Here is a 70,678-nt window from a genome sequence, read left to right on the forward strand (position 1 = left end):
CATATTTTCCCCTTGCCTCAGTCTTTTATCAGTTCAGTTAGTGCAATGGCCATACCAGGAGCTCTTCAAGGAGATTTACACACTCTTAAGTGTAGTGGATGTAAACATGTTTTTGTTTTGATCACAAGTGTGGGATGTGAAACAGACTTGGGCTACACAATAACATTATGCCTACACTTACAGTGCTAGGGCCTTGGCACACGCTCTAAACCAATGGCTCCTAATTTTTGGGTGCCAGAAACGGAGGCTCAGAGAGTAGGCCTAGCGGGAAAGGGGAGCACTTGAGTGAGGGAGGTCAGTACTAGAGGGAGATGCTGGCAAGGCGCCAGAGCTGCATCTCCAGGCAGCACTCAGGGAGTGCCTGATGTTGTGGCATGGAGCTGTGAGAGCTGACTCACTCCAGGGGTCAGACTGGGGACCTGAGGAAGTGACACTGTCTGTACCCACACAAATCCTCCCGAGATGTGTGCTACACTGGGATCTGGGCTTTTGTGTCCTTGGTCACTATAAATGCAAAATCAACATGGAGTGCTGCAGACAGGAACCCCCCACCTGAAGCTTTGCTTGTGGGTGGAGCAGCATGATCTGTGCCAAAGGGACTCGGGCCTCCAGACAAAATGATGCTGCTTTTCCTTGGAGCCCCCAGAAGGGAGCTTCAGCCTGTGCACACTCTGATCTTGGCTCAGTGATACAAATTCTGAGTATCATTCCTCTAGGCCTATAAGAAAACGAATTTGATTTGCTTTAAGCTATTAGTTTTAAATGGATTGTTGTATTCTTACTGACAAAAAAAAAATTGAAGTTCTAATAGTCTGACTTTGGAGGTTGAAGTTTCTCAGCACATAGTTTCTCAAACAATGGGGCTTGTTTTGACATTCTGGAGTCTTGGGGTGTCCTTGGGAGAAATAGCCTTCCACGGTAACTACCGTTTGATTTTATATCTGCCTGTTGTTAATCTGAGGTGATATTCACTGAGGCGATGATTTAACCCCCCTGAGTTGATTGGTACCATTATAGCCCCCGTTTGCGGAACAACAACAAAACAAAAAACCAGAAAGTAAACAGGGTGGAACCTCTTGACTGGCAGCTAAGTGCTACCCTAGATTCTATCCCCAGTGCATCAAACATACACTGATTGGCACTTTTAGCTCTTGACAGCACATCCAAGACTTCAGCAACCCATAGCTACTTCCATGTGTCCAAGGAGGCCTTGAGGGTGGGTTAAATTATATCTTGAATCTATGTAAAATAAAGCCCTATTTCTGGTGGATGTAACCTAGTTAGAATTAGAGCCACTCGGTAATAATCAAGGTGAGTCATGCTAGAGCAGGATGGCTCTGATCCAATATGATCGGCATCTATATAGGAAGAGGGAAGAAGAAGACATACTCAGATCCTCATCTCCGCAGGTTTGGGGGAAGCCCCGGCAGGGAGAACGCTTATCTCCATAGTCAGTGGAGACACCAACAATCAACTAAGTGTCTTGTCCTACCAAAAGAAGTGGAGCCTCTCTCCAGAGCCACGCTGTTCTTCACCCCTCAGCCTGGACCCAGGCTCCGCATCCACTCTTTACCTTTATACAATGTTCTGCTGGCATGTACATCTTCTCGCCAGCAGGGGGCACCAGATCTCATTATTGATGGTTGTGAGCCACAATGTGGTTGCTGGGAATTGAACTCAGGACCTTTGGAAGAGCAGCCCCGCTCTTTACATTTTACTTTCTATATTTTTTAGGAAGAAGGAGATTACAATATGTTATCTCCAGGACCTAGAAGAGGATTTGACTTCTAAGGAAATAAAATAAACCCCACCCAGCTAGGACAAAGCACTTCTGAAGGAGGGTGCTGTGAGATGGTGGTGGAGTTGCTGGTTTCAGGGTGGGCCATAGTGAGGGAGTGTGGCGAGAAATAAGGATGTAGATTCTGGGTCACAGCTGAGTGAGCTCTTAGCAACAACAGCTTGTGTCATTGGACTGGCACATTTGAACCCCACTTCAAATGGGCTTGATTTACTGGGCTGTGGTGGGGGTTATGTGGAAAGTTATAGTGGAAGGGACTAGTCACATCCCTGGCACACAGTATTGCCTCATATGTGGGAGCCACTTTCCACCCGTTTCTCTTCCATGCTCCTGCAAGAAAGTGACAGTCATGGTGTTCTTTCATAATAAAGTAAGAACACCCACAGTCTTCTTCCCTCTTCCCCCCCCCCCCCGACTCTCCCCTTCCAGGGAAGCAGGACATAAGAGAAAAATAAGGGTTTTGCTTTTATTTGTTTCCCTATGGTCCAAATACATACTGTGCACCAGTCATCTCAGCTCAGGGAAACGGCTTTGTTACTTGGCTCTTTATGTTTCTGTTCCATGGTTGCGCTGGCCTAGGACGTCTAGGTTATTCTCGGTATACCAGGTTTGTGGTTTCCTTGTGTAAAATCTATTTCTAGTTTCTGTCACCGTACATCAAGCCACCAGTTGTGGAGTGTGTCAGGTAACCCCCTCTGGGCAATGGAATTAATGAGATCCATGGGCATCTGCAGGTTAAAAAAAAATAGATTTGAACCAGGCAGTGGTGGCGCATGCTTTTAATCTCAGCACTTGGGAGGCAGGCAGATTGTTGTGAGTTCGAGGCCAGCCTGGTCTACAAAGTGAGTCCAGGACAGCCAAGACTACACAGAGAAACCCTGTCTCAAAAAAACCAAAATAAATAAATTAATAATAAAAAAAAGATTTGATGTCTTTGAATACACACACACACACACACACACACACACACACACACACACGCACACAGTACATTTATGCTTGGTCAGAAGAAGGTGTTGGGTCCCCTGTGTACTGCCATGTGGGTGCTGAGAACTGAGCCCTGCTCCTCCATCAGAGCAGCAAGTGCTCTTAATCCCCGAGTCACCTCTCCAGGACCAACCTGGAGTTTTTACTTGCTCTTTTTCAGGATGTAAATTTTATCTCCAAACTCTGAAACTCTCTTCCTATAGTCTCTAAAAACAAACCAATAAAGAGATGAAAATAAATGAGATCCTGCGGGACAAAGAAGATAGAAAAGTTAGCCAATTTTCAACATTAAAATTAAGTGTAATATATGAAATGCCAAGTTAAAAGACAAATAAGTTGCTGAATTAAAAATAAAGTCAGTCAACTAAGTATTTTTGTTTCTGAGAGATAAATCTAAACATAAGAATACAAAATTTGAGCTGGAGAGATGCCTCAGAAGTTAAGAGCACCATCGGCTCTACCAAAGGTTCAATTCCCAGCAATCATAGGGTGGCTCACAACTATCTACAATGAAATCTGATGCCCTCTTCTGGCGTGTAGGTGTACATGCAGGCAGAACACTATACATAATAAGTAAATCTTTAAAAAAATATTCTAAGAAATAAAATGGCAGGAAAAAAAAAAACTTCCAAGGTAAGCACAAACTAAAGCAATTCATGCCCTGTACTTAAGAATATTCTTAAAAGAATTCTGCACAGAAGTGAGGAAGAAAGACAGGGGCAAACATTAATGGTATTTGATGAGAAGAAAGACTGGAAACAAGAATAAATTGGGAAGGAATCAAACATGTTCTATTCAGTAAACCTTGAAACTTTTTCACTAAATAAAGGGATAAACAAACAAACACATCAACAAGCAGTACATGTCTCAACCAAGAAAATAATCCAACAAAATTTGGGGAATCATAATTCTCAATGGTAATTCTAAATGTAAATGATCTTAAGTTTCCTCCTGTTAAAAAAAAAATGCACTCTAGCAAACTATGTTAAAAAAAAAAAAAACAGAAAAAACCAAACCAGAGACGTGGTGGTGCATGCCTTTAATCCCAGCACCTGGGAGGCAGAGGTAGGTGGACCTCTGTGAGTTCAAGGCCAGCCTGGTCTATAAAAGAGTCCAGGAGAGCCAAGATGACACAGAGAAACCCTGTCTTAAAACACCAAACCAAACAACAACACCAAACCACACACACACAACCAACCAACCAAACCAAACCAAAACAAACAAAACAAAACAAAGCAAAACAACAACAAAAATTGGTTTTTGTCTGCAGGAAGCACATGCCACCAGCAATGACTCACACAGATTGAAAATGAAAGAAAGGACAGAAAATGGTCTACCAAGCAAATGGAAGTGGAAAGCACCTGGAATACATATATTGAAGCTAAAACAGTGGAAGAGACGAGGACACATTGTATACCCAGAAGAGAAACAACCCACCACATAGCTATAATGATGTGAATATATACACCGGATGCTGATGCACCTAACTGTATAACACTAACATTTTTGGGCATAAAGAGTTAGATGGGCAGAGACAACACTAGTGAGTTACTCCAGCACCCCACTGTCCTTGACAGACTGGGAAAATGAAGGCAGGGGCGCCAGCAACACATGCATCAAACTGCCATGCACCTTGAGTGCCAGCACTTGTCAGACATTTCAAAAGAAATGATGTCTTACACCTTTGTAGAACAATGCTATTTTTTTTTTAAAAAGGTGCCTTCTCTGAGCCTGTGATTTACCCACTCCAGAAAAGTGGTTCCTGTTTTCATATCACAAACTAACTTCTTGTTTGAGTGACAAGATCTATTTCTGGAACAACTGAAAGTAGGACACCGGATTAAAGGAGAAGAATCACATTAACACAGAAGAGTGAACACATGGTCACGGTTTCAAACATTTTTGGCCAATTAGGACAAGTGTGCTCTGAGGAATCTCTCTAAACATAAAATAAACCCTATTAATGGCGAGATACTGAAAACTTTCCATTGAAGCTTAAAAGACGATACAAATATTCATCTGATCTTTGATAAATGATGGTCTAGCCAGGGAGGAAGGAGTTGATAAAATAAACAAAATATACGGTTTTAAGGCGATACTTTTTTGAAGAAGAAATTATTATGGTATAGGTGAGAGAGTTGCAGACCACCGCACACACAAAAGCAAATTAGAGTCTGTCCTTTATTTTTGGCTGGCAACCAAGAGTGGGCTAGAGCTCCACCAGATTTCTTGCTGCTAAAGTTCAGAGGGACAGCATTTTAAAAAGTAAAACCAACAATTACATCCATCTTAGATGAAGGTCAGAGTTACTGCCGTGTTGGTTTTGGCAGAACATAGCAGTTATTTCAGATACAACATGACAATTAATTGTGACTTACATCCTTTTTTAGTTATTTTAACTGATTTTTAATTAATATAAACATTATTTTGTCAACATCTGGGCCATCATCAGGATCTTGGCAATGCCAAATGTGTTGTCAAGGCAGACATAGCTGTTGGGGCATAGGGAGCTGAAAAGTATCCAAGGAGACACAAGATGGAGTCAGGACAAGATGGTGTTACCTTTGTCACTTCAGGATGAAGTCAAAGGCACACTGGTTAGGATGATTAGCTCTTCCAGCAATGTTTCTGGATTCAAAGTTGAAATTGTTATATCAACAGTTATATTTCAATGTACCAACAAGAAACTGAGGAAAAGGGGGAAATTCCATTTACTATTCCATAAACTATTAACCTTCTATATGAGTTAATTTCCTCATTGTTGTGACTATAACTTAAGGGAGAGTTTATTTTGTCTTGCAGTCTTAAAAGGGATACAGTTTATCATGGTGAGGAAGGGTTGGTGGCAGAAGCACGCATGGTTGGTCACGTGACTTCCACAGTCAGGAAGCAGAGGGAGACGGATGCTGGTGCTCACCTCTCTTTCTCCTTTTCACTTAGTCCTTTTCTGGAATAACCTTCACCAATATCCAGAGGTCTATTTCCATGGTGATTTTAAGCCTAGTCAAGATTGTTGACTAGTCTAATCTTAACGACAAGATTAATTGTCAATCCTCCTAACCAAAGATGAGCAAAAAATAGACAAAAATGTCTGCAGCTGCAGAAGTCTGGGAATAAATTGATAAACCAAAATATTGAGAGAATGACGACTTTTGGATTGGAAACCTAGTTATCAGAGATATGTAGAGCCTCCCTGCATTTGTCTAAAATTCCAGTGCAGTTTAATAAGAAATACTGGAAGGTTTTTTTTGTGTGTGTGTGCTTGCGTGTGCATAATTGTACAAATAGCTCCTAGAACACATAAGTAAGTAAAGTAGCCAAAAACAGTGAGGACACTGGTTGAACTCTAGAAGGATGTGTTGAGCCAGAGCTCAAAGCTCATTCAAGAGAAAGAAAGAAAGAATGAGTTTCTCACAAAGATGGACAGAAATTCAAAGCCTGAGGCTACACCCATTAAGAAGAATCCTCTCTGTATGGTTTGAATGTGAAATTAATTAGCTCCAAGGACTAATAAATGTATTAGAGACTTGGTCCCTCCCACCCAGCACCCACCTCCTTAGCTGGTGAATCTATATTGAGAGGCAGTAGAAACTTCAAGAGGTGGGGCCTAGCTGGAGGGAAGTAAGTTACTGAGGTGGATTTTTTTTTTTTTTTTTTAAATTGCAAGGTAATTACATAATTTCCCCTTCCTTTTCCTTCTTCCAACACCTCCCATGTACCCCCTTCTACCTCTCAAATTATGGCTTTTTATTTAACTGTACATGTGCGCATGCACGTGCACACACACACACACACACACACACACACACACACACACACACACTTCTAAATATAACCTGCTCGGTCAATACAATATTACTTGTATGTATATGACTTGAGGGTTGACCATTTGGTACTGGATAACCAGTTAGTGTGCTCTTCTTTAAGGAAGACCATTTCTCTTGCTTCTACCATTCCTTCGTTGCCTATAGTTCTTTGTCTAGGGTTGAAGCCTTGTGATCCTCTCCTTTCTATGTTATCATGACGAGACTTCAGGGATGTACTTCACTGGCATTTCTAGGAGGCACACTCTCACATCAAACTTCCTGTTCTTCCGGCTTTTACAATCTCACTGTGCCCCGCCCCTCTGCAGTGATCCCTGTACCTTAGGTGCAAGAGTTGTGCTGCAAATACATCAGCTGGGACTGGGGTCCACACGATCTCTTGATGTTCGCATTTTGATCAGTTACGCTTTTCTGTATTGGTCTCCATCTGTTGCAAATAGAAGTTTTTTGGTTTTGTTGTTGTTGGTTTTTGTTTTTGTTTTTGTTTTTGGATGAGGAGTGAGAATTGCACCTACTTGTGGGCATAGGATAAGTATTAGAATGTGGTTAGGGATTGTGGCCATTTAGTACAGTGGCATTTATAAGTTCTTCTACAAGATCCACGAGACCTCTAGCCGCAGGTGGTTGGCTAGGTTTCCAGTACCCGGCCTGGTTTCCCTTTTGTTGATCAGGCCTCAAGTCTCCTTAGAGAGCTGTTGGTTGTTGCCACCATTGCACGTTAGAGTTATTGCGTCATGCTGCTGATGCTGGACTATTGTCGCTTCCATCCCTTTGAAGCTCGCGTGGTGCCTTCTGGTACTCTGAAGGCTAGTCCTCAGGAAGGGAGCTTCGGGTCAGATCCAGCTCCTGTCTGCTGCTGCATGGTATCTTTGGCAGTAGAGACACACCTTCCACTTTGGAAGGAAACCAAGATCTACCGCAAGAGTCTACAGTGTTTTGGGGAGTCTCTTGGTCAACCCTAACCAACAACTCAAAACAGGGCCAAGAGGAGTGCTTGTGAAAGAAGGACATTTTGTGCTTGGCTTTTTCTCTTACCCTCTTTGCTTTCTGGCTGCCGTGTCCTGCCAGCTTTTGTGGAGTTCATGCCTTGTTGTGGGCTCTTTTAAAAGCAGTGGAGCCTGCTCCCCTTGACACCTTTAAAGATGAGGAGTAAAGGTAAGCCTTTCCTCTTAATGGTTTCCCTCAGGTATTTGTCACAGAGACAAGAAAATTAATATATACAATGGTTGGTGGCCAAGGCAGTATACAGAGCGCCGAGGAAGCTGGAGCCGCCTCACAAAGGGAGCTGTCAGTTGGACCCATGTAGAAAGCAAAGAAGGCCGTGAATCCTGACCTCTGCAGCACACTGTATATCAGAAATATTTCTGGGAAAAAAAAGTAGCAGTCAACCCAACCAGGGTTAGGGGAGTAATACAGGAAATTATAAAAGGAGATCCTTAAATTAAACAAAGAGCACACACTACCATAAAGAAAAGGATTGGTTAAGGCAGCCACCTTAAAGTGACTTCACATCATGACTAGGCACCATTAGGAGAAAGTTCTGGTGTTCTAGTGCACAGCTGGGTGAATGCAGGTAAAAACTATTCAGGGCTGAGAGATGGCTCAGAGGTTAGGAGCACTGGCTGCTCTCCCAGAGGACCTGGGTTCAATTCCCAGCACCTACATGGCAGTTTACTGTCTGTAACTCTAGTTCCATGGGATCTGATGCCCTCTTCTGGCCTCTGAGGGCACCAAGCACAAACATGGTGCACAGACACATATACAGGCAGAACATTCATACACATAAAATAAAATAAAACAAAAAATTTAAATGTTTCTTTTAGTCCAACAAAACTAGGAAACTATGGCATTGCATAGGCTCCAACTTAAGAAAACGCCAAAGAAGGGCTGGAGAGATGGCTCAGTGGTTAAGAGTACTGCCTGCTTCTTCCAAAGGACCCGGGTTCAATTCCCAGCACCCACGTGGCAGCTCACAACTGTCTGTAACTCCAAGATCTGACACCCTCACACCAACACAGATAAATTAAAATTAAATAAAATATTTTAAAAAAAGAAAGAAAATGCCAAAGAGGGCTGAGCTTGTCAGTCAGCTGCAGGTCCCAGGGTTGGTTTTCTTTGTTTTGGGTTCCTGCTCATTTCTCCTCAAGATCTTAGCTCTTCCTCCTTCCTAGTGTGCCACAAGACTGTCTCTTCACTGACAGCTCCCATCTTTGGGACTTGAGGTTGTACACTAGAAAGCACTCGTCACGGTGCTGCTGTGCTGGGCCTCAGGCCTTCTGATGGCAGCCTGCCTCCCCTTGCTTGCATGGAGTTCTCTGAACTCTCACATCCTCAACGGTCCTTTCCACAGTGCTTGGCAGTGTTGCTGATGGGAACAAGCCAAAGAACTTCAATGGCACCATGAAATTCCACGCAGAAGGCAGCATCCCTCCATCTCTCAGGCTGGGCAAGCAGAGCAGAAGCTTCTGGACCCCCTCATGAGAATGTGACTAGGACTCTAAAGGAAAGGCCTGTGGGGAGAAGAAGAAATTTCCTTAAGAGGAAAAGGTGGGGTGGAAAGAGGAGGGGGGCACAGTTGAGGAGGTAGCATGGTCCTAAGGGAAGTTTTTCTAGATGGGGTTGGGCTTTGTCCACTGCCTGCCAGATTGCATTACATGGGCTTCATTGCTGGTGTGTTTCCTGGCCCTGGTCTATGCTGGTATCCATCTTTTCACACTCTGGGAGATTCCAGTTCTACTATTTCTTTGAGGAACTCATTGTCTTTCATTCTTATCTACATTAACTAAAGAGGAAAGCAGAGGGGCTGTCATATACCCTAGTCTGCAGTTGTGTAGGAAGTGCTACAAACTCTATGTATTGGCCCAGATGGGTCAGGCTTGACTTTGTCCTCATGTGTGTGTGACAGGGTAGACACCTCGGTCCTGTGCAGTTTCTATTTGTAGGTCTCCATCATGATGGGTTCTGGCTTTGAATCTAAGGAGCATTCTAGCAGACAGGTCAACACTTCTTTAGGTGCTAACTGGCCCCAGGGGGTTGTGGAAAGGACACAGCTGTAGGACTTCCAGGGAAGTGACCCTGTCTTTTGGTGCACAGGAAAAGATCTTTGTTCTGTAGTGTCAATAAATAGGTTATAAGGGATTTGGGTATGGCTCTAGGAGTAAAAGGTGTTATTTAAATCCCATATGACCAGAAGGGGCTATAGCTCAGAAGCAGGGCACTTGACTGCAGAGTGCAAGGTCCCTGGTTCAAAACCAGGTGCCTCCTGTTCACTCTTATATTTGCTTTTGTGTGTGTCAGGGGTAAGCATCCACTTTGTTTTTAGAGACATGGTCTCTCACTGCACCTTAAGTTTACTGGTTGGTTCTAATAATGACTCCTCCTCTTTCCTTGCACCTGAACTAGACTGGGTGCCAGCAAGCTTCCTCCAACCCTCCCAGCTTCTTTCTCTCTCATCTTTGTCCTCCTGTGTCTGTCTCCCAACACTGGGATTACAGGCACACTACACCTCACCATGTTTTTTGCATGGGAGCTGGAGCTTTGGGCTCAGATGTTAGTGCTTGCAGGGCAGGCATTGCCATCACAGCCCCACCACTAGTTCTAACCACTGAAATAAGTGCTGGAATTTCAAGTTCTTCTTCCTCAGCAGATACTAGGATACATTTTCTTTTTCCAGCTGTAGCACAAAGGGTGAGGCTTTATTGTGGTGGTTTTGGATGCCAAGTATACATTAGGAGCACCTCAAGAGTCTATAAAAGTTTCCTTTCCCAGGCCTCACCCAGACCAATTAAATCAGAATATCCTGGGTGGGACAAACCACCCTCTATAAAAGCTTCCCAGTGGGCTCTGGACTACAGAAGCCACAGTGTGGAGCCTCCTGGGGAGCCTCCTCAGCCCATGCCACCGAGGACCTGTGTTCTGAACCTTTGCTTAGGTGGACAGTGTCTGTATGTGCTTATACACGCAACACAAAAATCCAGACCACATCGGCATCTTTCAGGGACTACTGCGTTCTCCGCGCTCTTAAGTTTTCTTGATTCTTCTTGTCTCTACTAATTCTCTCTGGGAAGGAGTGGGCTCTGTCTTCCGATCTTCAACTTGAAGTGGTCTGGATTCTCTCTTTCTACTTTCCCCCCCCAGAACGTAAAAGGTCTTATTTCGTGTTGTATAGGGTCTTTGTAAGGAGGCGATACTCTTGTTATCCCCAGTTGGCATACCCCAGGCTGTGCATCCAGCGCTTATGTGACTTGCCTTGTGCTCCATCACTGAGTGGGTGGTGGGCAAGTGCAAATCTGCATGGCACTCTTAGAAAACAACAGTGTACTTCAGCCATTGCCTTCCTCAGCACTCAAAGGAATAAACATGCCTGCTCATTTGCATACACCAGTTCCTTACAGAACGCAAACACTTGTTTAGAGAAGCTACTTAATAACCAAATAAACTAAGAAGTAAGGTTTGTAAAAATATTAATTTCTTTATTCTTATGAGCATTTTGCCTGCATGTATGTATGTGTACCACATGTGTGCCTGGTGCCCAGGTTGGTCAAAAGAGGGTGTCAGAGACCCTGGAACTTGAGTTACAGACAGTTGTGAGTCACCACATCGAACTGAACCTGCAAGAACAACAGGTGCTTTTAACAGCTGAGCCATCTCTCCAGCCCCAGAATAAACTTTTAAAAGTGTGTACCTATCCAGGCATGATGTTTGAGGCCAGCCTGGTCTGCATAGTGAGTTCTAGGTAAGCCAGGGATACAAAGCTAGACCGTTAAAAACAAATAAATAAAATAAGCGTGGTCCCATGTTCTGGAGCTAATTGAAACCAGCGTGGACCAGTGTGCACAGCTAGCAGGATGTAGCATAGTACCAATCTGACGAGATTTTGAAGCATGGTAACAGGGCTGAGATCAATGATCTTTGTGCCTTTGTTTTCCTCCTCTTGTTTGTGTTGGAGAAAGTTAAAACTAGGTAATTAGGAAATTGAGTCACTGGTTGTTTTGTGACCCATCAGACAGCACATTAAATCATTGCTTACTTTTGAGCAGTGGATTTGCTGGTGGGTAGGCAGGTAGGAGGGTAGATGTTCAAACACATAGAAGGTAGGTTTAAAGATATGTGCATGTGCACACATAAACACACACATTCATATAGGCAGTATGTATTCTGTGAGAGTATATAGGGTGATGGGACTGGAACCAAGGGCCTTGTGGCTGTGGGCCAAGTGCTGTACCAGTGGCTGCATCCACATCCAAGGAAATGTAAGTTTTAATGTGAGAAACCCTGTACTGGAGGGAAGCCTTATTTGTCAGTGGCTTTATGATATAAACTTAAAAGCAAACATGAGGAAACACATGCCCTCATTTTCTCTCTGTTGCTATGATAAAACACTCTGACTGAGAGCAGCTGGGCGTGGGAGGGATTGAGCCGACAGGTCAGGGCAGGGATTCAGCAGGAGCTGAAACAGAAGCCTCGTGAGAACGCTGCATACGGGCTTGGTCTCCAGCCCCTGCTAAGCTAATTTTCCACTACAGCAGTGGTATCCCCTCAACAGTGGGCTGGGCTTTCCTATATCCATTAGCAATCATTAAAATGCTCCCGTGGGCTGATCTGATGGAGGCACACCCCTCTGATTCCCTCAGATAACTCCAGTCTGTGTCAAGTTGTCAGCTGAAGCCAGGTGACTTCACAGCTTGACAACTTGACACACAAACACGTCACCTTAAGCCATAGCCTTTCCTTTATTGTTTGTCTTCAAGATCTCATGTTAATATCATGATAGAAAATACAGGGCAATTTTAAAAGTTACAGAGGCTTTAAAATTTTCAATACTTTAACAGTTTGATGTATCTATAGGTATAATTTAGAAGCTGATTTTTATGAAATATCCACTTAGCAGAATTACAGTAGTAAGTTTTGCCTAGACCTATGACCTGTCTATCCAGAGGCTCTTGGACCAATCATGGCATCAGTTGTGGTTTTCATCTTCTGGAGTGGGACCTAAGTCCAAGGAGAAAATGTCTGGTTGCCCGTGACATTCACGCTACTATTGCAGCAGTGAGCATGTCTTGTCAGGCTGGTTGTCATTGTAGTTCAAGGATTCACACATGGGTACGGCTGATGATTGCATTTTCTTCCAGTAGCATGTGTAGGACCTTCCAGCATCCAATAGGAATGAGGCTTCCAGGTAGATACCGGGCTGATTTCTCCATGTTCTGTGACTCCAGTTCCTATAGAGCTGATGCACGCCTTTAACCGCAGCACTCAGGAGGTAGAGGCAGGTCGATGTTTGTGAGTTCTTGTCAGCCTGTTCTAGAGAGTGAGTTCTAGGACATCCAGGGTTGAACAGAGAAATCCTGCTTCAAAAAGAAAAGAAAAGAAAGCAAAATTGCTCCTACCCTCAGAAAAGCAAACTGTTCAACACAAATCCTTAGCCCTATTTAGCATACTCACTACTAACTATTCACCAAAATAACACAAAGGACTGAACCCAGAATTGAGGTGTAGACGTGTTAGAAAGTGACATGCCTGTCTACAAGAGGGGGCTAATGATTGCTAAACTTGATTACTTTCAACCTAGCTATATTCACTCATCCCACAGATGCTAAGGTATTAGAAGAAACAACCAAAACTCTGGGAACCTGCTGCCTGTGTTTGGCAGGAGGACTGTACAAAGAATAGGCAGGTTTTTGTGATAAGCTTTAAAACAATATTTGACTCTGAAAAATAATTGCGAAGGATAGTTTGATATAAGTACAAATATGTGGATTGCAAACATATGTAACAGTGGACAGATTTATGCCGTGGGATAAAGGTCACAGTGGAGCTATCTCTATAGAGGCCCTTTGTGGTCCTCAGTCTATGTTGTCCCCATGATGGTTCTTAGAACTCCTTCACTGTGCAGTCAGGACCTGGACGTCCACAACCATCTCCTGATGCCACTCTTAGGATCTAATGCACAGATCCTTAGGCTGGAGAGATGTGTTCAGATGGAGGTACCTCAGGTGTCTCCAAAAGTTTAGGCATGGTACCTTCTCCTGAGGCTTTGTGGTGTATAACATGAGGAAACATGCGTATAAATCCTATTGTATGTGGGTATATGTCTGCTGCTCCCACAGCCTGAGGAAAGGGGGAAGGATGTACAGACATGTGAGCAGGGTAGAGCTGGGGCCTGGGGAGGGAGGCTCTCTGGGTTGAGTTTGCAGAAGAATCAGGGCTAGTTTTACCAACTCTCTAAAATAAGTCTAAGCTTCTAGTATATTGTAGGGATGCTATGTGTGTGAATATAAAAGGCAATCAGTAGACCCCTATCTCGGAGCAGGGGTATAGCTTAGGGCGTGGAGCATCTGGCCTCTAACCAGTGAGGCTCCCGGTTCAAGTCCGGGTGCTTCTTGCTAAGTGTGTTTTCCCCCTTATAGAAACCATTGCTCATACTCATTTCTGGTTTTCTTTCACTTATTCCAATTCTTCTGAACTTTTCCAAGGCAGAGTAGATAGCTATAGAAAGAGCTCACATTCCACGAAGGAGCCAGCAGAGGGCTCACAGTAAAGTCCTTCCGGGTCACAGTCACTCCTGCTATAGCCCAGATAGTCTCCCAGGCAGTGACCCCGAGACCCACTCACTGCAGAAAATTCAGTCTAGAGGAGACTGAGGGGTTTTGTGGTTTGAATAAGAATGGCCTCCATAGGCTCATATATTTGAGTGCTTAGCCACCAGGGTGTGGCACTATTTGAAAAGGATTGGGAGTTGTGGTGCCTTCTTGGAGTGGGTGCTGCCTTGTTGGAGGAAGTATGTCACTGGGGGTGGGCCTTGAGATTTTAAAAAGTCCATCCTCCCCCCCCCTTCTCTCTGAGGATCAAGATGTAGCTATCAGCTGCTGCTCCAGAACCATGTGTGCTGCCATGCTGCCTGCCATGAAAGTAATGGACTAAGCCTCTAAATCCGGAAGCAAGCCCCCAGTTAAATGCTTGCTTTATACAAGTTGTCTGGATCGTGGCATTCCCTCACAGCCATGGAACAGTGACTATGGCAGGGGGGAGGAGCTGGCTCATGCCTCTGGCAGCTCTTCTCATCTCTCTAGGAATCTCCTTCTCATTCCCCAGGTTGGGTACTCCAGCCCCACGGACATCTGCTCTGCCTCCTGCCTCTCCTATGATGATGTGACTCCCGGATTTGGCTTCTGTTTCTTTGAAGAACGAGGACAATATCTTAGCTTTCTCTGTGTGTTCAAATGGATGGCCAGGATGTGACAAATTCCCTGAGTGTTCACTTATCCTTTCAATCTAGTTTAGTGAGTGAATAATGAAGTGGCAGAGTGAGCTCCCTCCTGAGCCCTCGGAGTTGTAAAGCTTCCAGGCAGAGGAAGCTACAGGTCCCAGGGCTCCTTCTCTTCCCGGAGACTTTTGTTTTTCCTCCTTCCTGCTTACCGCCAGTGAGGCCCGAAGCTACAGGCTTAGAACTGTTTCCCATCACGCTGCTGATGTTGTGCCACCAGGACGCAGAGACCACAGTTGCCGTAGAAAACTATGATCTCTCAAAAAGTTAAGTAGGGAGCTGAAGAGATGGCTCAACAGTTAGGAGAAATGGATGGCAAACCAGAGGACCTGTATTCGATTCCCATATGGTGGCTCCCAACCACCTGTAGCTCCAGTTCCTGGAGAACTGATGCCCTCTTCTGGCCTCCACTGGCACCAGGCACACAATGAGCTGCACAAATTATATATATGTAGGCAAAGCACCCATCCACACAAATATAACATAAAATAAAAACCCTTTACATAGAATTACCATGTAATCCAGCAACCACATTCCTGGGTATATCTGTAAAAGAGTTGAAAATAGGCACTCAGATGCTTGTTCATGAATGCTCATAGCTGCAGAACTCACAACAGCGAAGTACGGAAGCAGTCCAAATGTTCACTCATGGATACATGAAACCTTAAAATGCCGTGCTACAGAAAACCCGTACATACACAAACAAACAAACAATTATGTATAGTATAACTCCATTTTAATGAAACACTTGGAATGCAAAGCTACACAGACAGAAAGCAGATAGTTTCCAGGGCATTGTGGGTAGGGGAACTGGAAGTGACTGCTAATACTGCAGGTGTTCATCTGGGTGGAAGAAAAGCTTTGAAACTAGAAATCACAGGTGGTTTCCAACACCGTGAATGAGCTAAACACCATTGAACTGCAAACTTTAGAGGCTGTAGTTTTACGTCATGTGAATTTCCCCTTGATTTAAAATAAACACAGATGAGGCTGCTGAAGAGAAGACTTTGATGGGGTTGGCAGAGGTGGGGCACAGTGCCTGTGTGCAGGCTAGCCCTGACCAGGGCACAGTGCCTGTGTGCAGGCTAGCCCCGACCAGGAGCACAGTGCCTGTGTGCAGGCTAGCCCCGACCAGGAGCACAGTGCCTGTGTGCAGGCTAGCCCTGACCAGGGGCACAGTGCCTGTGTGCAGGCTAGCCCTGACCAGGAGCTTATCTTCGGTCACTGGAAGGAGAATAAACTGAGTGGGTCCAGATGCTGGGAAGTGAGCAGACCCTGGGACAGCTTCTTGTGTTGCCTGTTTTCTCAGTGCAGTCAGAAGTGAGTTGAAGATGGGGAGAAGCTGTTGCAGGCTTGGGGAGAGGGGACAAGCATGAAACATTGGTCTGAGAGAGTAGGAATGGCACTGATGGAGACCAAGCAGCAGGCAGCGCTGGGCCCCTGCGACAGGGATCAGAAGTGTGACAGTCATTGAGACTGGGCTTTTCTCCAGCCATATCCAAGTGTAAATGCAGAGCAAGCAAGGAGAACAAACACGGAGACCGACTTATGGCAGGGACTGACTAGTGGCCGGGCTCGGTCAATAAAGTGCAAGGGCGTCAAGGGAGCACGGGAATGGGGTCACGGTGATGGACACTGAATGGATAAAGAGGAAACAGGAACCTGAGTGGGCAGCAATGAAGGGATGGACTATTAATTACACTAGAATGCGTTTCTCACACTCAAGAGAGGTTCGTATGTATGCAGAGGTCTTGACCTCTCAGCCTTTGGGATGGCAGTGATGGCTGCTTGTGGCTGGGGCATCGTGAGGCTCTAGCTGGGCACCTTGGCCATAGATATTCCTCCTGGTGCATAGAACTCACCATTGTCTTCCATGCTATGCCGTGAGAAAGTCAAAAGGGCTTTTTAAAAACTCCATCTGGGCCCTGGAGCCCCTGATGTACTAGGTGTCAGCACGTCAGCTGTGGGGTATATGTGCCCACGTAGCCCAGGTGCATATTCTCTTGAGTCAGGACTTGTCCAGCAGAAGGGACACTTCTGGTATTTATTGCTCCGCCTGGCTGACCTGGTCTATGACCCTTTGGGACAGTGTGCCCATCCTGTGCTTCAGGATAGTCAAATAATAATTATAAAATAACTTATCTATCCCTGAGTTCAGTTAAGATCCTGTCCCAAACTATGACACAGCTTAAAGAGCAGAGGAGAGAAGCTGGGCGGTAAAGACCCCAAATCATATGGTGGAGAGAGGGATGAAGAAGGAAGAGAATGTTGTGACAAGTTTAATGCCAGTGAATCTTACTGAAGATGGGGAAGGAAGGAGGGAGGGGAGGAGAGCAAGAGGGAGAGGGGGAAAAAGGTATTCCAGATCTTAGCAGAGAATTTTCAATAAGATCCCTCAAAGTGGGTACAAAGAAAAATGAGATGCAAAGATTGTGCAGAGTAGCTTTCTGGGCACCAGTATGAGGATGGGGGCTATGAGGGATAAAAGGACCAAAGGGCATGAATTTGCTGTGAGATCAAATTTCCTTATCATCAAAACTTTCTTAGGGTTAATAGAAATTCTGTTCACAGGAGAGATAGTGCTACAATGCACACAAAATGCTGTTTATTAGATACATTCAACAAGACTTAAGGTATGGCTTAGGGGTTAGGAAAGTTCCTAGTTCAAGTTTAGTTTGAAGTTTGCTTTTAATGCCCTGCATAAAGGTTGCCTTGTGTCATTGTCCAGTCAAGGGGCACTAATAGAAGATGATAGGAGAGAAGTTGAGGCAGACAAGGCAGGGAAAAGGGTATTTTAATCATCCATTGAGCTAGAGAGACAGAATGTTCCAGAACCAGAAATATGGTTCTAGAACATGATCATGTTCCTAAGCATGTGAACTTAGGCAGGCTTGCTAAGTCATGGAGTTTGCTTTTAGGAATGTAATGTGGATTATAGGAATTTAGAAATATAATGTAGGAATATAAACGTTTCTAAATGTGTCTGAGTTCCAGAATGATCTGAGAATGTGACTTGTGTAGTGGAAAGACATTAGCACCACTGAGAAGAACAAAGTGCTCTGCACATGGACAACTGGACAGACGCTCTGAGTGCCAGACCCCACTCAGCTCAGGCTTCCGCTTGGGCAAATGCAATCTCTTTTCAAAAGAGCCTGGACCAAGAATGAGATGTGTGGTTTCTTCCTTAGAAGCAACTGCCTAGGGAAGTATTTTCTCATTTATCCTGGAAGGCACACAGAGTCTGGAGCAATTTGTGATCCAAGGGGAGCAGACGTCAGCTGAGGCTGGCGGCAGGACTTGGAAGCGCGGCTCATGTGGGTCTGGTTTTGCATGCATGAAGGATGCAAACATTAGGTGGGCATTCAAGCTTGCACCAAGGTTCCAGAGAGCGGCCAGGGCAGTCAATGCACGGCAGGTTTTCTGTGAGGAGGCCCTGAGACAGCATTACATAAAGCTGGGAAGCTGGAGCTGGAGATGGCTCAGCAATTCAAGATGCTGCCTGCCCTAGAGAGGCTGCAGGTTTGATTTATCACACCCACATGGCAGCTCAAAACCACCTGTAACTCCAGGGGCTGAGCTTAGAGGTTTCAAAAGCCCATACCATTCCCTAGCGCGCTCTCTCTCTCTCTCTCTCTCTCTCTCTCTCTCTCTCTCTCTCTCTCTCTCTCTCTCCCTCTCTCTCCCTCTCTCTCTCTCTCTCTCTCTCTCTCTCTCTCTCTCTCCCCTCCCCCTCCCTCTCCTCCCCCTCTCTGCTTAGCTACTGTCCCAGTACCATGCCTGCCCGCCTGCTGCCATGCTTCTCTCACTATGATGCGCATGCCTAACCAAGTCTCTGATACCATACACTCCCAATTAGACGCTTTCTTTTATAAATTGCCTTGGTTGTGGTGTCTCTTTACAGGAACAGAACGGTAACTTAAGACATTGTATACTGGAAGTATGTAACTTCACTTTCTTATTTTATAGTGACTCCCGGTTAAGAGATTACCTCGGTTCTCAGGAGAAACTGTGGACTTCTGTGCAGTGCTGACGTTGTTAAGGCTTTAGAGCTTGACTAAAGCTGCTGTGCATTGTGAGAGACGCATGCGCCTTTAGGAACCAGTGGTGCAGTGTGAAGCTCACAGTGCAGTGGTGCTGCTTAATCTTGATTGACAGCTTGTCTAGATTTGTAACTACTATTGAAACACAGCTGTAGGTGTATCTATAAAGGCATTTAAATATATTGTTGTTACTAGCTTCCATTAAAGCAAAGGTCTGACCCAAAATCGTAGCGCTCTTAACACTATCTAGATAATTCATGAATACTATTACCTCACCATCATGATAGAAACATAGAAGACAATCCAAACAAAAGTTGAGATAGAAATATGCTTGAAAAATGAGTACAGCAGAAGGCACATTGCCTATGATCCTTAGCTACGAACGCTAGTCAGTAACTGATTTCGAGACTGGATTAAGTTAGACAAACCACAGGGTAGTGATTTTATTTAAGGGCACACAGGTGGATTAGAAGATACAGCCAGAATGGATCCATCTTAGAAACATGAAGGATATACAAAAAAGAGGGGATTTTTTTTCTTGATAAAACAATATTTCACTTCTAAATATAATTGTGCAAGATCCCTGGATAAAAACAAAAACACATTGTTTTAGTTACTGTGTTGTTTCTGCAAGGAGACACCATGATGAAGGCAACTTATAAAAGGAAGCATTTAGGCTGAGTGTGATGGCCCACACCTTTAATCCCAGCACTCAGGAGGCATAGGCAGGTGGATCTCTGTAAGTTCAAGGCCAGCCTGGTCTACAAAGCGAGTCTAGGATAGCCAGGGCTGTCACACAGAATAACCCTGTCTCAAAAAACAAAAAACAAAACCACCAAAAACAAAAAAGGAAGCATTTAATTAGGTACTTGCAGTAGGACACCATTATGTTTTTACTCCCAACTCTTAGCTTCCAGAATAATGACTCTCATGAGACTCATTAAATATTATTTTACAAATGCCTAGGCCATATAGAAAGGCTATTCTCTGACTAGCTCAGAACTTAAAATAACCCATTATACTAATTTATAGTCTGCCACGTGGCTGGTTACCTGCACTCAGGTACTATGTATCTATCTTCCCCACATCTCGACAGCTGCATCCCTTCCGCCTGCCGGATGACCTTCTATTTCCTGCCTAAGCTACAGGCTATAGGTTTTTAAATTGACAGGTGTTGCATCCATACAGCACACGTGAGATTCCTTCTACAGGTATTTGCTTATACTTCAGAGGGTTAGTACGTGATCTTCACTGTAGGGAGTGGGTGACCGGCAGGCAGGCATGGTGCTGAGAGCTCACATGAACTACAAGTCGCAGGTAGACAGTGTGTGATACTCCACCTACCTCAGGCTCTTGAAACCTCAAACCCTACCCCCAGTAACAAAGTTCCTCAAAACTTCAACACCTAATCCTTCCCAAACAGTCCTAAAAACTGGGGACCAGGCATTTAAATATTTGAGCCTATGGGGGCCATTCTTACTCAAATCACCCTGAAAATGTCAGATTAAAACCATCCATGTCTTGGGGATAGATCTGAAGGGCCTATTGCTTCAGCATCACCTAGTTCTAAACTAGAGGTCTTCTTGAGTCTCCTGCTCTGCTGTCAAAGCTCCTCAGTGACCCACATCTTCACCATCTAACCAGCAACCAAACCCAGGGTCTAACACACAAACCATCCATGGGTCGGAGCCATTGAAAACTGGTCACGTGGATGGATGGCTGCCTCCCTTCTCTTCCTGCAGGCTGGATGCCCTTCCTGTTATTAACATATATTTTCCCTATTTCATCAGGTACCACATGTGTCCCCGAACACATTAGTCAAGGTCTCTTTAACACCGAGGGCTAGTTTTATTACTGAAGAAGTGAGACATATAAATCTAAAGACCCTTGTATTAGATTATGTTCTCATGTCTCCATCTGTGCTGTTCACACAGGCTGAGATGTCAGGAAGTGGTGACATGATAACAGGGGGCAAGGTTAGGGACTCTGTGGACCAGAGAGGGACCTGTTTAGGCTAAGTCTGTGGATGCAGAAGTGCTGGTCTTACCAAGTCTGGTGAGACAACTAAAAGCTTAACAATAAGTTTTAGGAATGTTGAGTGTGACTAAGAAGGTGAAAGGCACTTATTAGGTAACTCTTACAGGGAGGGGGTATAGCTCAGGGGTAGAGCATTTGACTGCAGATCAAGAGGTCTCTGGTTCAAATCCAGGTGCCCCCTATGATAATTTTTTTTTTTAACTCTTGGAGATATCCAGTACACTCAGTTCTATATTTCTTTCATTCCTCAGCAGAGCTGGGAGCTACAGGCCAGCCATTGAATACCAGTCATGGTTCCCTCCCTTCTCTTCCTGCAGGCTGGTTCTCCTTCCTGTTAGTAATATCTATTTTCCTGATTTCAGCATATATCTACTTTCTTTGGTTCTCTTGGATTCTTTTTTTGTTTGTTTTGGTTTGGTTTTGGGTTTTTTGAGACAGGGTTTCTTTGTGTAACAGCCCTGGCTATCCTGGAACTCTCTGTAGACCAGGCTGGACTGGAACTCAGAGATCCACCTGCCTCTACCTCCAGAGTGCTGGGAATAAAGGTGTGCAACACCTCACCCAGCCCTCTTGGATTCTTAAATAGAATCCAAGGACTATGATGGCAAATTCTGGGATTTTTCCAGGCACAACAGGTACAGAGACACCTAGTGTCCAGGGACCAGGAAAGAAAGCCCAACCATGATAGCATCTTCCTCCATGGCTGTCTGCTGAGCCTGTGGTCAGAGCTAAGGAGACAATGCACAGAACACGGCTCTCTGTGTAGGGTCCATGTTTCCCCCATGAGCTTCTCTTCCCCTTCCAGAGCCCACTGCTCACTTGCTTCATCCTCAAAGGCTAACGACTGGCTCAGCTGCTGTACCGGGCAGAGAGGGACCCTGCAGGGTTGCTGCTGACAGTGTCAGCTAGGGCACTGTGAGAACCTCAGGGTGATGCCCATTCTGTCTTCAGGGAAGGAAGAGAGGGGTGTCTGGGGGCCCAGGTGGAAGGCATTGGCCACCACAGGAGCTAACCCAGGACAGCAGTGTGGATGGGCTCAGGCTCTGCAGGCTGCTCCTCTCCTTCTCCTTGGCTGACGATGCTATTCAAGGATGGGCCTGGGAAGCTGCAGAGCTGAGGAAGGCTCTCACCAGTCAGGTCTGGCAGCTTCTGGAAAGTGGGTCTGTGAGAATTGTAATTTAACTTTATAGTCAGTCGTAATATATCACTACTCAGATGAAAATTATTAACTGTGTACACTGTGGTACCAGTGGGGGTATAGCTCAGGGGTAGAGCATTTGACTGCAGATCAAGAGGTCCCTGGTTCAAATCCAGGTGCCCCCTTCTTTATGTCTGGTTACTGACTTACCCTTTATCTTGGGCAAGGCACCCATAACTTTAGAAAGTCTTCATTAGCTGAGGTCTCTAGAATCAGGGCTACAATGCTCCATTTACTGCTGTGGATTCTATTCCCAGCCACACTATAATCATCTACAGGCCCAAAGGCTCAAGCCCCCAAAGGACATTAATATAATGCACATAGAAGGTCTCTCTGCTAAGTCCTACCCACCTTCTTTTTTTCCATTTTAATTAATTAATTAATTCCTTTATTTTACATCCTGATTACAGTTTTCCCTCCCTCCTCTCATCGAAGTCCCTTCTTCTCCCCTCCTCTCCCCATCCTCCTCCTGCTCTCCCTTTCTCCTCAGAAAAGACTCAGAAAAAGGGAGGCCATCCATGGATGTCAACCCGCCTCCGCATATCAAGTTGTCCTATCTACCTTCTTTGACCTCCCCATCTATTCCTTTCCTCGCGCTCACTGGGATAGTTACCTTTAATTATCAACTTGACACAGTTTACACTCACTGTGGAAGTAAAGTCTTAATGAAGGATACAGAGTCTAGGTCAGGTTGGCCTGTGGGCCTGTGTGCAGGGGGGATTGTCCTGATGATCAAGTCCATGGATGTATGTAGACACATCTGTATTCCCTAGGCAGGGATCCTGGATTATGTAGAAAGTGAGCTTAGCACTGACGAGCATTGTGCATTGATTTTCTCTGCTCTTAACGGTGGGTGTGACACAACCAACTGCTTAAATGTCCTGCTTGATTTCCATGAAACAAGGGACTATAACCTGAAATTGTGAGCTAGCAAAAAACTGTTCTTCACTCTCTTGCCTCCTGCCAAGGCATCTTATCACCACAGCAGAAATGAAACTAGTACACACACACCTTCCTCCCATGCCCTCCACGCAACGAGCAATGGTCCCAGTGTGGTCCAGAGCTGCCCATTGAGTGATGAACTGCATTCTGAACTTCAAGACTCTATTGGCTAAGATTGAGGGTGGGCAGAGTCTGGGGGCAAAGACTTGTAGAAGGCAGAAGACACCAGCAGGAGACTCCTGAAGGCTTCACAGTCACAGACTCACTAGTGTTGTCTGTTGAGGAGATGCCAGCAGATGCTGCTTTTGGGTCAGGAAGATGATTTGTTCCGTTTGTAAGGTCAGAGCATGAGGATGTCACCCAAACGTCTGCTGGGTGGTCCTCCTGGATTCTGGAGAACAGGACCCTCAGGTGCTCGCTGCTGGAGAGACCGTGATGGAGCAGTATTGAGAGTGTGTAAAAGGGTTGTCATGATGACCCATTAGGCAGAAATATGTACTTGAAGTTGCAGAGCTGAAAGTCTTCTTCAGAGTGAAGGGATGACTGTGTGAGCTATTTGTGATGGAATGGATGCTCTTGCTGTAGATTCTATGAGAAAGGCTTCACTTCCCATGAGAACTGACTGGCTCATAAAGAGAATTCAGAGGCCATGCAGATAGAAGTTTGCTGTTGGAAAAAGTGAAACTGATCTCTTTCCATGGCAGGAGGCCTTGACTAAATCAGTTTAAAGAAAGTAGAAAATCTAGAGCCTAACAGTTAGAAACGTCCTTGACCATGTGGCTTGGATGGCCTTGATGGAGACTGATTTGACTAAAGTGATGCCTGGTAAATTCTCTTAGATGGAAAAGAGCATCCCAGAAAAACAAAGACCATCCTCCTGAAGCCCAGTGTGTCCACATATGTGCCACTGAGCTGCATTGTGATCATGACCACTGAAAATGGGGTCAGGTCATTGGATCCCACATGACACTTGTGGGAGATCTGCTGACAAGCCTTGTCTCTCTGACCTGCTCTCTACACCCATCCAATCCTGACTGAGGAGAAGGCAGAGCCTCTGGCTTACTGTAGTAATTCAGATTGTGGTTCATGGTGGAAAAGAACCTGTGAGATGAATGAGCGGCCTCTGGGGCTGGAGCAGGAAACTCAGAGTCTGAGTCAGCTGGCGATGGGTCTGCTTTACTGATATGTACAGCATATTGAGGGATCCACAGGTGGGGTAACACAGGTGAAATACAGCAAGGAAACTCTCATTCACCTGGGTATACCTTAGTTTAGAGTGTTTGACTACAGACTCAGGTCCTGGGTTCAAATCCTGGTTATCCCTACTGCTGTTTCCCTTTATTTGTGAGCCTAAAATTGTCATCTCCCTTTAGTGTTCTGTTTACAAGTCACCTCAAGAGTGTCCCTCCTAGGGCCCAAAGGGTCCCTCAATTTGAAAACTTTGGTATCAATCATAAGTGAGAGTCCCATCAATGGTTAATGATCTGTGTCTATTTCAGAAGTTCTTAATTAATTGCTCCATAAACCTTACATCCTGGAGGGATATATTGAATTAGCCTCTGTTCAGTAATGCTGATGCAAAGTTAGTGGGTCAGTTTGTCCCACTCTCCCCACCGTGCAGCACCACCATGTCATTCAGTCTTTTTCCTTAAATTTTATGTATTTGAGTGTTTTCCTGAATGTATGTCTGTACATCACATGGTTGCCTTGTGCTCAAGAGACCAGAACACTGTATCAGACCTTCTGGGCCTGGAGTTGTAGACTGCCATGTGGGTGCTAGGAATCAGCCCTGGGTCCTCTGCAGGAGCAACCTGTGCTCTCTGCACTGAGCGTCACTCCAGCCCACCAGTCCTGTCTCATGTTCCCGCCCTTCAGTTTTGTCTTTCTTTTCTTGGTCAATTCTTTCACTTTGGTTTTCTTTCTTCTTACTTCGTTCCTTGGCCTATGATCCCTCTGTCCCTCAGGTTTTAAAGTCCCCAGTGATATAACTGTGACAAAATGACTCTGCTTGCAGCTCAGACACCAGAATACAGGATACTTTCTCTCTTGTCCTGGTCACTTGTGACCTACCATGTTCCCCTCACACCACACACAGTGTGTGGTGAGAAGTCCTAGGTGGTTGGGATTCTCCACACAGAGGGAGAGTTATCATCATCCATTTGTATACTCACCAGGGTAAGGAGCATGCTAGCTGTCTGTGTATGTTCCTTTGATCCCAAAACTTTCCTGTAACAAAGTCTTCATCATATGTAGAAAATGAAGTGATTTCCCTTCAGTAGAAAGAACCTGAATCTGCATCTAGAACTCTGTATGAAAGAAATCCAACACAGCTTCTCAAATGGGCAGCGAGCATTGACCCTAAAGAAATGGGGATGAAGAGTGGGCTGTTCTCTATTTTAGAGAACTCCAGCTGGTTCTTTAGAGCTTGGGACTGGGATCCCAGGCTGTGAGGGTGAAGCAACAAACCACCTGATTCCAGGCTGCTCTTTGCCCTGGCGAGCACCCAATGGTGGCCTTTGTCTGTCACCTCCTCTAACTAGTCAAGATTTGCACTGTGCAGCCATGCTTCAGCATTTTAAGTTTCACTCCACAAAACAAAATTCCTACCAAGGATCTGAAGTTTTTAAATAGCATTTGCTACAGTGCCTTCTGAAGGGCCAAGCAGAGCCTGACAGTGCTGGAGCCTCAGCACATACCATGGACAGCTCCACAGCCTGCAGGCTCCTCTGAAGGCACAGAAGGAGCTGCAGACCCCTCCATTGTGCAGCTCTTTCTGCATGGTGACTAAGATGGCATAAAACCAAAAATGAAAAAAAAAATCAAATTACCACAAAGTCTTCTAGTGTGCTGGCTCAGCAGGCAGTCACACTTGCTGCACTAGCCTGAGAATGTGAGTTTGGATATGTACCTGTATGCATATTTTTCTAACCCATATGAAAAAGACGGACATGGAGGCACATGTATGTGATCCAAGCACTCCCACAGGAAGATGGGAGTTGGAGACAGGAGATCAGTTAGCCTGGAGTATGCATCCCACTTTCAACCAATAAGATGCACTCTGCTTCAAATATAGCAGAAGGTGAGGTCTGACTCCTCAGGCTCTCCTCTTACCTCCCCACATACTCCACGACATATACATGCTCTGACATACAAATACATCATACGTGCACACCCACTCACCAGTATCCCCATCTTTCTTACATACTCATTTTCATTAGTTGTAAGTCAGGTTCCCCAGGACACTGGAGATGAGAAGTCACAGAGCGTCCCCGAGTGATGCCGTATGGGGATGTGGTGCTAATGAGGAGAGCCTGCACAGGTACAGGGCACAAGTCTCTGGCTGAGCAATTGCTTACAGGTCAGACAATTCCTGATTCAAGCCTGTATCCTGCTGGACACACCACTGTCCTTGTCATGTTCCTGAGACCACAAACTCTGACTCTCTCTTCTTCCCACTCTGAGGAGTGAGTGTGTGTTTCGGGTTACTTCCTCTTCTGCTACAGTGAGGGATTCTGTAAATAGAGACCGAGACCAAGGAAGATGGAGACAGTGGAGGCAGCTCCATCCCTGCACCATGAATGTGACCCTATGGCTACGGCTTTGTCATTACAAGGTGTGTCTTGCTTGGGCTTGAGTTAACCAATGCTTTTTACATCTGTAGGATAGAATTGCTTATATAAAATTAATAGCTATAAAGGAGATGTGAAGCTGAACCATCCCCATATATTCTTATAGATACGGGTCATCCTCAGGTCCTGTTTCCAGAGTTTCTGGTTTAGGTTTTTTCTAGTGGGGACCACAGACATTTGCTTCTGACCTACCTTATCCCACAGGCCATGTGTTCTTAGATTTGCAGCATCAAATATATATAATCCTATACCCTCCATAGCTGGGTAGGACTGTTGAGGACTTTACAAAGCACCATCCAGTTCAAACAAAGCCAGCCAGCAGCAGGGAAACTTCCTGGTCAGTACCAACTTGGTCCTCATGTCCTGTGTGTAGGGGATTCTGCCACTAGATTGGCACCTCTGGTGGCAGCAGCATCAAAGGCCACTGTTGCTGCTGCTGTCACTGCCACCTAGACCGGGGTCCACCTCGGCCATTGCTGACATTGGGAACCACTGGCGCTAAGGCCATTGCCAGGCATGCACACTCATTTAGGGATTTCTCCATACTTAATACTACCATACCCCCATCCCTGTGTCAGGATACCTTCCCCAAGCTGAGGGGAGCCCACTGCACCTCCCTCCCATAGTGCCTACACTATCACCACTCCCAAGAACTATGTAGCCCTTAAGCAGCAGACTACGAAAATTTAAAGTGGCTTGATGTCAGTCCTCCTCTCCGCCTTGGGGAGATGGGGGGTGGAGTGGGAAGAGACAAAATGGCAAGGGCTCTTGTCTGCGCCTCAGCGGGAGCTGTCCATGGTGACTATTCCTGCCTCAGCTGCTTTTTTGTCACCTCCATGGGAGCTGTCTATGGTGTCTATTCCTCCTTCAGCTGACTGCTCTATGAAAACAGGACACCTTTCCTGCCTCAGAAAGCCTGCTGCCACTGCCATGGGAGCTGTCCATGATGACACAACCTTTCCTGCTTCAGCCTGCTGCATTCACAATGGACTCTTTGACACATTGTAAACTTTATTACCTTTCAAGGCAGAACATTGGCCTGACCTCTGCCTGAGAAAGCTCCAGCAACCCAGGGCCCTGCCCCCTCTGTAACTGTCATCTCCAGCCCAGCTAGGACTCATCCCAGATTATGCTAATTTGGAATGAGAAGTCTTGACAAAAATCCACCAATCCCTGAGCATCCCCCAGCTCAGGCTTGAAATCCCACCAATCCACACTATGGAAATCCCTGCCGCAGAAAGCTACGCCCCCTAAGAAACTCTGTGTTAAAGCTGTGTCTGCCCAGTTCTCTGCTGCCTCCTCCCCTGGAGCAGAGGCAACCACTCCTGGATTCATTCTTCCTTTCCTGGATTTGTCCCTTCAATAAATTTCTGACTCTCTCATGAGAAGTAGAAGAAGAACAGTAGAAAGAGGAAGAAGAGAGGGAGGAGGGGGGAAGGAGGAGGAGGAAGAGAGGGAAGAGGAGGGGGAGGAGGAGGAAGAGGGGGAGGAGGAGGAAGGTAACAAGAAAACAAAGAAGGAGCAGAGTGCAGGCTCCTCAGCTCCTCAGGGGTTAGGGGCCACCCTTCCCTGGGAGCTGCATTGTCTCTCTCTGTTGAGGAGGCTTCCTCTCAGAGCTGTGAGATTCCTGGGCTCCTGTGCCTCAGGATACTCTTTGGACACTGTCCCACCTCAGGGCTTGGATACCTTCCCAAATCTCAGAGTTGGGGACACTCTTCCACCCGAGTTCTGGAAGGCAAGCCACACAGTGTGCACAGTGCCTGAAACAGCAACAACACTGTGGCTAATATGTGTGTTGTCTTAGGCGACAGGACACATGAGGCTGTGCTGGTGGGTAACTGAGGTCAGTGTCAATAGCCTGTCCTGTCCTGGGGATCTCTGAGACACCAGAAGTTTATTTTTTTGTTTTGTTTTTTGAGACAGGGTTTCTCTGTGTAGCCTTAACAGTCCTGGACTCACTTTGTAGACCAGGCTGCCCTCGAACTCACAGAAATCTGCCTGCCTCTGCTTCCCAAGTGCTGGGACTAAAGGCATGTGCCACCACGCTTGGCTGAGACACCAGACTTTAATTGGAATTACCCTACACAGGAAATTATGTTCATCCAAATCATAGATTGCCAAACAACACATCCCACTTCCAGGGATGGCATACTTGCCTTTGAGTTGTTGGTCGGGGTGTCCTGGAGCCTTAAACATGTTACTTATTGACTTCTAGTGTCAAGTTCTGCTGTTGAAAGGATAACTACGATGATGATTTCTTGGTGTGCATCACTTGCTCCTTGTAGCCTAGGGTCTTTTTGTTTGTTTGTTTGTTTTTTGTTTTTTGTTTTTTGAGACAGGGTCTCTCTGTTAGCCTTGGCTGTCCTGGACTCACTCTGTAGTTCAGGCTGGCCTCGAACTCACAGCGATCCGCCTGCCTCTGCCTCCCGAGTACTGGGATTAAAGGTGTGCGCCACCACGCCCGGCTTCGTAGCCTAGGGTCTTAAGGTCTTCCCTTTGGTCTCAGCATTATTTGCTACTGAGTTCACTTTTCATGCATTGTGCTGAGTACTTGCAGACACTTAGGACAGACGCCCAGAGCCATCCTTCATGGGAACTTTTCTTGAATTTTGTTCTTCCATCCTTTCCTGTTATTGATCATTTGCTAATAGACAAAGTGTGTGGTTCCAGTCTTGAGGGGTTGCACCCTGTGTGTGTGTGAGTTCTGTTAAGTTCTCTTAAGGGTGAGCATGCTCATAGAAATCATCTTATTCAAGAAACCTCAACTAATGGAGACCTCAGAGCTTCACTGAGGTCCCACCTAAGGTGAATGTGGTAAGTTAAACACCAAAATCATATTTAAGCAAGGATTTGAACCAGGGACCTCTTGATCTGTAGTCCAATGCTCTATCTCTGAGCTATACCCCTACTTATAGGCAAGGTAACCTCTCATTAGCACCATACTCTGGCTTGCTATGTGTTCATGATCTATTGCTTCCTCTAATGGCAAGATTTTTTTTTTGCACAAGTCTGCCCTCTACCCTTCTCCTTTCCAAGCTTATTTAGTCCACCTAAATGCCTACTCTTTATGGGTGTGCTATAGACATCTGCTTCAGACCTAGAAAAACACTTAACCGTGGTGTTTTCCTTAAGCCCACAATAAAGTTTCTTCAAGTGTCTTAAGACAAGAGCTACTGGTTCTGGTTCTTCAATAGCCTAAGCCTGCCCCCCAGAGAGAACTTTATCCTCCAAGACATCGGGAGGGTGCTCATTACTTCAGCCCATCATTTACTCACTCAATACACACCATGGATTTATTACCGTATGGTCACTATCAACCATGGGGAGGATTCAAAGAGACATCAGTCCTTTTCCTTTGTCCTCAGAGTCTTAGTATAAATAGGATTCAAATTCATGTGTCATAGTCTTTCCGAGAAATAACAGGAGGCACATCACAGGCTAGGGGAACTGGAAGTGAGGAGCAGGCTGTCTGGGGCTCAGGAAAGACTTCCTGAGGGGATGACGAGGGGAAGTTTCCAGAGGAAGAAGTCCACTCAACTTCACAGGACTCCTCTATGCTGCTCTCCTGCAGCCTTACAGAGCCATGGAGTTCAGCCTGTGACACATGCCATCTGGTTGTGTCTCCCAGCGAGTCTTATACTGGTTTCTTTCAGAGACCAGGCTTGTGTAGAATACAGAACATAAAGGAACACAGTATTTTATTCAGCTCTATGTTAAATAATACCTCACATTTGGTGTTTTGTATCTAAAGGAGACAATAAGAAGGGGGCACCTGGATTTGAACCAGGGACCTCTTGATCTGCAGTCAAATGCTCTACCCCTGAGCTATACCCCCAGATGCTTCATGTACATGTAATAAATATCTCTGAACCTGTATAGCCACTCCTTTATGCGTACTTGCTAGTGCTCAGATTCCATTTGCTTTCCCCTGTGAAGCTCAGGCTTGAGCCAGCTCTGCACAGCTGTCTACCACTTCCTCATGACCAGCTCCCTCCTATCCCAGTTCACAGCTGAGACAGAACACTAATACCTGGAAGTCTGCATTTAGTTCATTTTACAGACTCACTCATAAAAGCCAAACTCAAAGGGCTGGTGTTGAGCAATTGATGGCCTACAAGGGAGAGAAAAGTGTTTTCTTTAAGGGTGTGGCTCATGGTAAGTCAACCATATGGCAGTGGTTGGCGCCACACTCAGATGCATATGGACAGCACGAAATGGAGGACAGAAAGCCTAGGGTGTAATGGTGGGACGGCTCTGTGAGGAGGAGTTGAAAGAAGTTAAAAGCGAATATGATAAAAAATACATTGTATTAAATCTCAATTAATGAAAATATTTTAAAGGAAACATATTTGTCCTAAAAAATAGCATCTTACCATCATGTTGTAGAGAACAACAAATAGCTTTGGGAATACCTGGTGATGTGGGAGTGAGGTTCATGAGGCTTCTTTGGCCATTAATCAAGACATATGTCTTTACTTGCACTGGTGGTTTTATTTACTGGCACTTAAATTCCTTTCCTGTAACTATATATTTTATCATGTTTTTACAGTAGTTTGTTTCTGTATAGTTTTAAAAGAGCAATGCTAGTTGTCCCTCCCCACAATCCTTCCCCTACCGTTCTCTCCCATCCTCCTTAGTATTTACGTCTTGAAATTCCAAAGCAACTTATTGTAAAATGAAGCATTTAATTGGGGATTGCTCACAGTTTCTGAGTTTAGCCCATGAGCATCATGATGGGAAGCATGGTGGCAGGTAGGCAGGCATGTCACTGGAGCAGTAACTGAGGTTTACATCTGATGTGCAAGCAGGAAGCAGAGAGGAAGATTGGGCCTGATGGGGATTTTGAAACCTCAAAGTGCACTCCCAGTGACAGATCTCCTCCAACATGGCCATACCTCCTAAGCCTCCCTAAATGGTTCCTCCAGCTGGGGACCACACACTCCAATATATAAACCTATGGAGACCATTGTTATTACCTATCACATTATTGTATAAAAATTAAATATGTATGGACTATCAGTATATCGTGTGGATAGGCCTTATCAGGTGTACAAAGGCTGGAAAATTTTACTTCCATTCACTTCTTACAGGAAGGGTTCCTCTTCCCAAAGAAAGACTATCATTTTGATTAGAAACAGTCAAGAACTTAGGATCTGGGAAAGAGACATTTCCACACAGAAGAGATGATGGAAAGGAAGAATGCTCTGATGAAGGCGAAATTAGTGACAGGTCTTGACCGTGCAGTGTGCTTTGGGGGCAACAGGAAGAAAATGAGCAGGAGCCTGGGTCACTACTAGAAAACAGAAAGTAGAAATGTTCATTACCTGTGAACCACACATGGAAACTGTTCTGAAAGATACCACATAGAGAAGTCAATGTTATAGAAGATGTAGATACTTAGAGGTAATGAAACAGGTTACACATCAGGCTTTCATTGCCTTCAGGAAAAAAGTTCTACCAATGTCTGCACCCTATTTATAATGGCACACATCAATTATACACAGTGTTAACAAATCTTCCTGATATAAACACAGAAGGTCATTCAATATAATGTGGGGACAGGACTGTCATGGGAAAGTGAGAATGGAAGAAGGCATGAAAGTATGATCCTTATTTACAGGTCAGTACTTACTGATGTCTAGACATATTAAAGTAAGGCATACCAGGCTGCATGTGTTTTATATAACTGCACAGGACAGACTAGAAGAGACAGCCAAGCCTCTGTAACATGGCTGCCTTTGGGTGACAAGAGCAATGAACAAAGAATTCAGGGGAATAGTGGGTTTTTTCTTAACAATCTTAAAAATAATATTAAGTTTGCAAACTAATAGAATAGTACAATAAATTTTGATTAAAAATATATGACAATAAGCTTGTGTAGTGGTGACAAATTTGAAAGCCCAGGTGGAAGCTATAGCATCAGCATTCCCTGTCTCACTGTGTCCTCCTGCTCTGCTGTCAGAGCTCCTCCAGGACCCACTGAGGCCTGAAGAGACATCTCCTGTATCTACCCAGCAGACAACCTCAGGGGCTAACACACAGGTCATCCATGGGCAGGAGATATGTCTCCACATATGTCTCAAAAGAAGTTATGCAGGGTCTCTTCACACAGAGAACTTGTGCTAGTACTGACAAAGTCAGATATGTAAGCCTAAAGACACTTGTATTAGCTCATGTCTACATATCTCCAGATGTGCTGTATCCACAGGCTGATCTGTGGGGCATTAGTGACATGACAGCAGGGGACAGAGTTGGAGACACTGTGGCCTAACGGGGAACCAGTCTGGGCTGAGTTTGTGGAGGTAGCAGTGCTGGTCTGATCAAATCTTGAGAGATCAGTAGAAATTTAACAATAAATTTTAGAAATGTTGAATGTGAAAATGAAGTTGAAAGGTTCTTACTAAACATCTGTGACAAGAGGGGGTATAGCTCAGGGGTAGAGCATTTGACTGCAGATCAAGAGGTCCCTGGTTCAAATCCAGGTGCCCCCTACCATAAATTAGTTTTTACTCATAAAGGTATCACAAACACAGTCCTGTTTCTTCCATTCATTCCGGTCATGGTCCTGGGCAGAGCTGGGCGCTAAAGGCCAGCGCATTATATGGCTAGCTAGCTGCTTCTCATGTCTTCCTCCATGCTCAGTCTCCCTCCCATTCTTACTGTGTGTTGTCCATTTTCCTGCATGTATCTAGCTTCTCTGGTTATATTGTTTTTAAAAGAGACTATGATGGCAAATTCTGGGATTTTCCAGTTACAGAGATAGCCAGTGTCCAGGGACCAGGAAGGAAAGCCCAACCATAACGGCATCTCCCTCCATGGCTGTCTGCTGAGCCTGTGGTCAGAGCTAAGGAGAGAATGCACAGAACACGGCTCTCTGTAGGGTCCATGTTTCCCCCATGAGCTTCTCTCCCCCCTTCCAGAGCCCTCTGCTCACTTGCTTCATCCTCAAAGGCTAACGACTGGCTCAGCTGCTGTACCGGGCAGAGAGGGACCCTTCAGGGTTGCTGCTGACAGTGTCAGCTAGGGCACTGTGAGAACCTCAGGGTGATGCCCATTCTGTCTTCAGGGAAGGAAGAGAGGGGTGTCTGTCGATTCAGGACAGCAGTGTGGATGGGCTCAGGCTCTGCAGGCTGCTCCTCTCCTTCTCCTTGGCTGACGATGCTATTCAAGGATGGGCCTGGGAAGCTGCAGAGCTGAGGAAGGCATCTCACCAGTCAGGTCTGGCAGCTTCTCGGAAGTGAGTCTGAGTGATCTGTAATTTAGCTTTATAGTCAGTTGTAATATATCACCACTCAGATGAAAATGATTAACTGTGTACCCTGTGTTACCAGTGGGGGTATAGCTCAGGGGTAGAGCATTTGACTGCAGATCAAGAGGTCCCTGGTTCAAATCCAGGTGCCCCCTTTTCATGTGATTTTGCAAACTAACTGACCACACTCATGATATAGACCTACTTTCCCTTTTGTTTATGAAATCTTGAGATTCACCCCAGTTAGGGCACAGCTCTGTCATTACCCAACAGACCTCTCATGTGACAGCTGGTTGTGTGTGGTCATTGGATCTTTCAGGTGAGCAAGTCTTCAGCATTTTTAGAATGTAGAGTGAGTTCCTTAAACCTATAAAAGCAGGGTTGTATTAGGAAGAAGTATCATTGGTTCTCAGAGTATGGAATTCAACACACTGATGCATTGGGTAGCATTAAAAGACCCTAAAGAAAATGGAGTGTATGATACTGGGCTTGTATTCCACCGTAGTTTGAGACATCAAATTGGTTCATTAGAGATGGGAATGTGTGAGTCCAGGCTCTCAGGGGAGAGCGCATGAAAGTCATAGATCATATGGTATCCATAGGTCACAGGGATCCCAAGGTGCTCAAGGGCCTGGTTTGAAAATCAAATGGTGGCTCATGACTGGCATCTGCTCTACAGGCATAGCATCTGTGCTGTAGCAGCCTTGGTTCCCTATTTTAAGTGTTACTCCTGGAATGAAGTTCCCACCAGACATTCTGACTTTCTTGGCAGATGTTTCCACAGTCCAGTATGAATGGCCCAGCAGATCCTGACCATGCTGGATGTCTGTGTGGTACCATGGACAGCTCCTCTGCCTGCTGTTTCTACTGAAAACACAAAGGGAACATGCAGACCCCCCTCCACTGTGCTGATGGCCTTAGCTCTTTCTACATAGTAAAAGAGATTTCATAAAACCAATCAGAATCAAATCAGCACAGTGCTATGGTCAGAGTGTCCCTGTCTCTCATGTGTATTGCCAGGTCAGTGACAAACTAAATTGGAGTTTTGGAAGATGTTGTCAGCTCCCCAAACTTGAAAGAGAAGTTCCATGTTCACATGAGCCTTTATTGGGATATTTTTCTGAAACAAGTGACAATGTCTAGAAAGGTCCATCACTGAGTCCAGGGATCTTCTGGAACATTCCTGTCAAGCCCTGAGGTGGGTTGATAGTTTGTAGTCGCCAAATGCCAACTGCATTCTTTATGTTTCTAATAGGACAAGTTTTTTTTCTAAAAAACAATTAGGTCATTTGAAAACACACACACACACACACACACACACACACACACACACACGGAGAGTGAGAGGGCGAGAGCGCGAGAGAGAGCGAGAGAGCGAGAGCGAGAGAGAGAGAGAGAGAGAGAGAGAGAGACAGAGACAGAGACAGAGAGAGAGAGAGACAGAGAGACAGAGACTCAAAACGGGATATTAAAATTATGCTGAGTCTATAGTAAATTGATCAGTGGTGACTTCCTCTTCTGTCCCTGCCAGGCTTGTGTGCGCCTCATGTTGTTTGCTTACACGTTTGTAAGAATTTACCAGTGATGTTTCTAAGTCTGTTCTTGTGTCATGGCTTAACTTCTTGGCAAATGTCTCTTTCTATAGGTAAATCATACAGCAGAATGTATTTACTAAATAAAGTTTGAATGAATATTTTACCAAGAAAAAGCACTCTGTGATTGCCCTCATCATCTTATACAAACCAGGGAATTTGGTCTATAGCTGCCATGACATCCTCCCCTGTTCTCTGTCCCTGCAGACCTCATCTTTCACTATGGTCTTCTCCATCCTCAGCACCTGCGTGGTCTTTTAGCCTCACTGTGATGTGGAAGGTCCACAAAGTCGAGATTTCCAGTCCCACTTTGGTACATTCTGAAGGCTGAGCTCTGACTGTTCCAATGGTCAGTCTTTGCACCTGGTCCCTGATGATTCTGATTTGATGGTGTGGGGCAAGCACGGGGTTAAAAATTCTCTGACTTGAAGATTTTCTTTCAAATTTAGAACCAGAAAATGATAAGGCAGGAGATCAGAGGGTGAAAAATTATAGAAAAGACTCCCAGTAAAAGAATGTGCTGAGGGCTAGAGTGCGATAGAGAGGAAAGAGGAAGGAGGAGGGGAATTGGAGGCAAAAACCACAGGAGGAAAGCAGAACATGACTCCAGCCCTGCACACTGACTCTAACCGAGGCCCACAGACACTGAGCAGCAAATGCTAAAGTGAGTGGGCATGGAGGGATTCTGGGTGTCCTGTGGTGGGTCTGTGGGAAAAATGGTAAATCCAACCCTGATGGAGTGGGCCAGGTCCTCTGGCACATTGGAAATGAGACGTTCTCATGTATACTGCATCCCTGTGTGAGGCAGTGCAGGTGAACTGATAAAGACGAGTCTGTATCGGTAAAAGGGCTCAGGAACTATGTGAGTCACACTCTGCTCCAAGACTGTCACCTGCTGATCACATGCTATCAATCACTGACCTGTGTCAGTGATCATGGTCTCCAGACGCCCTTCATCAAAACTACAGACTCTGCTTAGACTTGGTTATTAAGCAAGAGTGTTTTATTTGTCCCCAGTTCAGCCCTTGTCTTTTTCTTTCACATCTACACACGGAAAGGCAGAGAGCAAAAGGAATAACACCAAATAGTGTGTCAGTCAGAATTTTTCACAGAGCTTGCTAGAGACTACACATCAGACCCTGGGTCCCTCCCAGAGAGTGTGACCAAGGAGTTCTCAGTAGACAGAGAACTTTCTCTTCCTTCCACTCAGCTCCAAAGTCAGCTAAGCAGCCAGTGTATTCTCATAAGGCCCCTTTAGTTTAGTTCAGAAGGAGGTGGAAGCAGCACCAGCTGAAGCCTCCTGAACTTCATTCCTCTGCCTTTTAGGATCTAAGGCAGGAGAATGCTAGTCGTTCATGAGGACATGGCAGTGAGATGTGCAGAGGCAGCTCATGACTGTGCCTCACAGGAGGAAGCAGATGGTGGCACAGCACTGGCAAGTCACATGCCAGAGGTTAACAGCCAGGGAGTGGCCATGCAGGTTCTGAGTGCCTGTAAGAGGTTAATAAACAGGTGGGGGTATAGCTCAGGGGTAGAGCATTTGACTGCAGATCAAGAGGTCCCTGGTTCAAATCCAGGTGCCCCCTACCTATGATTTCTTTTAGATGACAGACAGTAAAATATGTTAAGTAGCCAAAAAACAACCAAATTAAACCCCTATTACCACAATGTCCCTTGTTCTGGATGGTTCCTTATTATACACTGTTTTGTGTTTACCTGTGTACTGGATTTTACTCATATTCCATGCTCCATCTGTTTGTTGCTCTCTGAGGCCCATTCAGGTCACAGACACCCATGCTGTGACATGGATTGTCCTGTAAGGCTGTGACCCTGTGATGTGAGTTCACTCAGTTCAGGAAATTAAGCTTAGAGGAGGCTTGGAGCAGAACTGCCTTCTGGCAGCCCTTGTCTTTCTTCTCTCAGAAAGCCCTTCCCTAGCCCCCAGATGCCCCCGAGTCTGTGCTTCATCCCCTGCGCCTTCTGTGAAAAGACTAATTCATGAATTTGACTCCCATTTGTACTAAAGTAAAGGGAAAATGATTCACTTCTCCCTGTGTCCTCAACATGGAAGACAGGGACAAGTTTATTCATAAGCTCCATGAGCATTTGAGTGAATAAATGATGGAGTGAAGTAATGCGTACCCTCCTGATGTGTTGGAGGACAAGTAAAGTTCTCTCTGGGCTGTAGGTTTGGGCCACTGAAGACTCAGAACCAGAAGCTCATGTCTTGGCCTCTTTGTATGAACTTAAAGAAAACACCTTGAATAAGTGGCTTTCCAGGAAAGAGAGGAGAGAGAGAGAGAGAGAGAGAGAGAGAGAGAGAGAGAGAGAGAGAGAGAGAGAGTGCATTGAGGTGAGATAACTTAAGTTGGAGAGGATAAGGGTGGAGGGCAAACTTAAATAGAAAAAATGTGCCAGGTTCAACATCATTAGAAGAACCAGAGGAACCAGTAGATCATGAACACATAGGAAGCCTGGGTGTGTTGCCAAGGTTGAAGAGATGCTAATTAGATGTCACATTACTTATAAATGGGGATATAGCTCAGGGGTAGAGCATTTGACTGCAGATCAAGAGGTCTCTGGTTCAAATCCAGGTGCCCCCTTGCTTAAATATGATTTTGGTGTTTAACTTACTACATTCACCTTAGGTACATTTTCCATTAGTTGGTGTGGTTCCTCTTCTCTCTGGAATGCATGGATGGCACCAGCCACCCGAGTCAGGAGGGAGGAAGCTTGTTCTTCTCCCTGCAGGTCTGGGCCAGGGTGTGGAAGGTCCTCTCCACAACAAAATGCCACATCTCTCTGATAAGCATACAGGAAAGAAAGACCATTTCTGCAGTACAGCATAGTATCACAGCTCACTTAGCAGGGCTGCTGGCACCAAGCCAGGTGACCATGGAAGCCTGGTGTTCCACAACAGAGGCAAGTGGTGGCAGGAGCCGGACCTGACTCAGGCAAGCAGAGTGGCTGCTTTGAGAACAGCTGGTATTCAGGTCCTAAAAACGAGCACTGCAGTATGGTGGTTGAGACAAGAGCCCGATAGACAGGGGAGTCTGGGCATCTGGTGATGAATTCTTTGGGGAGAAGGGGAGCCCTTCTTTCACAAGAGTTACAGCCTCATAGAAACAGCCAGTCTCAGAAGATCTTTGGTTGAATAGATGATGTGCCTGCCTTTATTTCATGTGAACAGAGAGTTTATAAACCTTGAGCAATGGGAAAAAGCTTTGGGGGTGAATGTCTCTTATTGGTTGGCGCTGGCATGCTGGTGGTGCCCTATTTACGCCCAGGTGCCCTCTATGTGACTGACTGCCAGTGACCACCTGGTGAAGGGGGTCAGGTTTATGTGCTCCAAGGCCGGCACAGAAGCAGGAGAGAGCTGTCCCACTTCTGATATCTCAGGATCAGATATTTAATCTCCAGTTTGAGATTTACGGGATTTGAGCGTGCTTCACCTCACCAGTCCCATGCCAGTTCCTCTGGTGGCATGGTTCACGCACCCCACAGTCGGAGTTTATAAAATAAACTGGGCTACGTAATTCAGAGTGAGTGTGGCTTAGCTCCTTAACCCACTACTGTCACCCAAGATCCCAAAGGCCACAAGGCATCTGACTGCTCTCATTAGCACGTCAGGTGCCCACTGTATAGTGTCTTTCCCACTGGGATACACCCCACGCTTGCTCTTCCTACTCCACTCCTCACCTCTGTCCTGTGTCCTTGATCACAGAGGAATTATGTTTCTTCTGCTTCAGTTGGCCAACAAGAGATGAGGTATATTCTGAATACCCAGGTTCTGTCTGGGAGGGTGAGGTTCAGCAGAATCAACCAATGTTGGCAAAGGGAACACAGGATAGCCCAAACACAGCTATGTTAGGACTGATAACCACAGCCCTTAAGAAGGGAGATCCAGGCTCCAGGGAGATGAAGCCTTTACTCCCTTGAGGCTCTGGCCCCAGCCCCAGCCCCAGCCCCGCCCTTGCCAAGTGTGCCCCTGGGCAGGGACACAGATAGCATCCCATTTGTCCTTTTGTCAGGGCCTCTGAGAAAGCTTTAGGTATGTCCAGCTTCCAAAAAAATCCTCTCTCCAAGGCTCAGCGAACACCTCAGAAGATGAGCAGGAAAAAAAAAAGTAGGAACTAGAGGGTGTGGAAGATTACTGTGAACTTCTGGCTTTTGCACATGGCATGGCCAATGCATCTGTGAACTCGCTGCTCTGTAGTTAACCTGCAAGAGCAAGTCAGCAAGACCAGTCAACAGGCAGGACTAAGGGAACTCAACAGGTTATCAACAGAAGAAATGAGAGGGCATGGAAAGAGAGAAAAGGACATGGTGGGGGCTCCTGGGGAGGTGGGTCAAATATGACCAAGACACATTATTTACATTTATGAGTAAATAAAAGACCTTTTTTGCTAGTGAGGTTATTTATTTTTTTATTTTGTTAATTTATTCTTCTTACGTCTCGATGGTTATCCCAGCCCTTGTATCCTCCCATTCCCCCTTCCCTCCCATTTTCCCCTTACTCTTCTCCTCTATAACTGTGACTGAGGGGGTCTTTCTCCCCCTTTATATGCTCATAGGGTATCAAGTCTCTTCTTGGTAGCCTGCTATCCTTCCTCCCCATCCAGGGGACATGGTCAAATATGAGGCACCAGAGTACGTGTGAAAGTCATACCCCACTCTCCACTCAACTGTGGAGAATGCGCTGTCCATTGGCTAGATCTGGGTAGGGGTTTGAAGTTTACGGCCTGTATTGTCCTTCGCTGGAGCCATAGTTTGAGCAGGACCCCTGGGCCCAAATTTGCCTATCATAATGTTCTTCTTGTAGGTTGTTTTGTTTTTTTAATTTATTCATTTTACATCCTGATTTTAGCCCCCCTCTGAAGATCATTCTAGAAGCCAGTGTCAGTGCCTCTCCAGGACTGTCTAACCCTGGGGTCTGAAGACTGGGAGGACATAAGCTGTAGGGTTTCAAAGGAAGGGGGGCTGTGACTCTTTAGGTAGGAGAGTGTTGTGCTTCTTCTGACTTCAACATAGAAGTCTCCAAATGATGATGCATAGGCTGCAAGTGATGTGGGTGTAACTCTGGGAGTGAAGGATGTTAATTAAGCTTTATATTAATAATAGGGGGTATAGCTCAGGGGTAGAGCATTTGACTGCAGATCAAGAGGTCCCTGGTTCAAATCCAGGTGCCCCCTACTCATACCCAGTTTTTGTTCAATTTTTTATTAGCTAGATACCTGAATTTTAATTTCTTAGAAACAGCAACTGTTAAGATTTTATTACCATGGTTTTGCCACCCCCAAATAAATTATGGTTAACTAAAGAGTTTATAAAACAAACCCCTTTCCAAGGCTTCACCTCAAACAGTTAGAACTTAGCCCTGGGTGGAGCTAAAACACCACAAAAGCTTCCCAGTGGTTTCTAGAAGCAGCTAAGATTAAAAGCAGCCTTACAGAGCTCCCTGGAAGCCTCCTCAGCCCAGGCTGCCTCAGCTCAGCTCTGTCTGCACTGTTCTGTGCCCTGGACCTTCACTCATCTACAAGCATTTGTGTGTTACACGATGATGTGTAAAATGCTTATAACTGGACCACACCAGCATCTTTCAGGGACAGAAATCCCTTTTCAGCACTTCTTAGTTTCTTTTTTTTTTTCTCTTCTCTGTCTAGGAATTCTCCCCACAAAAAGATGAGATGACTCTTCTGATTCCAGCCACTAAGATCTGTGGCTCATTAAGATAGCTCTTATAAGTCAGGTGTGTGTGTTTGTGTGTGTGTGTGTGTGTGTGTGTGTGTGTGTGTGTGTGAACTAGCAACTTGGTGAGGGGTAAGGCAAATTATGTGTTATGTTTAGTTAACATAACAAAGATAATAGTATGCTATTCAAGCTTTGGAAGAAAAATTCTACAGAAAATATTGGGAAAAATAATATAGACTGTCTCAAAACTAAAACCATGGTTACTTTTTGTGTTTTCGAGAACAAACTCTCAGAACCCACTGTGGATACAGATACAGATAGGAGAATACCATTCAGAAGTTCAACTCATGGCTCTTACCATCCCTCACTGAATCATCTTTTATGTCCTTTAAAAATAAGTGCCTAGCTGTGATGATGTCCATGGTCTGTGTTGCCACTGGAGGCCATGTTGATGTGTATGGCCTGTGCTGCCACCTGAGGCCGTGTTGATATCCATGGCCTGTGTTACCACCAAAGTCCATAGAGATGTCCATGGTCTTTGCTGCCCCCAATCATGTCTGTGGACCATATTGCTGATGAGGGCCATGTTGGTCTCTGTGGTTTGGCTTCAGCCAGGAGCCATATCGATACCCATGGCCTATGCTACTACTGGGGACCATGATGGTGTTTGTGGTCAATGCTGAAATTGAGGGCTGTGTTGATGTTTGTAGTCTGTCCTACCACCTGTGGTAGTTTGAATAGTAATGGCCCCATAGACTCATGTATTTGAATGTTTGACCCACAGGGAATGTCATTACTAGGAGGTGTGGCCCTTTTGGAGTAGGTGTGACCTTTTGGAGTAGGTGTGGCCTTGTTGAAGGAAGTGTGTCACTGTGTGTGTCAAGCTAAGCCTAGAGACCCACAGTCTTTTCTGCTGCCAGTAGATCAGGATGTAGATCACTCAGCTTCCTCTCTGAGGAAGCACCATGACTGCCTGCGTGCCACCATCTTACCTGACGTGATGATAATGGACTAAATCTCTGAAACTGTAAGCCAGTCCCATTTAAATGTTTTCCTTCATAAGAGTTGCTTTGGTCGTGGTGTGTCTTCAAAGCAATGGAAACAATAACTAAAACACCACCGAAAGCCATGGGGATGTTCATGCTGTGCTGTCCCCTGGATGTCAGTGTCCATGGGTCCTACTGCAGTGGGAGGCTGTGTAGAAATCCATGATTTGTGCTACCACTACTATAAAGTACAAGGAAGCTTCTTTTGCAGTGGCATTAGTGACTGCATACTCATGGTTGAAAAAGAGAGACATAGAAAAAGGGCCTTTGTGACAACCTCTCTCTTCTACCCCTCAAGCCCCCGCCCCCCAACATTCTAGACAGGAATCCATTGAAGAGAACTCTTAAAAATTGTGATAGGAATGCTGAATTGTGTCTCTTCACCATTGAGGAAGAACTCAGTTTTCTTTTCTTTTTTAAAAAATTTTTTATTAATTTATTCTTGTTACATCTCAATGGTTATCCCATCCCTTGTGTCCTCCCATTCTTCCCTCCCTCCCATTTTCCCCTTACTCCCCTCCTCTATGACTGTTCCTGAGGGGGACTTCCTCCCTCTTTATATGCTCATAGGGTATCAAGTCTCTTCTTGGTAACCTGCTATCTTTCCTCTGAGTGCCACCAGATCTCCCCCTCCAGGGTTTTCTTTAAGAGCTAGGCACTGGGAGTTTGCCTAAGCTCCAGTGAGTGTATAGGCAATGCAAATTGGACTTGGTATTTGTTCTTTTTCTTTTGTTTTGGGGGAGATAACAAGAGGGGAGGTGAACCTCAAAGACTGGGAAATGAATGTGGTGGAGTGCATTATGTGAAATTCCCAAATAATATAAAAATTGCAACTGCAGGTTTTCCACCTACACCCCAGTTCACAAAATAACATCTCTCAGGCTTTATTATTTATGAATAAATGCCTATGCCATAAGCTTTTGTTTGTTCCCTGACTAGCTCATGACTTATTTTACTCATTTATTCTATTCTGTGTATACCGCATGGCTGGTTACCTCTCCTCGGTTTCATGTGTCCATCTTCCTCAGAGTCCGAGGAGAATCTCCCACCTCTGACTCTATCCTGGAGTTCCTCTCTTTCTCCCAGAACTCCCACCTCCTATTTCCTGCCTCAGCTAATGGGCTGTAAACTTTTTTACTAACAGGTGATGCTTCAATACAGTACACAAGAGATTCTATCTACAAAAATATTATGTTAATAAAAATTAAGTGCCTAGAATATATTCCATGATCCATTGGTTTTGTATTTTTAAAAAACACAGGAGTTTATATTTTGTGTGGTTAGACATTAATCATTGTAATAAAGACTGCGAAAACATTTTGTTTTCTATATTGAATGGCAGAGAAATTACCACATATGATAGGGATGTCCTGCTCTTTGCTCCTAGAGGGGATGTTCTGTTCTTTTTTCTTTTTCTCTTCCTAAATTCTGTCTCAAAAAAGGTTAGGAGAATGGCTGAGCCATTGGAAAAACTGTGGTTGGAAGTGCAAGCACTTGGGAAGTACCAGAAAAGGGAGAGCAACAAGGCTCAGTCCTGGTGACTGAGCAAGAGAGTGAGTTTCTCACAGAAGGAAAGAAAGAAAGAAACTGTGCAGCAGGGTGGTTGGGTCAGAGAAAGGCTGAAAAGGTTGGGGGACAATCTGATGAAACAGCCCATTTTGAAAGAAAGGGTTAATCTTTAAACAACCACGTTGCTACAGTGGGAGGAGGGACAGCCCAGGGTTGTAAGATCGCTGCCATTGGCTTTTCCTGTAGTCATACAGCCTATGCTCGCTAACATTGGAGAAAAGGTTATGATGAGATACAATGGCAGCCTATAGAAATGATAGCTCTAAGGTGGTTTACAGAGGCCATGATTTCATATGGCATGCACTCACCTTATGTGAAACAATTTTTAAACAACTGGGCTACTCAAAAATAGAATTATTCTCCAAGACTGGAAGGGATCAGTGACAGCTGTACTAGATGCCAGTCTGCAACTTCAATGGTCAACATGGTGGAGGGAGGAAGCCACAGATCTTGAACAGAAAAATAGGGTAAAGGAAATAAATGTAGTAAAGATCAGTTGCTATGTGAAGGACAGTACTCTGATATACAATAACAGATTCAATTTCATGATGCCACTATAGAACAATGTTGCTTAGTGGCTTTAAGAGCTTGGGATAAAGTTGAGGAGCCCAGGAAAAGGTCCACTTCATTTAAAAAGATTATACAAGGCTCTGGAGAAGCCTTCACTGACTTTTTACAAATATTAGTCTCAGCTATGAAAAAATTCATATCAGAACTTGATGTAAGACAGATGTTGATAGAGACCTTGGCCTGTGAAAATTCAAATACTGAATGTAGAATGTTATTTGACCATTAAATGTATGGGCAGGGCCTATGAGCAAGTAGATAAGTGATATGGCCAATATTTGTTCTAATGTGTACCATGCTAAAATCATGATGGAAGATATAGCTAGAGGTTTCCAATATAAAAATGCCTGGTACTTCAACTGCAGAAAGTACAGACATTTGCAAAGAGAGACAGTGATTCAAGCTGCTGAGGATCTCAGATCTTAAAATGCCCAGTGCTTTAATTCAGTCATTTGCAACAAAATTGTGAGCACAGCATCTCTAATGGCTACATCTCTATTATTTCTCAGTGCACATAGAACAATTAATGTCTTAAGAAAGAAAGGTGGAAATGTAGTGAGAATTTTGTAATTTTGGTTTCTTTAAAAAGAAAACACAAATATTATGGGAATATGTTTTTGTTTTAATCCTAGGTGTGGGAATATGGGTCTGCTTCACAACAGGTGACTATGATTTTCCCCATGCTCTATCAGGGGCATGATTTGGCAGCTGCAGATTGTTTCTGCAAGTGTGTGGCATTTGGAATTCTGGGGACTTTTCAGAGAGTGTGTAAGTGCTAGGGCCCCAACTGGTTGGTGGATTTTTTGGGGGGGGGAGGCTTATTGTTGGCTGCTGTTGGCTATGGTTTGTTAAGTAGTCATGCACAAAGAAGAAACAACAACATAAGAAATTAGATATCCTAACAAGCAAAGATCAAACTTGCCCTAAGGAGCTTAATCTCCCTTATCAGTGGGAAGTAATCTAATGATAATGATGCCCCCTTTTCGACCCTTGCCTTTATTCAGGGATCTCTTTACTTTCCCATCTATCATTTTTACCTCTCATATCTAGGGTGAAAATGGTGAAAGGGGGGTAGAAAAGTGTGGGGCAAAGAAAAACCCACAAAGTAGTTAAAGACAAGTTACATGCCCCAACTAGTAACTTTAGCCACACACAGTATAGGACGCTAGGCTATAGGTACAGATAAAGACCAGGTGTGCAGAAGAGCAGACTGTGGAGAAGGCCTGGAAACTGTGGGCATGGCTGAGAAGTGGCCATGTGTAGAGGCACATTGTTGCTTGGAGTGGTAGCTGGCTATAAGAACTCAGCTCTCTGCTTTAGCGCTCAGAACCAAAGTTTTCTCCTCCTGATGCTGAAAAGATGTTTGTTATCTTCCTTCCTGCTTATTGGCCATCACTTGTTTCCAAACTGATGATCATAAATCCCTGATTCTAAACTGTATGTTCCCCAGCTACACCTGTTTTTGCCCATGGAACATTAGAAAAGTTTCCGTTCTCATCCTGGGTCCTAAACACTGGGTATTCCTGCAGGGAGGGATGAGAGGCCGGGCGGGCCAGCTTGTCTCACCCTCCTTCCACCAACTTCCCACTCCAGGTTACCTACCCACACTCCATCTTCAGTCCTATTCAGTCAGCACTAACTTTCATGAGGAGACAAATCTCTCATGTGATTTTTCCATTCTTATATTATCCCAAGCCTGTGAAACTGCCCACATTTTACAAACTCCTGTGGTAGCCCTCTGTGAGGAAATGACTGCTTATAGCCTCACAATAGGGTAGGCAACAACCTACCCGTGCCCTGCCAGGTTCCCCTGGCTCACATTACATGTGCTGGGTATGATATCCAATATGCAAAATCAACAGCATCACATAGAATTCTTCAGTCCTATGAGGACTGAAAGACTCAAAGAATGTATTAGAGACTCAAAGAATGCATATTATGTTTACATTTCCTAGTTAGTTAAGAATCAAGTAAGTCATTGTCCAGGGAATAAAACCCTGCTCCTTCCCTGAATGACTCTTGCGAATCATGATTCCTTGTCAGGTTGACCTCAGTCACCTCCTTCCCACAACAGTCGTCTTCAGTGGCCCCTTTGGCAGACAGTTCTCACTGGGCATCACACAACTAAGGGGTCTTTGTACTTCACAGAGGCAGCCAGAAGAGGGGTCCACACGGAAGAGAGCCCTGGTTCCACTTCAGTGTATCGTGAGGCCTGAGCTCTGGGAGTTATAAAGCCTGTTTTCATGCTGGTTCCTGTCCTCAGTGGAAGGGCATGAACTCTCCAGTACTCTTCCTTTCAAATCCAGGGCCAGAAAATGAGAGAAGCCCAGAGTAAAAATCAGAAAACACATTCTTTGTGGATGTGCAGCAGGCGAGAGTAAGGATGAGAGAGTGGGGTCAGGTGCAGGTGATACAAAAGAAGATGTTGTGGCCTGGTGGCACTCAGAGGAAGGATAGCAGGCTACCAAGTAGAGACTAAATACCCTATGAGCATATACAAGGGGGAGAAAGTCCCCCTCAGTCACAGTCATAGGGGAAGGGAGTAAGGGGAAAATGGAAGGGAGGGAGGAATGGGAGGATACAAGGGATGGGATAACAATTGAGATGTAATATGAATAAATTAATAAAATATATTAAAAATTAAAAAAGAGAAGATGTTGGGAAGGAAGGAGAGAGGGGGACCGAATTCTCCAAACAGAGGCACCCCACATGACCTGAGGAGAGCGCTGAAAGCCTCTGGGTAGGAAAGGTGTCTGGAAGTACAGGGATAGGCCTGTGAAGAAGGGCAGAGAAAGTTGAGGGGGGATGGAGGCCCATGATATATACTTTTTTATTATTTTATATGTATAGGCATTTTAGCTAAATAAATGTCTGTGTGCCATGTGTGTATCAGATGTCTTGCCAAAGTCAGAAAAGAGAGCCAGATCTCCTTGGACTGGAGTGACAGAAGGTTGCGAGCTGCTGCGTGTTGGGACTTGAATCTGGGACCTCTGCAATAGCAGCACATGCCCTTAACCCCTGAGCCAACTCTCCAGACTGTGCACTCCAAGATTTTGAATGTGCCTGCCTCAGCTGGGAACTAGGGCAGGAGCATGCTGGTCATGAGGATGTGGCAGTTGGGTATGTGGAGACACCGCAGGGCTGGGCCTCTTGGGAGGAAGCAGATTATGGTAGAGCACTGGCAAGCGTGCATGCCAGACAGCAAGTCAGGGAGTGGCCATTCAGGTTTAGAATATTTATTATGCATACATAACCAGGTGGGGGTATAGCTCAGGGGTAGAGCATTTGACTGCAGATCAAGAGGTCCCCGGTTCAAATCCGGGTGCCCCCTCCCTTTTTTTTCTCAATGAACACAGTGTTTTTAGTTCTGTTTTTTTTTTTTTTTTCATGTACATGAATTCAGCATGAGGATTTGGAGAGAGAAAACAACAGTGGCAAATATGATATGTGGATATGTGTGTTTGTCAAGCCTGTTCAGAGAGAATAAGACAGGAGGGTGACGGGAGACAAAGATAGGGAGAAAGAGAGACCCAATCTCTCTTGGCATCTCCACAGTCTGTAGAAGGTGACATTTTCTCTTCCTCAAAGACATGAGTAGGTTTTTCTTTCTCTTAAAACTTCAACAACTATAGGGCATACTAATTAATACACCTTATGGAGGGTAATGAGCTTTTCTCAAAGTCTACACGTTGTAATATGCTCACATCCCCAAAATGGTTGCACATCAAACATATGTATATGGCCAGATTTTAGTTTTGTATTTGGCCAGAGTTTAGTCTTGACAGCCTTAGCAAGTTGATCATGGTATCTAGCATAACATAGATGACTGCCATAAATCTTAGCCAATGGCACGTCCCCAAGTAAGCCCATGAGTGCCAAAAAAGTTGCACAGGTGGCAGGCAGCTTTGGATCATCCTGCAGGGGCTTGGGGCATAATAGGGACCAATGGCTATGGCTAGTGTTCATGGTACAGCTCCAGCAACTCTCTAACTGAGCTGTCCTGGTCCCTGGCTTCCCTCAGTCTTCCTGAACCTGTGGCAACGGGCCTCCCTTTGTGCCATGAGCTACTCACATTTCTGCCAGTCTCTCTCTCCCTCCCTCCTTCTCTCTCTCTCTCTCTCTCCCTCCCTCCCTCCCTCCCCCTCCCTCCGTGCGCCCCCCCCACCCTTTGTATCCATTAGCCTGAGATGCCTGACCTAGTGACAGCAGAAAAGGGGAGCAAAGGCTGATAGGAGCCAGGCTCCTGTATCAGGAGCACATGCACATTCTTTGGTGCCTTTATGCACAGCCCGCCATGGCTCACGTGTGGATATAGCAGAAGACAGCTTTCAAGAGTCAGTCATTCCTTCCACATGTGGGTCCTGGGGACCAAACTCATATGATCAACGACTACAACTGTCTTTCCCAGCCAAGCCATCTCAGCAGCTCAAGTAGTTTTGGGGTTTTGTTTGTCTTTTAAATCACACACTGTCTGTGATGCTTTCGTGTTGACCGTCACCTAGGCAGGATCTAGGATCACCAAGAGACTGGGACGTGCCCATGGAAACCAGTTATGATGAGCCTGGCTCTGGAATGCCTGTGATGCATTGCCTCGATGAAGGACACTGGGGTGGGAAGACCTCCCTCAGTTGTAGGTGGCACCATGCCATGGGCTGGGGTCCTGGACTGGATAAAAAGGAGAACGTAGTCTGAGCGCCCGCATCTGTTACTCCCTGCCTCCCGACTGCTGATGCAGTGTGGCCAGCTGCTCCTGCCACCGTGTTGAGATGGAGTGTTTCCTTGAAAACTGCAACCTTCCTTCCCTGAGTAAAGTTTTTAGGTATTTGACCAAAGCAATGATAAAAATAACTAACATACTATGATTTTAAAAGCTAAAATAAAGGTGAGAAGGGCAGTGTCTGCCTGTAATCCCAGGACCCAGGAGGCTGAGAAAAGAGGAGGATCAAGAATTCAAGAAAAACTTGAGCTACATCCTGAGATCCCTTATCAAATGTCTAAGATGATCCAAGTGTAAAAAAAGAAAAAGAAAGACAGGAAACCAAAATGAGCTCCTGTTACACATACCAGCAATGTCCTTTTCTTGTGGACCGGCCTTGTTGGAACATCTTTCCTTGATAGTGCCTTGGAACCATTTTTTTAATGGTTGCATCATATTCCATCCTGTGATTGTGCCATTATCATGTCTCTGGTGAACATGCAGTTCTTTGTTGACTAAAATCAGGATGCAATGAATCTCTACATCTGACTACACCTGTGTGCATTCTTCCAAGAAATGAGAGAGAGAGAGAGAGAGAGAGAGAGAGAGAGAGAGACAGACAGACAGACAGACAGACAGACAGACAGACACAGAGAGACAGATGGAGACAGACAGACGCACAAAAGAAAGAAAGACAGATAGCCAGAGACAGTGAAAGAGAGAGAGAGACAGAGACACACAAATGGAGACAGACAGAGACAGAGACAGAAAGAGACAAAGAATTTAAAACAGAACCTCACTAAGTAGTCTAGGCTAATCTCAAACTCAGACTCCTGTCTCAGTCTTTGGAGTGCTGTGATTTCTACAATACATGGATAACGCTTTTTTTTTTTTCTTATCAAAAGTAATGTGCTTGATATGAACGATTAAAACATAAATAACAGTGCATTGTTAAAAGCTGTAATCTCTATAATTCCACTCACATACATTTTGTACTTTGCCTGCGCACTGGACAAGTTTATCGGGAACCTTGGCCTTTTATTAAGTAAACATCAAGCCACAGGCTCTGAAATTCTGTACCATGCAAGGGAGATACTGTTTCCTAGTGACAGGGATACAACCTGGGGCAGTGACACAAAGTCAGTGCTCCATCATTGGATTCTCTGGCTGGTTTAAGTGAATCCTTAGCTGTGTAACCCAACAAGGCAGAGGAATGTCATCAGTCATGTACAAGAACAGTGAAGAGTGCTTTCACAAGAGGGAGGTGGAATTCAGAGAAGGCCTGCAATGCCATCCAACTTGTTGGACAGCCTTGTTTATGGTATTTCATTCAGGTAAAGGCTATTAATTGTACTACTTCTCAGGCCAGGGGGTATAGCTCAGGGGTAGAGCATTTGACTGCAGATCAAGAGGTCCCTGGTTCAAATCCGGGTGCCCCCTTCAGGTTTTTCTTTTGCCTCCCTTTTTGGTGATATCCTCACTAGAAATGCTTTCAGTCGCTCTTAACCACCCCCTTTGCCAGCCTGAGCTTTGTCCTTCTGCCACACTGAGGAGTGACAGTTCACACCTCTATCTGGCTCCTCACTTGTCTATGTCCATACCTTTAACTTTGGGACACTTGCTCCCACTCTTGGTAGCCAGAAACTTCCTGAGCTCTAAGCTTGTGAGTTCTATCAGGCACAGTGAAGCAGGAGACATAAGGTCATTAATGAGGCAGGGAGAGTTGCACTACAAAGAGAGGTGTAAGAATATTAAGAAAACTCCATATAAATAATTCTGTAGGAGTGAGAGACCCAAGGAAGGTCAAATGAGAACAGCAAGTGCCCAAGCAAAGGTTCAGCCCCCTGGAGAAGTTTCTGCTTGTTTTTAATTAATGCTTTGGGTTAGTGTACAAGCTACTGGGCTTCACCACAGTGTGGTGTCTATACATATGTATCATTATAGTTTGTCCTCATTTGTCCCCTTCCCCACCTCTATCCCTCTTCCTGCTCAGCTCTCTTTTGTTTCCAAATTATTCTTAATTCCTCTTTCTTATCATATACGTTCCATTACTCCATTTACCCCATTCATTAAGATATTTTCCTCCCAAATGGTGCTGGTCTAACTTGATGTCTACATGTAGAAACATGCAATTAGACCCTTATTTGTCACCATGCACAAAACTCAAGTCCAAGTGGATTAAAGACCTCAACTTAAAACCAGAGACATTAATTCAGTTAGAGGAAAAACTGGGGAAGAGCCTGGGACACATAGGCACAGGAAACAACTTCCTGAACAGTACACCAACAGCACAGGCCTCAATGTCAACAATTAATGAATGGGACCTCATGAGGCTGAGAAGCTTCTGTAGGGCAGGAGACACTGTCAAGAGAACAAAGCAACAGCCTACAGACTGGGAAAAGATCTTCACCAACCCTTCATCTGACAAAGGTTTAATATCCAAAATATATAAAGAACTCAAGAAATTAAACACCACAAAACCAAACAACCCAATTGCGAAATGGGGCTTGGAACTTAACAGAGAATTCTCAGCAGAGGAATATCAAATGGCCGAGAAACACTTAAAGAAATGCTCGTCCTCGTTAGTCATCAGAGAAATGCAAATCAAAACGACACTGAGATTCCATCTTACACCTATCAGAATGGCTAAGATCAAAAACTCAAATGACACCACATGTTGGCAAGGATGTGGAGAGAGAGGAACACTCCTTCATTGCTGGTGGGAATGCAAACTAGTACAACCACTTTGGAAAGCTATCTGGCGCTTTCTCAGAAAAATGGGAATAGGGCTTCCTCAAGACCCAGCTATCCCACTCCTTGGAATATACCCAGAAAATGCCCTATCACACAACAGGGACATATGCTCAACCATGTTCATAGCTGCTTTATACATAATAGCCAGAACATGGAAACAGCCTAAGTGTCCCTCAGTAGAAGAATGGACTAAGAAACTGTGGTACATTTACACGATGGAATACTACTCAGCTATTAAAAACAAAGAATTCCCGAAATTTGTGGACAAATGGATTGATCTAGAAATTATTATAATGAGTGAGTTCACCCAGGAGCAAAAAGAGACAAATGGTATATACTCACTTATATCAAAACACTAGTCCAAGGGATACGTACCATGAAAAACTTTACTTACCAAGAATGTGGGTCAGAGGAGAGGACATCCTATTGAGACTTTAGGCGAGAGTAACATGGAAGAATAAGGAAATAGAAGGATCTACAGGGTCCTGGAAACCTACAAGAAGAACTTTATGACAGGCAGATCTGGGTCCTGGGGTCCTCCTCAAACTAAGGCACCAGCCAAAGAGAATATAGGCAGTAAGCTTTGAACCCCTACCAAGACCTAGCCGACGATCATGATATTCTCCACCGTTGAGTGGAGAGTGAGATCTGACTCTCACACGAACTCTGGTGCCCCTTTTCTGACCACGTCCCCTGGATGGGGAGGCCTGGCGGCACTCAGAGGAAGGATAGCAAGTTATCAAGAAGAGACTTGATATTCTAAGAGCATATATAGGGGGAGGAGGTCTCCCTCAATCACAGACATAGGGGAGGTGAGAAGGGGGGAAGTGGGAGGGAGGGAAGAATGGGAGGAAACAGGGGAAGGGCTAACAATCAAGATGTAATATGAATAAAATAATAAAATGGAAAAAATCATATGGTATAGAAAGAAGAAAAAAAAAGATATTTTCCTCCCCTTTCTCAGTCACTTTTATACTTTCATGGTCTGCACACACATACACAAACACACATGCACACGTGCACACACACACACACACACACACACACACACACACACACACACACACACACACCAAGGTCTCTCTGAATCTGCAACCCTGCATAAAGCCCACTGACCTTGCACAGGATACTTTTGCCTGCCCGCTGTCTACCTGTTCAACTGTGGACAGATACCATCTCATTTCCAACCCTTGTCTTTGATTCTTGGATAATTGTTTCAAATAGCACACATCCACACCTTCTCTGTCCACCTACCTGGCTGTGTCTCTGGGTTGTCAGAGCCTGTGCATCCTGGATTCTAATGTATCTTCTGGGCCTGAGCAAACTCATTCCTATGTAGAACCTCTCCCCGTGTCACCATTTGCGGCTGACAAAAAGCCCAGGCTAGATCCTTCCATTCACATTCCAACCACAGACTCACAGCACCGTGACAGATGGGTGTATTTTGTGACACTAGATTTTCCCATGGCTTGTTATGCAACATCGCTGTGAATAAGGCTGCCAAATGCTGAAATGGGTATATAGAAGGGTTCTTGCTGGGACAAATCCCAAAATACTTGGCTTTCTGTGCACTAGTGTGTGGCAAGCAATCTGTTCTCCAGCTGTAGGAGTAGTGAGGAAGCTTCTACTGAGGGTGGGTAGATGGTGGCCTGCGAAAGCCTGGAAGGCAGGAAATGTCCTTGATGGTGCAGAGCAGGGGAGGGGATGCTGGGGGGGGGAAAGGCTCAGTGCATGAGGTACTTGCTGAAGGCTGTGCTTGGCAAGGGGGGGGGGTCCCAAAAAGATCTGAGTTCAGATGACAACTGCCTGGCTTTATAAACAGAATTTAAAGGTGGTATGGATTCCTCAGAAATTGAATAGTTGGGAAGATACAATTGATCTGTCCAAAATTACCATATCAATTTAAGAAAAGGGAAACTTGGCATCTGCCAAAGACACAACCTCAGGGAAAAGACCAACTTGACTGTGTGGCTTAAAAGCCCTTTATCAAGACCGCTGATATCACCAAGGTGGTGCTGGCCAGATACTCGCATTGGCAAGTAAGTGTTCCTAGAAGATGAAGGGTGTGGCCCCATAGGATGAGCCAGGGGAAAGCAGTATGAAAGAGGAGTGTGGTGATCACTGTTGGGAATGGAACCAAGTTCATAAGCAGCCCTCGGGCTTCCTGAAAGCTTGTATTAACCGGACTTCTGTGCTGACAGGACTACAGCAAGAGACCAGGGCAAGATATAATGCCCAGGACATAATGCCTGTGGCCTACTTCCTACAATGTGGTTCCACTACCTTTCACTAACTCCATACTTTGATGTGTCCATGGAGGGATAAATCCTTCCTTAGGTCTGAGCCACCATGATCTCTGGGAACCACCTCATGGTCAGCCTCAGAGCTGGCTTAACTAATATTCTGGTATTTTCTCCATCCTTCAAGCTGATAATTAAGATCCAACGTCACAGGCTGTATTTACAGAAGTGTGAGCAAACTAGACAAAAGGGACCAAGCACAGAAGAGAAGCAAAAAGACCTCTGAGCCAGTAATATTCTACAGGTGGGAGCCGCTGAAGGGACTGCTCAGCCATCAAAAAGTAAAGAAACAGCAAAGAAAGATGGTGGCTTTGCACTGTGGAACCAAGTGTCCTGCAGAACAATAGTAGTATACTTCAGTGACCAAATCCTAATCGGGGAGCATCCTGAATCCCAGGATTCTTACCTATGGGTCTGGGTCTCCGGGCTTGGAGCTTACTTTATTTTATTATGTGGTTGGGGAGGTTGGAATATTCTGAAGGTGGCATACAGGCGAGGAGCCAGGATGTGGGAAACATAGTAAACACTGGGCCCCTTCCACCTGTAGCTAATTTTCTGGGAACTGCTTCTATGCCTTAGGCACTTCCCATATTGTTCAATCTTTAAGCATAAATGCTTTTCAGTAAGTCTCATAGCACACACTCTGTATGTGGGGTCCAGGAATGACAGATAGTTTGTCTTTTAAGTTCACAGACTTTTAAATCAAGAAGTTCTGCCAAGATTTACTGCAACCACAATCCTGGACCCTGATTGGATAAGGCTTTGGGAGAGCTGGTCTCAGGTTTTATATCCCTTTCCAGATCTTTCCTTGAGAGGGAGGACATGCTTCCTTGCCCCTGGGTAGGGCTCTGTCCTGTGACTTTTATCATGAGGTGATAGCATGTGATGCAGAGGAGGCTGGAAACCTGGAAACCATGTCGGGCTCCTCATTTGCATTTCTGTTTGTCATGAAGGTGTTTTCCTGTCAGCTGTTTGTCCTCCATCAGGGACCCCAGAATGAGCACATAAGAAGCAGGCTGAGCCCAAATTACAGAGAGAAAACCCCCACAGATGGACCCCCAGCTTGAGGCAGAACCGACTAAGCCCAGCCTAGACCCACTGGTAGACACCTACCCTGCTGAACTATAAGAATGGAAAGGATGCTTATCACTGTATGGGACTCAACTTTGGAACAAGTAGTCAGATAGCATTGCTGTGGAGGTGGCAGACTACCTCAGCTATGGTTCCCACACCTCCCCGTTTCCCACACCTGCCCCTTCCCAACACCCATCAAGTACTGACTGAAAGGAGGAGAAGGCATCAATATATTGAATTCAGAATGTGTAGGTGGGGTAGGAGGGAGATGCTGAGCTAAGTGAGAGAACTCTCAGGAATGTAGCAGTGGACTTGTGGCTGGAAGGAGAGTAAGACTTAGTGTGCACTGTGGAATCCTAGGATGTAGTAACACAGGCATTATTGTTTGGATATGAGTATTTCCTGAAAGGCTTGTGTGTTTAAGATTTAAATCAGAACACAGCAAGGTTCAGAGGTGGGCTTTGGGGAAGCAACGCTATCATGAAGGATTTTCATCAATGATTAACCTGCCAATGAGTCATATTCTCATGTATTATTGGAGTGTGTGTTTGTGTGTGTGTATGTATGTGCGCGTGTCGTGTGTGTGTGTGTGTGTGTGTGTGTATGTGTGTGTGTGTGCACGTGTCTTGTGGTGTGTGTGTGTGTGTGTGTGTGTGTGTTTGGGGCCTCTGGGAGAAAATAAATCACTGGGCCACTGGAGTAGGGCCTGAAAAAGTATTCTATATGCCCTGCCTCTTCCTGCCTCTGGGCTTTTCCCACTTCCTGGCTGTCCTGAGATTGACAGCTCTACTCTGTCACACCTTCTCTGCCGTTATTCTCTAACTCACCACAGGCCACATAGAGCAGGCCAAGTGACCATGTGCAGAAACCTCTGAAATCTGAACCAAAGCACATCATCATCTCTTCCAGATCTGTCAACAACACTGCACAAGATGACTAATCAGTGACACAAACTGAGGAGAAACTCTGGTCAGTAAAGAGTTAGAGCTCTGCTGGTTCAAATTTGGGTTCTTTCCTGGTACCTGCTCTGTTACCAAACCTAAAATTCTCCAATTTCCTCCTCCATGGTGCTGAGGATTAAGCCTGGAACCTTTCATGTACCCCGAGCTACATCTTCAGCCCAAAAATGTCCTTTTCTTTCCGTACTAGTCCCTCTGGTCATCATAGGGCTTGTTTCAGCTTTCTCTGTTGACATCAATACTCTGGCATGAGACAGGTTCTTTTGCTAATTGTACTGTGTATTTAAAAAAATATTTTCTTATTTGTATTTTATGTATGAATGTTTGCCTGCATGTATTTTTCTGTGAATCAAGAGTTACTGCGGAGGTCAGAAGAGGTGTCAAATACCTTAAAACTGGAGTGCCAGGCAGTTTGCCATGTTGATGCTGGAAACCAAACCTGGGTCCTCTGCAAGAGCAGCCAGTGCTCTGAACTGCTGAGCCATCTCTCCAGTCCTGAGAGTGTGTATTTCTAAAAACTCTTAACTAGCTAGTCTTTAGAGGTTGCATTCTGGGGGGAAGAGGCCGGGGGGGGGGGGAAGGTGCTAAACCGGAGACTGGCTGAATCCTCTCATTAGCAACACTTGGTAGCAATGCGAACCTTAACATTGGGTAGTAGGTACCCCAGTTCTCTCCTAGCATCCACCCTAAATTCTATGATCTTAAATGACCGATGACTTCCACTAGGATTTACAACACTATGTGATCCTAAATGACACCGTGGTAAACATCAGTGATACTCAACTCATCTGTCGTCTGTGGCTGAGGGATATGACGCTGGATTTAGGCAGAGAAGATGGCAGGTGTATAACTGTGGCAAATGATTGGGTTATGAGCACAGAACCCAGGCCACAGGGAAAGGGTGACCAGCCGGAGTGGCCGAGCACTGCTGAGGGTAGTGGTGGCACCACACAGTGACTCAGCTCCCCGAACTAAGCTCAGAATTGAAGCACGCTGCTCATCGTAACACTGGCTGTTTCTGGGTAAGCACTGAGTAGATCATAGCCCCCGATGGTGATAGGAACAGGTTTCTCTTTGTCTCCTGAGCCCCTGAAGGCTGACTCTTCCTGCAGGGGTGGAGGAGGGGGGTCAGTAGGTGTGTAGCTGCTTGCTGGGTTGAAACAGTCTCTGGAAGAGGAAGGGAGGAGACTCACAGGCTCGTGAAAGTTGCAGGACCCCCAGCCCCCCTCCTCACCCCCACCCCAGTCCTATAAGAGGCGGGGGGGGGGTGGGGGGGGGAGGTCTTCAGTGGTGCAGCTGCCTGCAAGGTGCTCATGGGAGGTGTGAACAGAACTGACTCTCGCTGACAGCTTGGAAGCCAGAGTGGAGGGACGGCTTTGTCCCTTTGTTCCACACAGGTGCCTCTCACTGTGAGTGAGAGATGCAGATGCAGTCAGCTCACCATTTCACACCCCGACTTCTTAAGTCCCAGCTGAGAGCTTCAGAGCAGACACAGTATTTATACCAGAACATATCTCCCAACTACTTAACATAATCACATCAGTTACCGCTCAGGAAGAAAACACTTTTACTCGATTGCCTCTTACTAATCACAAAGATTTTAGGCTTTAGCCTCCCAGACATCTCTTGGCACAGGCACAGGCCTCAGGATGCTGGTCCTTTCTTGCTTTCTTCTCAATGCAGGGGGCCAACAGGAAGAGTTCCCAGGTCCCACGCACGTCAGTGCAGTCTCAGGTCTAAACTCTGGGTACACATGTAGCCATCCTGGCTGCCTGGTCCCCACTCTTCCAGCTGTGCTGAGCTGAGGGTTTGGGGCCGTCTGGGAGTCAGAAATGTCTTTAGAGGTTTTAAAAGGTGTGTCCCTTGAAACCTTCTCAGAGACTCTTAGATGTTAACTAGGAAATTTTGCTTTCCTCCAGCTTGACCACAGCCCTACCATATACAAATGGTCTGTTTAGCATTCAACACTTTGAGTCTGGCTTTTCTGGATGGGTCTGAAAGATGTTCTAGCTGTGTTTATCCAGTATTTACTTACTTACTTTTCTATTGCTGTAATAAAACATCATGAGCCAGGCAAGTTATTTAAAAAAAAAAAGGTGTTTAACTGGCTTGCAGTTTCAGAGGGTGAGAGCCCGTTCCCTGATGGTGGAGCAAAGGCATGGCGGCAGGAATAGCTGAGAGCTGAGGCAGAAGAGGAGAACACTAGGAATAGCCCGAGTCTTTAAAAAACCCCTGTGGGCCTCAGGTGACCAGTGACCAGTACAGGAACATCCATCTGAGGGCAGGTCCGCAGGTCTGAGGTGACCAGCTAACCTCACCCTCCCCGGCAAGGAGTCTTCATCTGATGGGAGGGGAGGCCTGTAGCCTGAGGGATTTTATCTACTCTTTATGGCTGCCACAAAAACTTCCAACTGTGATGAACATTTCAGTGTGGAGAAACTAAAGGAATGGCCAGACCCGGAGTCTGTTTCTTTAATGGAGGTACTAGCTAGAGAAGACACCGACGAGGCTGTACATGCATTATTATTTAGAGAAAACTATATTGTGAAGGGACTGGATACGTATTTTCAGCATCTAGATGCTTCTAAGGAAAGAAGAAAAGAGATGTTACATAAAAAATGGGTTGAAAATGTGGTACAGCCTCTTCAGCAGAGAATTATAGAAAAAGTAATTTCATATAGAACACCTGGAAAAAGTCAAGTGAAATATGAATACTGCTTAAAGCACGCAAAGAGACTGACTGAAGCCTCTCCATTGTGTGAATGCCTGTTTCAAAGACAGCAAGAGCTCAGAGAAACGAAAGGAACGAGTTACCAATATGGCACAGGAAAACAGAATGACACAATAAAAGAAGCCAAAGAAGCTAAGAGGGTCCCCCTATTCACCAGATCACCCCAGCTCATGCTCACCTCCCATGGCATCGTGCCCAAAGAGAGGCAGAGAGCCCCTGCCCGCACCGCGTGAAATAAGCCTGGTGGTGCATGCAGCTCTATAATGCTCGTCAGTACATCAAAGCTACATCTGCCTCAGGAAGAGAAGACTGTCAACCTAAGCCAGCTTGCTTTTGAAAGGCAGTTCTGGTCCTCAAAGCTCAACCAGGAGAACAGAAAGGCTGAAAAGAAGGGTCTAGTTTCAGGGACCCAACCACAGAGAGCACAGTCCTGGGCAGCAGCAGACAGCCGACATGCGCAGGGGCCCCCACCTGTGGCAAGAAGAGTGATGACAGCAGAATTCCTGGGGAAGCACCTGGCGTCCCTGCAGGGCGCAGCCAGGTCAGGCCTCCAGTGGTCATAGAGCTTTGCCACCTTCACATCGCACATATGACTGACACGTACAAAACTGAGAACGATGCTTTTCCCTAAGTAGGAAGCTACTGCAAGAAATATTCAAATAACAGCACTTAGTGTTTTGAGCTCTGGCTGTGAACTAGGAAATGTGTGTGTGTGTGTGTGTGTGTGTGTGTGTGTGTGTGTGTGTGTAGTGCTTTTGTTTTACTGTAACACTTAACAGCAAGACAGTTTATCTTCTCCCAGTACTTGGCGCTCAAAGGGGCTCTGAGCCTGGCTTGGGGCCAGTCCCAGCTCAAAGGCATCAGGGCTTTATTCAGGTTCAGTCCTACCCGTGCTTCACCGTGCACCCTCCCCACAGGTAATCAGGCATGACAGTGGGAGCCACACTGCTAAGAATGAGGATCCTTAGGCCTGAGGTCTCCATCATCTGTCACTGCATGTCGCCTCTTTGGGCACTTGAAGGAATTTGACGAGGACTCCAGGTTGTGTGAGGGCTCCCTGCTTCCTGGTGGATGGAAGGAGTCTCCTCATATACTCTAGAACAGTGGGCTCCCATTTCCGTAGGGAAGAGAACTTGACTTCCTCAGAGGAGGCAGATCTGGGGCCCTAGGTAAAGGCGACAACTGGAGTTCCTGGATGTAGCCTCTCTAACTATCAAAGTCACATGACTCAGATCCTCCTGGCTTTAGGGTCCTAAATCTGACCAAGTATCCTGATTGTCAAGTGACAGGGACATGACACTCGTCACACTTACCCACGGTCCTGAGAAGGGTAGCCTTGTTGTGTAGCTAAAGCTACAAGTAACCTCAGAGCTTTACTCTTGCTGGGTGGCCAGGGTCATGCCTCTGCACTAACAAGACATGCTCTGCAAGCCCAGGGGCCACAGCGTCCGTGCTCAGCAGGCTGTCACAGCGGCCGCGCTCAGCAGGCTGTGCCTGGTTCTTCAAAGGTCCTGTAGATAAGCAGGGTGCCAGTTGACCAGTGGGTTGTGGGTTAGCATCTGGAGTCAGGAAGGGCTGAGTCTGTAAAGTTTCAATACGCTGAACTGTGTTTTCAAGTGATTCAGCCAAGTGATTATATTGAAACAAAAATAGGGAGAATGAAAGATCCCTGAGCCCCTCCTGGTTACTTAGCTGCTTGGAAAACCATCTGTCGCCTTAGAGTACAAGTGAGTCTTTCAAAGGGTGAACCTTTCCTCTGTTATCTTCACTAGAGAATTTTGTGTACAAAATTTTAATTAACTATTTTTAAAATTTCATGTTTCAGTGTTCAAAAGTCAAGTAAGCAGTGTGAATATGGCAGTGGTAGGACAGGGGCAGGATGTGACTGGGCCACTGGAGCGGCAGGGCACATATCTACAGACAGCCCTGGCCTTTGCACTTCCTTGTAGGTCGCCCCTTTGGTTCAGAAAGGCCAGGCATAACTCCTATGCAGCTCACTCACCCACAAAAGCCACCAGTGAAACCAAGCCCAGAAGCCTGACAGAGATGCCCCCAGAGCCCTGGGCAAGCTAGTGGGAGGGTTAGGCAGATCTCTTGGCTCCACCTCACCCCATTCTGGCTTCATTATGCACAACTTCTGAAGGTAACTGTCAAACGCCTTTCACACATAGAATCAAGCTTGAAAGGCGTTGCAGTCATAAACTTATACCTTTATTCTCTTTATGTACATGTTGGCAATGATAAAGCTTAGAGATGTATGTTCTATGAAATATGCAAAACAAGGGATTTACATAAATAATTTATACTTCAGAAAATTAAAGTTGAAAAATATTCCCACATTATTAGAGTTCACAGTATATTTAAAGTACATCAAGCTTTCCTCCTTATATTTCAAACTATATTGTCTTAGCAGAGAATGATAAAATCTAATCAATAAAACGATCAAGTTTCAAAAAACAAACAAACAAACAAAACCCCCAAGCTCACCCCAGGTGACACACCTCCTTCAGCAAGGCTGAACCTCCTAACCCTTCCCAAAAAATTCCACCAACTAGGGACCAAACGTTCAAATATATGACCCTATGTGGGTCATTCTCATTCAAACCACCAGAGAAGGGAAGTGGGGTCCTGAGGGGGTGCCAGTCAGATGTGCTAAGGTGGCTCAGGGCTGGGCCTCATAGGAGGAAGCTGTTGATGGAAAGAACTGGCAAGTGCATGTGTCAGGGGTGTGTCAGCCGGGAAATGCCATATAGCTTTAGAATGCCTGTGAGACATAAACAAGAAGGCAGGCGTATAGCTCAGGGGTAGAGCATTTGACTGCAGATCAAGAGGTCCCTGGTTCAAATCCAGGTGCCCCCTTAGCTGAATCTATTTTGGACGCCAGAGAGTAGATGTTAACAGGGAGTCAAATAACCTTCCTAGTATGCCCCCATTGATCTGGGTTCCCCTGTGCTCTAATTTCTCCTCAGGCCTGGCCTGTGTCCTTACCCCAGATAGGAGCCAGCAAAGGGCTGCTGATGAGGCCTGTCTGGGTCACATGTAGGCTGACCTCCTCATTTCCTCCTAAGGCATCAGCTAGTGCAGGTGACACACCCACCTTTCAGAGAATAGTAGGATTTACTCAAAGTCTACTGATAAATAAAATATAGGTCACAAAACATGCTTTGACAGATAACACAGTTGTCTATGCATTGTAGCCTCTCTAAGAGGGCCACATAAAATTATCCAGTGCAGTGAGTAACTGATTTAAGTTCTTCCTAGCACATGCTCCTAAATAAGACTCTGAGTGCTGAGTCAGCCAGCCAGAGGTGAGTGGTCTTGGAATCATCCAGAAGGAGGCAGAGCTCAAGTAATGACAAGGGCCTGAGGCCAGCATCCATTGTGCAGCCCCAGCGGTTGGTGTGTTGACACCCTGCTTCCCCTGAGTCCTGTCCATTGCATGAATCTGGGTCACCCGTCTTCCATGTTACGCTGTGAACCCTTCTGTGTTTCCACTGATGTCTGTGCCCAGGATGGCTATAGCTCCCAGGGTTTCAGTCTCCTTGCTGACAGAACGCAATGGTTAAGAAAGTGGTGCCAGTGTGAGTGTACAAGGGCATTGGGACAACTTAATCTTAACCAAATCAACAGCTCTATGAAGTTTCCATCAGACAAGCCAGCTGTAAGCCAGCCAGATGCCTGAGGACTGGCTTTGGCATGAGAGAGTGTCCCTACTCTCACACTTGGAGACCACAGCCAGAGCTCAGATGACTCTGCTCCAGCTGCCTTCTCCTCCAACTTCTGTGAACTGCAGACATTCTAAAACCACGGAACCAGCTATTTAACATCAGCAAATTATAGAAAGCATGTGTAGAGGGGGATTTTTCACAAGTTAGAAGAGTATACATTTAAATAATTACAATCAGGTTTTATGGCTATACCCAATTACCCTCATGTTTAAAATGTCACACCTAGAACAATTTAAAATGTCACACCTAGAACAATTTAAAAACCTGTTGTCCAGGCTGGAGAGATGGTTCAGTGGTTAAGAGCACTGTCTGCTCTTCTAGGGAACTTGGGTTCAATTCCCAGCACCCATACAGCAGCCCACAACTGTCTGTCAGCTCTATTCCATGGGTTCTGGTAACACTGTCACACAGACATACATGCAGGGAAAACACCAATGTGTATAAAATAAAAATAAATTAGTTACAGACCTATTGTCAGGGGGCCTAGACAAACCTGGACCAACAGGTGGCCAGCTCAAATATAGCTAAGCAAGATATGAAGGATTTCCTGGCATAGTGTGGGAAGCCAGGGGACAGACCGCTGGTTGTGACTTGGGGACAGACTGCTGGCTGTGACTTGCTCATCTAGTCAGCAGCAGTGACTGTCTTCAGTCTCCACACTTGGATAATTTCACAGACTGTGCTCCTTGATGACCAAAGGACTAAAACTATGCAATCATAGCATTCAGCCATGTGCCACAGATATTCCTATTAGATTCCCCCAAAGCCTACTTTGGCTGTTTACCTGACAACTCTGTCCTGGAGACGCCTACATCATGTTGGGGTGACTAGGTCCAGTGCTTCGAGAAACCTCACAACATCCCATATGAAATCCCATATTCTGCATTTTGTGTCTTACCACCATCCCTCTAAAAGAGGATTGACTACTTTTGGAAGTTGTTTTTTACTTTTCTGTCCTTGTTGGGCTAATGGGTCTCAGACACATGTTAACTAAGCTTTATGGTGGCAGGTAGGTGTGTGGCTCAGGGGTAGAGCATTTGATTGTAGATCAGGAGGAGTTGGGTTCAAATCCAGGTACCCCCTATTTGTATCTAGTTTTTCTCTTCTTAAAAAAACCTGCATGTATTTGAACCCCTTTTTTGATAGACATTATGATGAATGTTATCATAGCCTTTTTTAGAACCAGAAAATGGTGGGATAATTATAATGATCTTGTGTTTGTTACTTTTCTTATTGCTGTGACAATGTAACTGGCAAGAACAACTTAAGAAGGAAAGACTTATTTGGTCTAATTGTTTCTGTCCATCTCACTGAGGAAGGCACAGTAGAGCTGATGGCAGCAGGAACAGCAGAGACGATCAGGAGGCAGGAAGAGGGGGTTTGAAGATAGGAGCCTTCAAGCCACCAGCCAGTGGGCTGTGTATCGCAACCTCCCAGAACAGTTCTGCCATCTGAGGACCAAGTGGTGAAACCCCTGCCTTCATGCCTCTGCCTCCCCAGGCTTGTGCTCGAGTAATAATGCAAAGAACATCCAGTCCAACTTAGATCCTCATGATCTTAACAAGCCGACACTGCTTGCAGGCCCAAAGGCTCTTCTGAGACAATGTAAGCTGTGTACTTCCACCAGACTGTGGCACAGGAGGATAGCACAGAAATGCTGGACCAAAGGAACATCAAAACCGAGGAGTCAGACATATTCTTGCTCTATGTCTGCTGTGAGCAGGAACAGATACTTCAGGGTATTTTGTCTTGCTATGGAGCCAGAGTTTTGCCAGAAGAGTCCTTAGCCCCAGCTCAGGGGGCATGAAGCTTGCTCTTGAAGTCTCCTTATAACCTAGTACAGTGATATCCTCCTGAAAGGGAGCCAGTGGCCTGACATAGCGCCTGAAGCTTTTCTGGCCAACACGTTCCCTGGTGTTGAGCATGTCTGTGGGGGACTCTACTCTGCTAAGGCCACAGACTTGACCAGGGCATAAGGAAAGAAGACCATGGAGGGACAGATGGGTTAAAAATCTGAAACTAAATTTACTGGTTCTATGTGGGGATCTGTGAGAGAAACATCAGATCAGATAAAGGAGGCTTTGGAAGAATCCCCTCACAGATCAGAGAAGGGGGACCTGCAGTCTTAATAGAGAAGTCTACCAGAGACCAAAGGGAGCCTAAGATCAGACAGGAACCACAGTAGTTTATAGTCAGAATGAGGGAGGGCTACCTGGTTATTACTGCTAAGCCCAAGCTATGTCAGGAAGGGGGTATAGCTCAGGGGTAGAGCATTTGACTGCAGATCAAGAGGTCCCTGGTTCAAATCCAGGTGCCCCCTAAACTTTATATCTTTTTAGCCCTTGAGTCAACTATGTCCCCCCTACCTGTTAACATTCTATTGCTGAGAGACAAGAGGTAGGCAAGGACAGCCCAGGGATGAAGAGTCCCAGATGGGCCTTGTGCTGTGTTTGTCCCTGTCTTGTTGCCTGAGCCAGACCTTAATGTCCTTATGTGACCGTCCAGCAAACAGAACCTCTTAACATCATGTCCAGCATCTTTGGTCTCATCCACCAGCACCAAGACCTGACTATCATGATGAGTAACCACATACTGGCAGATTTTTCCAAACATCGAGACCTCTGTTATACAAGTTTGAACTTGGCCTTGGATTTTACAGCAGATACGCTATGTGATATCAAGTTATGCCTTGGGGGGAAGATGCATGGTAAATCTTTGGCTTGAGGGGCCTATGCATGCACGCAGCTGCAGGTGGCGAGAAACCCCTTTGGATCTGCATTTGGACCCTAAGACAACCCAACCCCTGTTCTTCCAAGTGTGCTGACCTGCTGAAAAAGGCCTCCTGATACTGGTCATCAGGCTCTCACAAGTGCAGCCCAGGAAGGCCAGTGCCAAGAGTTTAGCCTTGGCATAAAGAAAAGACAAAGCTAGAAGAGGGATAACAGCAAACTTTCAGCCAGGAGTCTAAAAGAGTCCATGATGAGAATAGCAGGAAAGGCCATGCCATCAAGAGATGACTTCAAAGCTGGTTCTCCCACCCCGACCCCAGGAAAAGAATGCATTAGGCAGGACATAGAAGGCATCCCATATTCAACCATGGCATCAGGAGGCAGCTGGTGACCAGAAGAGGCGTGGTTTGCATGCAGAGGGCAGACCACAGTATGGGAGCATGCAGAGGATAGACCACAATATGGGACCTAGCCATCAACAAACAGAACTTCTAATGGTTTCCAGAAGAAGTCCATGATGGTTAAATAGCTTCTACCAATGATACAACTTGCTTGAAGTGAGTTCTGGCTTGATGGGTCAGAAGTGTGTGTGTGTGTGTGTGTGTGTGTGTGTGTGTGTGTGTGTGTGTGTGTGTGTGTGTATGTGTGTGTGTCTGTCTGTCTGGCTTTTGGGGGATATAATGAAACTACTACTAACTAAACTGGGAGTCTTTGGGGCCATTTCATAAGAAGACTTGGATCATCAAGCCTTTAGGGACTGAGCAGCAAATGTAGCCAGCAGATTGTAGTGGGGCTCCAAGCTGGGTTGGTGGAGAGAGCCCAAGCTGGATTCATTCCCAACCCTGTTTTTAATAGGATGAGTATGTTTAGACATGTCTCATAATCATGACCTTTTTTGAAGCCTACATTACAGGGCATCAAATAAAGTTGGAGGCTCCCAGTTCCCACTGGGAATGTGGGAAGGTCTTGTTTAAAAACAACAACAACAACATAAGTCCTTGCCCTACTCAGACACAGGAGCTATGAGGCGGGGCCTATAAATCTTTACTCCTGTGAAGGTACAGCCTTTGCAATCAGCATCTCCCTCATTTGAAACTGTAACAGATGGCCCAGGAGGAGAGCCAGGCCTCACATACATCTCAAGTCCTCCAAGGAAAAATCCTTGGGGTTTCCATGATGTCTGTGACTGTAGACTTCTGCATATAGAGGGCTCCAGACATTAGTCATCATTGGACAATGAGATGAGCTTTTAAGGACAGATCAAAACTCTAATCTAGGTCTTCTTGTTCCTACTTATTGATATGAGGTGGTGACCATGGTTTTATTTTTTTTTAATCCATGATTTTTAACCTGTTAGCATGTAGGGCAGAGAGAAAGGGACCAAGAAATTCAGGTCATTCCTCTAAGAAGCCCTAGGTGACTTACATCACCACCTCACCCTGGACTTTTGTCCTAGAGAGCCTCCTAGAATCCTGTTCTTCCCCTATTCCCAGGTCTGGGTGGGGCAAGGCATGATTGCATGTGGTGAGTAATTTGCAGCAGCCCACGGAAGGAACCCCATACTTGGGACATAGAGCCAAGGTCCAAGGCCTCTGACCTGCAGCCTGGCAAGGTGGGATCAGAAACCTGAGGGCCACTCCATTGCAAGAGACATGATGCTCCAGCACAAGAGACCGGAGAAGAGATGGCCAGATTCATCTGTGGATCGCCAATCTCTCTGGGAGCTTTTCAACAAGCCCAGAGTCAAACCTGAGGACTAGTAGAAGCAAGAATCCCTATCTTACAATGTCTAACAGGTGCATTGTCACCTGAGTGACAACAAGTCTGCTCTTCTACTGTGGATTAGCATTGGTTGTGCTTCATCATTCTCTTCCAGGGGTCCTGGCCTAAAATGAAAACAATTCAGTGACAAAAAGTAGGGGGCACCTGGATTTGAACCAGGGACCTCTTGATCTGCAGTCAAATGCTCTACCCCTGAGCTATACCCCCACTTGTATATAGCTTCTTGTTAGTACCAATTTAACCATGGCACTGCACCCAACTTGCCTATGAGTTTGTAATCCATGGTGGGGTGGTTTCTCTGTGTTCTAGAAGCAAGCAGCATTCTTCACTACAGCCTCTCTTCCCCTTTCTTCAACTTCAACCTGTCCCACTCAGTGCCGCATCCCTCAGGGTTTGGCAAAGGCAGCAGCCTTGCACCTGGAAAGGATACCTACCTCACTGTGAGAGTCCGTGAGGTCACACACTGGTCAGGACAAGAACAGCTAGCTCATCCTGGTCTCCAAAGTACCTGACACTGAGCACAGGAAGAGCCTTCTCCACACTCCAGGGCCTTGGGAAGGTGTTCCTATAGCACTTGGCCATTACAAACATGGCACTTGTTCCGTGTCATTCGCTGCCCACATTATGAACACAGGGGCAAGTAAGACATTTCCTACATTTCCTTCTCTCGGGACAGAGTTTCCAGATAAAAGACTGAAGAAGGCTTTGAGGACATTCAGGAGGAAGACTCACCCATGATTGGCTGACAGAAAGATATAGAGCTATTGATGCAATTAAGATTTGAGTTCTCCCAAATGCTCCCATAAGTCCACCTTGCCACCCCTCAAGTTCAGTTATTTCTTAGCCACTGACCTACTTTCAGCAAGAACATCAGGGAAATTGTAGATGTCACCAAGACGGAATCCACGGATCAGCCTTTGATCTCCCTTTTGGCTATTTCTCCTCTGTAGTAGGGAGTCTGACACTCCAGCCATAAAGGGTTCCATGTTTTAGGATTTATGAGGACTAGGCCATGAAATGTGCCATTTGAATGTGTGCTGTGTTGAATCAGCGGGCACTGGCAATGCTCTCTGGAAGCTGCATCATGGTCTGGGGGAACTGAGGGCTGGCATGTCTCACCTTGTTCTGGAGGATGTGGGTGCCTCCATTCCACCCCGTGGAGCCTAATAGATTGTGATGTGAATGAGAATGGCCCCACAGGCTCATATGTTTGAATGCTCAGTCCCCAGTTTAGTGAAACTGTTTGGGAAGGATTAGGAGGAATAGCCTTATTGAAGTAGGCATACCCTGTGGGGGAGGGGTGCCACTGGGAGTGGGCTTTGGTTTTAAGAGCTCACACCATGCACAGCCACACATCGCCCCACGGCCCGCCTTCAACTTACAGACCAGATGTGAGCATCTAAATTACTGCTCCAGTCTTATTCCTGCCACTATGCTACCCATGGACTCATAGGAGACCACGGACTCACCCTCTCAGAAACTATAGGCAAGCCCTTAGTTAAATTCTTTCTTTTATAAGTTGCTAGGTCATGGTGTCTCTTCACAGCTATATAACAGTGACCAACACTTGGATCTTCGTTATATTTTAGTCCAACGAGGCCAGATGACCTGCCTGACTTTATGCACTTCCTGAGAGTCTTTCTTGTTACCAAACTTGGTCCCAGCAGCAGTACCTTGCTTAAATAAAAGCCTATCTCTGGTTGAAAGTAACATGGCAGACCATCATTGGAAGGATGACAGTGACATCAAGGCAATTCAGGAAAAGAAACAGGACCTAAGGAAACACGGGGCCAGGACTTCAGCCAGCCGTACTGCCCATCAGAACGATACAATGAGCACTGGTCCCCTGTCATCACCTGAGTCAGCCAAACCTCTCTGTGTAACTCACTCAACGCTCACAGCCTTATATAGAGGCACAACACTGTTAAGCTTAAGGTACTGTCTGCGGTGCTGAATAATTCATGCTGGCAGTTGGTGAGGTTGTAATACAGCAATGCGATAATGCTGTGAAGGTGTTTTTTGGTTGGCACTCAAATTTCAGCCAGCAGATTTTAAGCCAACCCCATTAGTTCCTATAACATGTGTGGGCCTCCTGTATCAGTTAAAGGCCTGAGAGGAAAGAGTTATGTCTCCGAGGAAGAGGAAATTTGACCTCAAGACTTTCCTCAGATTCCAGCTACCACATCACCTCTTTGAAGTCTCTATCCTGTATTCCACCCTGCAAAAGTCAGACTTTTCTACCCCACAGCTGTGGAGTTATTTCTTAGAGTTTTTCTGTGTGAGCACACAAAAACATAAATTCACTCACACAGTCTATCAATTCTGTTTTCTCTGTGCATCCATGACGAACGTGTCCAATTTGCCACTGTTGTTTCCCTTAACCAGAGGCAAGACACCACCTCCACCAGAACTGAGCCAATGAAAACTAACCTCAGCCCTACAGGAATACACAAGTTTTCAAAAGACTGGGACTCTCCTGAAGGCTGTGCAACCCACTCAGTATTCATAGGGAGAAAAAATAGGGGGCACCCGGATTTGAACCGGGGACCTCTTGATCTGCAGTCAAATGCTCTACCCCTGAGCTATACCCCCACATACTTATATATGTCTAATAAACATTCTTAACCTGCATGGCCACTGCATGACTGTCACCATCTGGCGTGCATATCTGCCAGTCCTCTGCCGTCATCTGCTTCCTCCTAGGATGCCTAGCCCTGAGCTGCCTCTACACCTCATTGGCACTGCCTTCTGGCCATCATGATCCTGACCTAGTTTCCAGTTGAGACAGGGGCTATAGGTCCTGGAGATCTGTGCTAGAATGTCTTTCAGACTCACCTAAAAGACTCAGATGCAGAGGTCTGCCTGCTCAACTGACATCTGGAGATTAATGGGGCAGGACTGGAGAAAAGCAAATGCTCTTTGCTCCTGCCCAAGAGCTCCCAAACCACAGTCTCAGCTACTTCTCCGGCACCATGCTGTGAGCCACCATGCCATTATAATTAATGGACTAACAACCCCTCTGAAACTGTAAGCAAGCCCCCAATTAAATATTTGCTTTTTATAAAAGTTGCCTTGGTCACGGTGTCTCTTCACAGCAATTGAACAGTGACTGAGACAGCTTTCTATTTCCAAGCCTTTAGTTTGCTGTCCTATTCCCCCAGCAGCCCCTCATATGTTTGAGAATCTCATAGAAACCCTGTATACATGTCCCAAATTCCCTGCATCAACTAAAGTCTCATCCTTCCCCAAGTCAGTCCCTGATGCACCCAATTTGGGTACCAAGTGTGAGAATCATGGTTGATGTAGCCGACTCCCCAAGTTCATCTGCAGCGGCAGCACACATCTATTCTCACACTCACAGCTCAGCACTGTCGGTGCCAATCGGCTGGTGTGGGCTGGTGTCAGAAGTCTCTGCCTCCAGCCACGAGTCTTCCTCTGTTTGGTCCCACTCTGTGATCTAGGCCTTGGCCTGCTTTTTGTATGTTCATTT

The 70,678-nt window shown here is 45.6% G+C and overlaps 1 protein-coding gene and 14 non-coding genes across 15 annotated transcripts; 12 read left to right on the forward strand and 3 right to left on the reverse strand.

The window, feature by feature from the left end:
- Positions 1-21,061: 21,061 nt before the first annotated feature.
- Trnac-gca (transfer RNA cysteine (anticodon GCA)) lies at positions 21,062-21,133 on the forward strand. The gene has a single exon. It is a non-coding gene; the product is annotated as a tRNA-Cys (tRNA).
- A 1,070-nt stretch (positions 21,134-22,203) lies between these two features.
- On the forward strand, positions 22,204-22,275 carry Trnac-gca (transfer RNA cysteine (anticodon GCA)). Its single transcript has one exon. It is a non-coding gene; the product is annotated as a tRNA-Cys (tRNA).
- Positions 22,276-30,484: 8,209 nt separating this feature from the next.
- On the reverse strand, positions 30,485-30,556 carry Trnac-gca (transfer RNA cysteine (anticodon GCA)). The gene has a single exon. It is a non-coding gene; the product is annotated as a tRNA-Cys (tRNA).
- Positions 30,557-33,140: 2,584 nt separating this feature from the next.
- Positions 33,141-33,212, forward strand: Trnac-gca (transfer RNA cysteine (anticodon GCA)). The gene has a single exon. It is a non-coding gene; the product is annotated as a tRNA-Cys (tRNA).
- Positions 33,213-34,053: 841 nt separating this feature from the next.
- Positions 34,054-34,125, forward strand: Trnac-gca (transfer RNA cysteine (anticodon GCA)). Its single transcript has one exon. It is a non-coding gene; the product is annotated as a tRNA-Cys (tRNA).
- Positions 34,126-37,076: 2,951 nt separating this feature from the next.
- On the forward strand, positions 37,077-37,148 carry Trnac-gca (transfer RNA cysteine (anticodon GCA)). Its single transcript has one exon. It is a non-coding gene; the product is annotated as a tRNA-Cys (tRNA).
- A 945-nt stretch (positions 37,149-38,093) lies between these two features.
- On the forward strand, positions 38,094-38,165 carry Trnac-gca (transfer RNA cysteine (anticodon GCA)). Its single transcript has one exon. It is a non-coding gene; the product is annotated as a tRNA-Cys (tRNA).
- A 2,517-nt stretch (positions 38,166-40,682) lies between these two features.
- Positions 40,683-40,754, forward strand: Trnac-gca (transfer RNA cysteine (anticodon GCA)). Its single transcript has one exon. It is a non-coding gene; the product is annotated as a tRNA-Cys (tRNA).
- Positions 40,755-47,694: 6,940 nt separating this feature from the next.
- Trnac-gca (transfer RNA cysteine (anticodon GCA)) lies at positions 47,695-47,766 on the forward strand. The gene has a single exon. It is a non-coding gene; the product is annotated as a tRNA-Cys (tRNA).
- Positions 47,767-50,499: 2,733 nt separating this feature from the next.
- Trnac-gca (transfer RNA cysteine (anticodon GCA)) lies at positions 50,500-50,571 on the forward strand. The gene has a single exon. It is a non-coding gene; the product is annotated as a tRNA-Cys (tRNA).
- Positions 50,572-58,486: 7,915 nt separating this feature from the next.
- On the forward strand, positions 58,487-59,569 carry LOC127194314 (protein FAM228A-like). The gene is given in 2 exon segments (XM_051151615.1): positions 58,487-58,511; positions 58,589-59,569. A coding segment is annotated over 1 exon segment (906 nt). The 5' UTR covers positions 58,487-58,511; positions 58,589-58,606; the 3' UTR covers positions 59,513-59,569.
- Positions 59,570-61,736: 2,167 nt separating this feature from the next.
- Trnac-gca (transfer RNA cysteine (anticodon GCA)) lies at positions 61,737-61,808 on the forward strand. Its single transcript has one exon. It is a non-coding gene; the product is annotated as a tRNA-Cys (tRNA).
- Positions 61,809-64,925: 3,117 nt separating this feature from the next.
- Trnac-gca (transfer RNA cysteine (anticodon GCA)) lies at positions 64,926-64,997 on the forward strand. Its single transcript has one exon. It is a non-coding gene; the product is annotated as a tRNA-Cys (tRNA).
- Positions 64,998-67,323: 2,326 nt separating this feature from the next.
- On the reverse strand, positions 67,324-67,395 carry Trnac-gca (transfer RNA cysteine (anticodon GCA)). Its single transcript has one exon. It is a non-coding gene; the product is annotated as a tRNA-Cys (tRNA).
- Positions 67,396-69,708: 2,313 nt separating this feature from the next.
- Positions 69,709-69,780, reverse strand: Trnac-gca (transfer RNA cysteine (anticodon GCA)). The gene has a single exon. It is a non-coding gene; the product is annotated as a tRNA-Cys (tRNA).
- Positions 69,781-70,678: the final 898 nt, after the last annotated feature.

This window comes from Acomys russatus, chromosome 10, assembly GCF_903995435.1.
Source record: "Acomys russatus chromosome 10, mAcoRus1.1, whole genome shotgun sequence".
NCBI classification, from domain to species: domain Eukaryota; kingdom Metazoa; phylum Chordata; class Mammalia; order Rodentia; family Muridae; genus Acomys; species Acomys russatus.